The sequence below is a fragment of the Salvelinus sp. IW2-2015 genome, linkage group LG4q.1:29 (genome assembly GCF_002910315.2).
Source record: "Salvelinus sp. IW2-2015 linkage group LG4q.1:29, ASM291031v2, whole genome shotgun sequence".
NCBI classification, from domain to species: domain Eukaryota; kingdom Metazoa; phylum Chordata; class Actinopteri; order Salmoniformes; family Salmonidae; genus Salvelinus; species Salvelinus sp. IW2-2015.
The window spans coordinates 1,187,685-1,252,342 of NC_036842.1; the positions used below are offsets into that span (position 1 = coordinate 1,187,685).

A 64,658-nucleotide genomic window follows, 5' to 3' on the forward strand; every position below is an offset into this window, starting at 1 on the left:
AGGGGTGTATCTTGGCTATAAATGAAACTAAGAATTGTTTTGTAAAGCACTCTCAGAGAATTAATTTATAGACACTGAATTGATCTGAGAGTCAAAAAAGGGCTTTGGTGAAGCTTGTATATATATTAAAGATGGAATATATAATTTAACTCTGACTTGTGTGTGGTTGGCTCTCTCTCTTTATTGAGTAATACAGGAAATTACCACAACACATCCGCTCCTCATTCACTCAGCCTACTGAGCCCACAGATCCCACTCACACAGAACTACCGTACGCCTTGACCTCTTTCTCCCCTCTCTCTCCAGATGAAAACCTGCAACAAGTGATGTCCGGCTCCCCAACAACCTGCCCTCTTGACCCCGTCCCCTCCTCCCTTCTCTAGACCATCTCTGGAGACCTTTTCCCATTCCTCCCTTCCCTCATCAACTCATCCCTGACCACTGGCTGTGTCTCCTCTGACTTCAAGATGGCTAGTTGTTCCCCTGCTCAAGAAACCAACATTCAACCCCTCTGACGTCAAAAACTACAGACCGGTATCCCTTCTTTCTTTCATTTCCTAAATTCTGACCAACTCTCCCGTTATCTATTCAGAATGGTCTTCTTGACCCTAACCAGTCAGACTTCAAGGCAGCTCACTCAATTCAGACCGCTCTCCTCTGTGTCACATAGGCTCTCCAGTCTGCCAAAGCTGACTCTCTCTCCTCTGTTGTCATCCTCTTAGATCTATCCGATTCCTTTGACACCGTGAACCATCAGATCCTTCTCTCCACCCTCTCAGGGTTGGGCGTCTCAGGTTCTGCACACACCTGGATTGCATCCTACCTGGCAGGTCGCTCCTACCAGGTGGCGTGGAGAGGATATGTGTATGCACCACGTGTTAATGGTGTCTCCCAGGGCTCAGTTCTAGGCCCTCTCCTCTTTTCTCTTTACACCAAGTCACTCGGCTCAACTTCAACAAAACAGAACTGCTCTTCCTCCTGGGAAAGGCTTGCCCGCTCCAAGACCTCTCCATCACGGTTGACAACTCTACGTTGTCCCCCACCCAAAGTTCAAAGAACCTTGGCATGACCCTGGACAACACCCTGTAGTTCTCTGCAAACATCAAACCAGTGTGTCGCTCCTACAGGTTCATACTCTACAACATATATCTTAAATGACTCTCACGGCGCCCACCAACATACAGTCTTATATGCATGTCCAATATGAAAAAACATACTGCATTTAAGCTGATTGGCCACTGACGTCCCAACTTGGGATCCACGAGAGCAGAGGGATGGTCACATGATCTTCTACCTCCTGGGGCAGGTGTTAGTATCCCATCTTTATCAGTTTCTGCTAAACCCTTTTAGCATCGATCACACTAGCTGTCTGTCCCTCATGTACTGTTTCTACAGCGCTAGTGGATTCCGGTGTCGCAGGAAACTTTATTGACCAGACCCTTGCCTCCTCTCTGAACATCCCCTCATACCCGCCCGCCTCTCCGTTTCTGGTTCAAGCCCTTGATAATCGGCCACTAGGATCCGGAACCATCACACATATCACCACACCACTCACCCTCACCGTGGAGTCCATTCATCTGGAAAACATCCCCTTCTCCCATCACTAGTGCACCAGCTCACAAGATCACCCTCGGCCTCCCATGGCTCCAACGGCATAACCCCACCATTTCATGTTCGAGGATGAGAATCATGGACTGGTCACCCGAATGCCAGAGGACCTGTTTTCCTGTTCCCTCTCGTGTCGTAGCCCCTGTGGTCTGGGACGTAGAGGGGGACATTCGCCAGGCTCTGGAAAGGGAACCTGCTCCCACTAACTGTTCCTATGTGAAGACAAATGGCATTGAAGCCAAATTAAGTCAGTTAAGCTGGCGTCTCATGGAGACATAACATGTGCAGTTTGAGCTACTCCAGGAAGTGATGTTGCAGGCTACTTAGAGCTGCTCCCTTTCATTGAGTAACTCAAGTTAAAGGCCGACAGGGGTACTGCAGGCTGCCATTAGCAGCTAAATTATCCTTATATCCTTATCTTCTGTGTGATTTTAAAATAATTGGTTCAACGACATACCACTTGTGTATTAGAAGCAATTATTGGTACCAAGATTGTATTCCCCCAAAAAATTATAAACACGAAAATTGACCACGAAGACATTTTTCCATTCACTATATATATTCCTGTTTTATGCTAACAATGCCTGCAGTACCGAGTCAGCCATGAACCTCCGTGGCTTCAATGTTCCCTGATCAATAGTAGTACACTAGAGAATAGGGTGCCATTTGGGACTGAGCCATCTCACATGTGGCAAACAGCATGGCATTATGTGTCCACATGTTGTGTGTGTCAATCAGATATAATCATACCTGTAGGCTACACCGCGTTCGTTTTAAGAATTGATCATGTATTCAATCTCTTGTTGTATATGCTGAATAACTATATAATGACACAATTTTGGATAACTTAGAATACGCTTAGAATAATGCCTTTTATAAAATAAAAAATAGGTGAGTTTTTAGTACGGAATATAGAGAATGAGAGCAGAGAGTTCCGTGTTCCAAATATGTATGATTCTAAAGTCATTTGTTTAAAGCTGTACATACAACTGTCACCATATGTCATTAGTAATTGAGGTGAATCCTTGCAGTTGGTTGCAGAAGAGCGATTCCACAGCTAAGACTAACTAATGATGCATCAGGCCATGCAGGCAACTCTCTGGAGTTGAAGACCACCCTAGCCCAGCCCAAAGTTAGGCCACCGCCCAAGCAAATTACTTTGTAGGCAGAAGGAGGAATAACAGTGGATAATGCAACCCTTGGGTTAAGCAGCTGTTGATTGAATAAAGATGCTGCTGCCGTGTTTTGAATGGAGGGAAAGGATTGGATGCATAGTGTCATGACGTGGCCCTCTTTGGAGATAGCGAGTACCATCCCCCTCTCCCTGCACCATCCACCTCTCTCTCACACCACCTCTCTCTCTTCCCCCTACACCCAGGCTCTGTTATGCAGGTCATACATTCCTAGAGGAGTCTCTCTCATCATGGCCAGAGAGTGTAGAGAGAGAAGGTTTCACAGGAGAACAAAGGAACCTCTTCTCCATCATAGAACTTGAGAACTGAACAATGTCTATGTTTTGGAGAATGTGTACACGGTCGGGAGAGAATCCAGCTACACCGGTCCATTTCGTTTAATGTTTGTGAAACTCATGAGAGACAATACAGCCACATTACCATAACTCTGTTTATACAAGAGTCTCAGTTGTGAGTGAGGCTTGCATCTATTGTTGTATAAAATGAATGAGTAAAGATGAAACTATTTGTGAAATTATGTAATGTGATTATAAACTGTTTAATGAAGGAAACTCCAATTCCCTTTGGAGTTCAACTAAGTCATAGGCCCGCCCCATGAGCACAGACATTGATATGGCGTCATGAAACAGCCCTTTCCTACTGTTCTGGATATAACCCCCACCTTGGGAATTTCCCACCCAGACCAGCTTACCTCGATTACCTAGAGGGCTAAGGTTTGAGTAGAGACCATAAACCTGAGTATAAGCTAAGGTTGTAATTGTTGTTGAAACTCTGAGACTATCGATACCGACAGAATAAGAGCAAATCTTTGATACTAATTACTAGTCTCCAGCTACGAATTCTATACCATTGAATAAGAAGCCCGACAACCACCGAAACATCTATCTATAACAACATTTCTGAATGTGACTCTGAAGTATCCATTCTAACCACGAAAGACGGGCGTATGAACTTCCAACAGAAAGAAGGACGATTCCAACAGAGATCACGACGACACACTGAGCGTAAATATATATATTGATTGCAATTATTGCCGAATGAGTGAGCGTTCATGTGCAAAGGATTAGCATTTAAATGGTTATAATTATCAACTTTGTAGTGTCTTTTATCTTTCGCGCCCTCCTCAGTCCCTTTGTCTACCAAGCCGCGATACCGGTTTAGCCCACTAGGGCACATCCCCTATTATTTCCCTGTAACCATATCTACTTTGTTTGTTTGTTTATGCATTTCTGTGATTATTTTTTTATTTTTTATTTTTTTATATTTTTTATTTCACCTTTATTTAACCAGGTAGGCAAATTGAGAACACGTTCTCATTTACAATTGCGACCTGGCCAAGATAAAGCAAAGCAGTTCGACACATACAACAACACATAGTTACACATGGAGTAAAACAACATACAGTCAATAATACAGTGAAAAATAAGTCTATATACAATGTGAGCAAGTGAGGTGAGATAAGGGAGTGAAGGCAAACAAAATATATATATTAATAAATAAAAATATAAAAAGGCCATGGTGGCGAAGTAAATACAATATAGCAAGTAAAAAAAAAAATAATATAATAAAAATAAAAATTACAAAAATTGAAAATTTGAAATAAAAATTTATAAAAAACTTGTACTTGTATTTTACTTGTATTTAAGAGCACTGGAGGCCACGGAAGGAGAGTTGTATGGCATTGAAGCTCGCCTGGAGGGTTGTTAACACAGTGTCAAAAGAAGGGCCAGAAGTATACAGAATAGTGTCGTCTGCGTAGAGGTGGATCAGAGAATCACCAGCAGCAAGAGCGACATCATTGATGTATACAGAGAAGAGAGTCGGTCCAAGAATTGAACCCTGTGGCACCCCCATAGAGACTGCCAGAGGCCCGGACAACAGACCCTCCGATTTGACACACTGAACTCGATCAGAGAAGTAGTTGGTGAACCAGGCGAGGCAATCATTAGAGAAACCAAGGCTGTCGAGTCTGCCGATGAGGATGTGGTGATTGACAGAGTCAAAAGCCTTGGCCAGGTCAATGAATACGGCTGCACAGTATTTTTCCTATCGATGGCGGTTAAGATATCGTTTATGACCTTGAGCGTGGCTGAGGTGCACCCATGACCAGCTCTGAAACCAGATTGCATAGCGGAGAAGGTATGGTGGGATTCGAAATGGTCGTAATCTGTTTGTTGACTTGGCTTTCGAAGACCTTAGAAAGGCAGGGTAGGATAGATAAGGCTGTAGCTGTTAGGGTCAAGAGTGTCCCCCTTTGAAGAGGGGGATAACCGCAGCTGCTTTCCAATCTTTGGGAATCTCAGACGACACGAAAGAAGAGGTTGAAAAGGCTAGTAATAGGGGTGGCAACAATTTCAGCAGATAGTTTTAGAAAGAAAGGGTCCAGATTATCTAGCCCGGCTCATTTGTAAGGGTCCAGATTTTGCAGCTCTTTCAGAACATCAGCTGACTGTATTTGGGAGAAAGAGAAATGGGGAAGGCTTGGGCGAGTAGCAGAGGGAGGGCAGTGCTGTTGACCGGGGTAGGGGTAGCCAGGTGGAAAGCATGGCCAGCCGTAGAAAATGCTATTGAAATTCTCAATTATAGTGGATTTGTCGGTGGTGACAGTGTTTCCTATCTTCAGTGCAGTTGGAAGCTGGTAGGAGGTGTTCTATTCTCCATGGACTTTACAGTGTCCCAGAACTTTTTTGAATTTGTTGTTGCAGGAAGCAAATTTCTGCTTGAAAAAGCTAGCCTTGGCTTTTCTAACTGCCTGTGTATATTGGTTCTAGCTTCCCTGAAAAGTTGCATATCACGGGGGCTGTTCGATGCTAATGCAGAACGCCATAGGATGTTTTCTGTTGGTTAAGGGCAGTCAGGTCAGGAGAGAACCAAGGGCTATATCTGTTCCTGGTTCTAAATTTCTTGAATGGGCATGCTTATTCAAGATGGTGAGGAAGGCATTTAAAAAAAATATCCAGGCATCCTCTACTGACGGGATGAGATCAATATCCTTCCAGGATACCTCGGCCAGGTCGATTAGAAAGGCCTGCTCGCTGAAGTGTTTCAGGGAGCGTTTGACAGTGATGAGTGGAGGTCGTTTGACGCCTGACCCATTACGGATGCAGGCAATGAGGCAGTGATCGCTGAGATCTTGGTTGAAAACAGCAGAGGTGTATTTGGAGGGCAAGTTGGTAGGATGATATCTATGAGGGTACCCGTGTTTACGGAATTGGGGTGGTACCTGGTAGGTTCATTGATAATTGTGTGTGAGATTGAGGGCATCAAGCTTAGATTGTAGGATGGCTGGGGTGTTAAGCATGTTCAAATTTAGGTCGCCTAGCAGCACGAGCTCTGAAGATAGATGGGGGCAATCAGTTCACATATGGTGTCCAGAGCACAGCTGGGGCAGAGGGTGGTCTATAGCAGGCGGCAACGGTGAGAGACTTGTTTTTAGAGAGGTGGATTTTTAAAAGTAGAAGTTCAAATTGTTTGGGAACAGACCTGGATAGTAAAACAGAACTCTGCAGGCAATCTTTGCAGTAGATTGCAACACCGCCCCCTTTGGCCGTTCTATCTTGTCTGAAAATCTTGTAGTTGGGGATGAAAATGTCAGAATTTTGGTGGTCTTTCTAAGCCAGGATTCAGACACGGCTAAAACATCCGGGTTGGCAGAGTGTGCTAAAGCAGTGAACAAAACAAACTTAGGGAGGAGGTTTCTAATGTTAACATGCATGAAACAAGGCTATTACGGTTACAGAAGTCATCAAAAGAGAGCGCCTGGGGAATAGGAGTGGAGCTAGGTACTGCAGGGCCTGGATTCACCTCTACATCACCAGAGGAACAGAGGAGGAGTAGGATAAGGGTATGGCTAAAAGCTATGAGAATTGGTCGTCTAGAACGTCTAGAACAGAGAGTAAAAGGACGTTTCTGGGGCGATAAAATAGCTTCAAAGAATAATGTACAGACAAAGGTATGGTAGGATGTGAATACAGTGGAGGTAAACCTAGGTATTGAGTGATGATGAGAGAGATATTGTCTCTAGAAACATCATTGAAACCAGGTGATGTCATCGCATATTGGGTGGTGGAACTGAAAGGTTGGATATGGTATAGTGAGCAGGGCTAGAGGCTCTACAGTGAAATAAGCCAATAAACACTAACCAGAACAGCAATGGACAAGGCATATTTACATTAAGGAGAGGCATGCTTAATCGAGTGATCAATAAGGGTCCAGTGAGTAGAGGTTGGTTGGGGTCACGGCGATCCAGACAGCTGGCCGGGTAGATGGCTATCGGTAGCAAGATAGCATAGGATGGAGGTCTATTTTTAGACACCTCGTGCGTTTCCGTCTGTAGATTAGTGGGGTTCCGTGTGGTAGAGGGGATCAATCCAATTGGCAAAATAGATATAGTGACCCAAGAAAAAAAATTGTCCGATATACTTATTCAGATAGCAGCCGATAAGACAGCTAACGATTAGCGGGCCCCAGATGAGCGTTCAGGTAACGTCGCGACGGAGGTGCCAGTTGGATAACTCCCTCGGGCAGATAACGTCGGCAGTCAGTCGTGAAGGCCCGGTGGGGCTCCGTTTCTGCAGCAATTTTTTTTTTTTTTATAAATAAATAAAATAATTTAAAAAAAATAGATTTTTTTTTATTTTTTTTAAATTAAAAACAAAACGGGTCCGGATAGGTGACTGTAGCCCAGGAATGGCTGATGGAACTCCTCAGCTGGCTAGCTCCGGAATGATTTAAGTTTGCTCCGGGATCGACGTAAGCCAATAGTCACACGGTTTGCAGCTAGCTAGCTGCGAAATCAAGGTGCAAATGTCCAGAGCCTGCGTCTGAAATCCGGGGAAACTGAGAGAAAAAAAAGGCCCGGTATGCTCCGGTCCGAGTCGCGTTGCACAAAAGTGCCGGTAGATTATCGAGCTAAAGGAATAGCTGATGACCACAAAATGTGGGCAGCTGAAACACCAACGCTAGCCAGCAAACCGGCTAACTTCTGGGCAGCTTCAGATTAGCTTCTGGCTAGCTTTCGGCTAGCTTCTGGTTAGCTTTCTGGCTAGCTTCTGATTAGCCCCTGGCKAGCTTCCACTGTGGATTTTCAGATTTGAGGTAAATAATACWTTTTTTTGTAATTGGTGAGGCGGGTTGCAGGAAAGCTTTTKCAGGAAAGCTTTTGTAGTTGAGTTCTTGGATAATAAAATATATAAAAGATATGCGAAGAAAGGTGTAAATATATATATATATACAGGACACGACAATACGAGGACAGAAATGACGTCTGAACTGCTAAGCCATCTTGGAATGAAAAAATGAATAAATGAATGAATAAATAAATAAATAAATAAATGATTGAGACAATTGATGTATGAATGATTCATAGTGAAGACTGGGTTGGTGCAGATAACCAACAATTTACGTCAATTGGACTGAGACTAACGTGAGGTAAAGAATAATTCATTAATTAGAAGACTAATAGATCAGATATTAAAATATCTGAAAGTTATATTAGGAAAATTACAACTTTAATCTGAATATTTTCCTTGGTGCCCCAACTTCCTAGTTATTTACATGATTAGAATAATCACGTAATAATAATTACAGAGAATTGATTTGATTAAATAACAGTCTTCGTTTAAATGATGCCAAAGACACGACAATAGTGTGACTGATAGAATAGAAGAACAGAATAAAACGTTATTGTCCATCCAGGATGGACATTTTTCTGATGCTGGGTTCATGGAAGAAGAGTAGGAGACTGGAGATGCGTCCTAAATGGCACCCTATTCCCTATATAGTGCACTACATTTGACCAGGGCTCATAGGGCTCTGGTCAAAAGTGCCATTTTGGGATTTAGCCCAGGATTTAATCTTAAAGCGGGTTATAGGTATCGCAGCTTTTAAATGCAATGTTTGCGTGTTCACAGAGGTCCCATTCACGGTAGATGTTGCATATGTAGCTCAAATTTCAGCAATGTCTATAACCCGCATTGAGATTGAATCCAAGCATTAGACAATTGGCCCATTCTGCTGCCCATTTGGTACTCATAGCCTATATATATTTTTTGCTGTAAAAAATTACTCACGCAACTACGCTGCTCAAAGAACAAAGTAATGTTTGATGGGAAAGAGGGGCCGAGCACCAATTGTTATGATAATTATCCCAAATTGGGAGGCGTTTGCAGACAATTACCATGTGCTCAGGTATTTGTATTATTTGTATTTATTTTGGATCCCCATTAGCTGCTGCCAAGGCATTCTTACCATGGAGCTGCCCAAAATCACGGCTGGTGAGAAGGACGAGGAAATCCGCCCACTCCCACGCTTCACAGGAATGGGCGAGAGGCAGGATAACTTGCTCCCGGCGCCTGGTGCAGGCCTCCGACAGATGGAGAATCCCCGCTCGATCCAGAGCAAGGGCGGAAGGTTGCCGACGTCGACTTCGGAATTGTAGTAGTAGGCACTGCTGTTGTAGCAGGATTACAAGATTATGTTATATTTATGCACCAAATTGTTGTTTTATTTAACAGAGTAAGGTTCTTAGGACTCTCTCCCTCCTTTCTGAGTTAACTGAGAGGAGTCTTTATGGAGCTTGGGCTGGCAGCTGATTAAGTGATGGCTTGGTGATAAAAAAAACTACAGCTGGTATTCCATAGATCAGATGTGGTGGGTGTCACCGAGATAGAGATAGCCTGGGGGAACAGAACAAAGGCCCCAGTATTCCTAATTATCCTGGCATCTGGGAAACAGCACCAGAGGCAGATGACCAGAAGATGAACACAAAGTTCATGGTGGCTTATGGTGCCCCCCAATCTATATGGGAGGGGTGGAACCAAGCATTCTGGGTATTAGCTATTTAAATTGTGCATTGTCTGTAAAGGGTAGGCTCTCGGCTTTGTCGACGGCTTCATTATTGCAATAATTAATCAATATTGAATAAAGATGATTGTTTGAAGAAATGACAAAGTCTCTCTCACTAGAATAGAATATTCCACCACACTGTGGCCGCAGACACAGGCACCCCCAGCGACGAAGGTGCAGGAAGATCAGGCTCCAGGATGGTGAAACTATTTGTTGTTTGTATCCGCTCCGGGCCTCTCGTTGGGAGTGTAGACTGCTTTGCGGGAGGCTGCTGTCTTCGGCTTCCAAGGCTCGTGACATGTGACCATCGATGATTGCCTTGCTCTTCTTGCTGTGCTCGTTCGACTCCGCTATCCGATTGGTGAGCTCCGGGCAACACCGGCGCTTCTTACGTAGGCTGGCGACCTGCGTGATCAAGGAAGTCACCTCAAGCCTATAATCCTCGGAAAGTACAATTGCCGCATTGGAACGCCGAGTGATACGTTTTCCCCCGAAACAAAGCGTAGTAGATACAGCTCCTACAGCGCTGGAACCGTTCATTTTAATTCTCCAGACAAAGAGGGCTCCATTGCAAAACTCATCTGGTACCAACTTCGTTAGCTTGATGGCTAGCAGCTTAGAGTCTCTGTCAAGCAGGCTTCAACCTGTCTGTTAACCTGTCTGGGACAAGAAATAGCGGTCCTAGCTGTTAAAAGCTAACCGTGTTGCGGAATCCACGCAAAAACAAGTTCGGTATTCATATTTAATGAATATCGGTTTTGTTTTAATGAAAAAATGTAGAAGCCATTAGCCATAGCCATTAGCCCAAACAAAGAAAAAACATGTTTTAAAGTTGATACATGTGCATCCAGGTATACTTATGTGGGTGTGTCAACTTAGCTAATGACATTATTTCATATGACTTAATACATGTACATACATGTAAGCGGTGCTGTACTGCACCGCTGTAACTCTGCGTTGTGTGTGGTTGATTGAGACTATAAACGTGGACTTTGGAGATCAGGTTGTTTTAATTAAGCAGAATTCACTCTCTGCGTCCTGCATCTGCATCCAAAATAAAATAAAACATTTGTAGAGCACATATGTTCTGCAAATCGTCACCTCTTTCTATCATAGTGCATCAAAATGATATTAGAATACAAAAATTAGTACAGCCTCTTCTTATTATGCATCAACACATAACATATATTTTACATAGATAAACCACATACCTGCATCCAAAAGAAAATAAAACATTTGTAGAGCACATAGGGTTCTGCGAATCGTCGCCTCTTTCTACAACAGATGCACAACACAAGGGACTGGGATCATTCGTGGAGCTAGCCATCGTTCACACATACAATAGCCTGCTAATACCTTAGCTAGCTATTAACCACATGTTGAATTCAGAATGTTAATATCATCCTAAAAAGTACAGTTACACTGTGGGGGGATTAAAGTTATGTACAGCAACCCCAGATGTAAAATAGTAAATAATGGTTACTTCTCAGAAAGTATTGAGCTTCTAAAAGGAGTAAAACAAGGCTGTCAGTTGTCTCCATATATATTTATTATGGTCATTGAAATGCTAGCTATTAACAATACCATCCACTTATGAGTAACCTCTAAATATACAACATTATAGATGAACAAAACACTGTGTGTATGACTTTGTGCTTAAAAGAATCAAACTTTTCTGAAGACGACAGAAAAAGCGTGCCTACCTCTCATAGTGCATCAAAATGATTTGAACAAGAGCACGCAGGGCAAAACGTAAGTACAGTCATAGCCAAAAGTTTTGAGAATGGCACAAATATTAATTTCCACAAAGTTTGCTGCTTCAGTGTCTTTAGATATTTTTGTCAGATGTTACTATGGAATACTGAAGTATAATTACAAGCATTTCATAAGTGTCAAAGGCTTTTATTGACAATTACATGAGGTTGATGCAGAGTCAATATTTGCAGTGTTGACCCTTCTTTTTCAAGACCTCTGCAATCCGCCCTGGCATGCTGTCAATTAACTTCTGGGCCACATCCTGACTGATGGCAGCCCATTCTTGCAAAATCAATGCTTGGAGTTCATCAGAATTTGTGGGTTTTTGTTTGTCCACCCGCCTCTTGAGGATTGACCACAAGTTCTCAATGGGATTAAGGTCTGGGGAGTTTCCTGGCCATGGACCCAAAATATTGATGTTTTGTTCCCCGAGCCACTTAGTTATCACTTTTGCCTTATGGCAAGGTGCTCCACCATGCTGGAAAAGGAATTGTTCATTACCAAACTGTTCCTGGATGGTTGGGAGAAGTTGCTCTTGGAGGATGTGTTGGTACCGTTCTTTATTCATGGCTGTGTTCTTAGGCAAAATTGTGAGTTAGCCCACTCCCTTGGCTGAAAAGCAACACCACACATGAATGGTCTCATACTGATGGTAGCGCTCACCTTGTCTTCTCCGGACAAGCTTTTTCCAGATGCCCCAAACAATCGGAAAGGGGATTCATCAGTATTCCAATCCCTGTACCTTTTGCAGAATATCAGTCTGTCCCTGATGTTTTTCCTGGAGAGAAGTGGCTTATTTGCTGACCTTCTTGACACCAGGCCATCCTCCAAAAGTCTTTGCCTCACTGTGCGTGCAGATGCATTCACACCTGCCTGCTGCCATTCCTGAGCAAGCTCTGTACTGGTGGTGCCCCGATCCCGCAGCTGAATCAACTTTAGGAGATGGTCCTTGTGCTTTCTGGACATTCTTGGGCGCCCTGAAGCCTTCTTCACAATAATTGAACCGCTCTCCTTGAAGTTCTTGATGATCCAATAAATGGTTGATTTAGGTGCAATCTTACTGGCAGCAATATCCTTCCTATGAAGCCCTTTTTGTGCAAAGCAATGATGACGGCACATGTTTCCTTGCAGGTAACCATGATTTACAGAGGAAGAACAATGATTCCAAGCACCACCCTCCTTTTGAAGCTTCCAGTCTGTTATTTGAACTTATAAGGCATTACAGAGTGATCTCCAGCCAACACTCACACCTGTGTTAACGAGAGAATCACTGACATGATGTCAGCTGGTCCTTTGGTGGCATGGCTGAAATGCAGTGGAAATATTTGGGGGGGATTCAGTTCATTTGAATGGCAAAGAGGGACTTTGCAATTAATTGTAATTCATCTGATCACTCTTCATAACATTCTGGAGTATATGCAAATTGCCATCACACAAACTGAGGCAGCAGACTTTGTGAAAATGTATATTTGTGTCATTCTCAAAACTTTTGGCCACGACTGTACACACTCCCCTACTCCCAGGATGCAGGCATGCATAATAACAAATCAACATGCCATATTAATATATGAACCTGGTGAAATTCACACAGTACTTTAACAAGTGTTACACATGTTATTCACTAAGTCTGCTCCATTTGAAGTAGAAATGGAAAATAAAAGTTATTACATGAAACAAAACATTGAATCACTTTGAAACTACAGGAAATTGGTTGACTTCTATGTTAAATAACTGTAGTCATGGCTGCTTTGGTTGTCAATAGACATGTGGGATTCTAGTCTTTTGACTGTAGAAAAAAATTAGCTCTAAAGTTGTCCCAGGTGAGGCTGGCAAGGGAGGAAGGAGCAACTGTGACCGGACAATTCACATGCATGAGCAAAGGAACATGGCTTATGTTGATAAGAGTGACCCACCATGAGCACTGGATGTGAGGGATTTGTTGACCAGACAGTCCTCCTTGTTGGGAGGAAGTTCATCACCTCCCCACAGTGCTGGCACAACATGAAAGGCGCCAATCTTCCTCTGATAACAAGGAAAATAATATAATATATAATGCCATTCAAGGACAGAGATTCCACAGAGCAGCCAAACTAACTGAGTGCCACGTCCACTCCCGCGCCCGTGCTCGACGTCACCGGTCCTGGCAACCCATCTGACGCACACCTGGCAACCATCATTACTCACACCTGGGTCTAGAGGAAAAGCTGGGTTGCTATTTGGGTTTCATGGCTCTGTTCAGGGGGGTCTTCGACCATCCACCAGAGGGCAGAGAGGGAAGGTGAGCGCCTACTTCACCTTTTGTACAGTTGCAGAATCCAGCGGATGGAATGAGCTGGCGTTCCGCACCCTATTCAGAAGAGGATTGCGCAAAGAGGTAACCTTAATCAGGAGCATCGGTACCCACATCGCCTCTCTCCCTCCTCCGTTGATCATTCTGAGTCAGAGCCTGAACCCATGGAGGTGGGGAACACACGTCTCTCCACGGCTGAGTGACGCCGTCATAGACAGCTGGGGCTCTGTCCATATTGCAGACAGGATGGACACCAGCTTCAACGGTGTCAGGTACGTTCTAACCAGTTTTCAACTTGAGCAGAGGGACAGCCATGTGATGATCCGTCTCCTGGGTAAGGCGTGAGCATTCCATCATCATCACTTGCCGCCAAACCGTTCCTAGTAACGATTTCACTGGCTGGCTGTCTTTCATGTGTTGTTTCTACAGCTCTAGTGGACTCTGGCACTGCAGGGAATTTTATTGATCATCACCTCATACCCGCTCTCCTTTCCTTGTCTTGTTCAAGCACTAGATAGTCAACCACTGGAATAGGGGACAATCACACACATCACAGCACCACTCACCCTCACCGTGAAATCTATACATCAAGAAAGCCTTCCTTTCCTCATCATCAGTGCACCCGTACACAAGATTTCATGTTGACATATCGGCCAGGTAAAAAAAACATCAAAGCCAATGCCCTGTCCCATCTCTACGATTCGGGAGAGGTTCCTGTCTTGAGTGCACCCATAATCCCGCCCTCTCGAGTCATAGCCCCGTAGTCTGGGACGTAGATGTGGACATTCACCAGGGAACTCGCACCTGCCACCTGTCCTCCTGAGCGCACCTACATTCCCACGGGGATAAGGAATTGGCTATTGACCTGGGTGCACACAGCTGTCATCGCTGGACATCCAGGTATCACCCGCACCATTCAGTCCATCTCTGGAAAGTACTGGTGTCACTCGTTATGTCAACTCCTGTTCCATATGTCCCCATCCATGGTCTCATCTGTTCATTGACTTTGTCACTGATCTCCCCTCTTCTGATGGTTTTACCACCATTTTGGTGATAGTGGACAGAATCTCTAAATCATGATGTTTCATCCTTCTCTCTGGTCTCCCTACCTCTCTCCAGGTCACTGAGGCACTGTTCCAGCAGGTCTTCCGGCACCATGGCCTTCCGGAGGATATTGTCTCCGATCGTGGCCTCCAATTAATATCACGTGTATGGAAGGCATTCATGGAGAAGCTGGGGGTCACGGTCAGCCTCACTTCTGGGTACCGGCCTCAGTCCAATGGGCAGGTTGTGAAGATGATCCAGGAGCTGGGGAGGGGGTGTACTGTCACGTCCTCTCTCGCTCCGGAGCTCCGGAGCTTGACGTCACTAGTCTACTAACCACCGGTCCTGGCAACCCAGCTTTACACACACCTGGCAACCAACATTATGCACAGCTGCATCTCATCATCAGTCACACCTGGACTTCATTACTCCCTTCATTACTTACCCTTTATATAGCACTCTTTTGTTATCAGTCATCAGGTAGTATTGTTTATGTTTCTATGTCAGACGCTTCTCTTGTTTTGTATTGCGCCATGTTTGTTATTATTTAACTCACTAAATGTACCTGCTTCCTGACTCCCTGCGTCTACGTTACACTGAGACATGATGAATTGCCTGGGCTCAGTTTTTAAAAAGTTATCTGATCGGATTTCGGCAATCGGATAGGATTAAATATTAGACTTGGGTTTTTTAAAACTGAAATTTGATTCTGATCCTCCGGATAGGGATGAGGATTTGGTAATCTGACCGTTAACCTCTCTGGGAACGCGGGACGCTTGCGTCCCAACAGCCTGTTAAAATGTAGAGCGCCAGATTTAAAAAAAAATCTATAAAATCTATAAAATGGCGACATCCAGTGGAACCAGTAGAAACTGTGTGGATAGTGATTAGAATTCTGGTGTGCCCATGATAAACCATTGAACATACAGGAACTTAACAATAAAAAAGTTAGTCCTCAGGGTTTTGACTGCTATATAAGTTCTGTTATACTTACAGATATGATTCAAACAGTTTTAGAAACKTCAGAGTGTTTTCTATCCAAATCKACTAATAATATGCATATCTTATATTCTGGGGATGAGTAGCACGAAGTTGAAATTGCGCACGCTATTTTTCCCTAAGTGAAAACTCTGCACCCTATCCTCAAGAAGTTCAGGATTAAATGTCATTTTTACATTTTTCAAAACTCAAAGGTAGTGATTAGGATAGTTTAAATGCCGAAAAAAATCTGGATTATCTTGAACCCACTGGAAGGGTGGATTAAGGGTTGATTTAGAAAGGTGAAAGGCACTACAACCAAGAAATGTTAATGTGAGGAGGATTTTAAAAATGTTATTACATCTGTAAACCAAGGGTTCATTATGTTAAATTGACCCTGTATAGGTATCTGGTCAGTGTAATGTTACTTTCATTCAAGTACTTTACTCATCTTTGTTTCCCATGACAGTGTGGAAATAGTACCACAACCTGTCCAGTAGGTGGCAAGGTGTAGGCCTGTTCAAAGCACTGAAAATACGGATTCTGTGATCTTGATTTTGTGGTATGTGTATCAGAATGATCCTATCCGATGATAAAAAGAAATATTTAAAAAACTCAAAAACAGACAGATCGATCTGATCCTGGCCCTGATGATTGCATTGGTATGCATGTAAAGCCTCTCTGTTGATCTTGTTGCAGCAAAACTAGGTCCTTCGATGTAAACATTCACTCAAATTACCTGGAATTAACTTTAACTCTCTCTGACACTTCAAATAGTCTACGTGTTGAGTAAATACCATACATGTACAGTAAGGGAGCAGTTGAAAATTACACAACTGTTACCCGGAGGACAATGGGGGAGGTTCGTGCATTACACACTGCAATGGATAGGCTATCTCAATCATGAGCACTGGCCTGCCCTGCTCTTGTGCTGCCTAACCAATTGCTGTGCTGTGTGCTGTGTGCACTTCAGGAGGCGAGTTAAAGGCTTCTGTCACGACTTCCGCCGAAGTCGGTTCTTGTCCTTGTTCAGGCGGCGCTCGGCGGTCTATGTCGCCGGTCTTCTAGCCATCGCCGATCCACTTTTCATTTTCCATTGGTTTTGTCTTTGTTTCCCACACACCTGGTTTTCATTTCCCAATTACTGGTCATGTATTTAACCCTTGTCTTTGTGTGTGATTGTTTATTGTTCAGGTCGGTACGTTTCCGGCTGTTTTTGTCCGGGTGCTGTTTTCACCCGTGTTTTGTGGCAACCGTTATTGTTCGCACATTAGTACTGTTACTTGTGCTATTTTCTTGAGTAAAGTGCATTGTTCACTCATCTCTACGCTCCTGTTCCTGACTTCATGCACCAGCTACACCCAATGCCTGACAGCTTCTTCCAAAAATAATTGTTTATTTATCCAAAAAATGCAATATCTGTGCGCGCGGACTAGGCCTACTGATGTACTGTTCAGTTCAAAAGGGAGAATGCAAAGATGAGAAGGAGAACCGGAGGTAAGCTTACGAATGATATAATTTATTTTAATCAAAACAATATGTTTCATTGCTTATAATGAAGCTATTTATCAGAGTTATTGACCTCACAATAAGCCATATTTGAGTAATTTACATTACTTACATTACTATGGAAGCGGCAGCTGCGGAGATGGACAGTATATTGGTGCTGAAAGTATGCTAATTCGAGGCCAAATTCATTTAAACAGTCTTCATTTTAATTTGACTTTAGGCTACTATCAACGAGGGCTTTGTGTTGGAGCACATTTCTTCGTATTCAATAAATAAGAGGTATGCCATTTTGACAGAAAAAAATAGTCTACTATCCATAGATTTTGTCAGCCAATTCCTTCAGTCATCATGCACTTCTTAATTAACTATCTGTGTCAGTGAAGGGCTTGATGTGTGAAGTTAAAACCAGGGCTCAAATGAGGGGGTATGTGAGGTTATACATATTCAGAATGTATTTAGACCCCTTGACTTTTTCCATATTTTGTTAAGTGACAGCTTTATTCTAAAATGCATTAAATTAATTTACTCATCATAAATAACGATTTATTGTGGAACTAGGATTCCTTGGAGTGCATTCTGATGAAGATGATCAAAGGTAAGGGAATATTTATGATGTAATTTCGTATTTCTGTTGACTCCAACATGGCGGAGAAATGTTGTTAAATCTGAGCGCCGTCTCAGATTATTGCATGGTGTGCTTTTTACGTAAATTCTTTTGAAATCTGACACAGCGGTTGCATTAAGAACAAGTGTATCTTTAATTATATGTAAAACATGTATCTTTCATCAAAGCAATTTCTCGTTAAAGGTTAGTGATTAACTTTATCTCTATTTCTGCTTTTTGTGACTACTATCTTTTGCTGTGTTTTTCTGTGGCTATGTACTGAGCTAACATAATCGTTTGGTGTGCTTTCCCCGTAAATCCTTTTTGAAATCAGACACGTTGGCTGGATTCACAACATGTGTAGCTTTAAATTGGTGTCTTTCAGTTTGATTTCATGAAAGATTGATTTTATAGTAATATATTTGAATTTGGCGCTTTACATTTTTTCTGGCTTTTGGCCAAGTGGGACGCTACCGTCCCACAATCCGAGAGAGGTTAACTTCTCTGCGCTACGGATCCCTTTTACGGGATCATTTTCCTAAACAACCGCTGAATTGCAGGGCGCAAAATATTACAAAAAATATTTACAAATCAGCAATCACAAGTGAAATATACCAAAACACAGCTTAGCTTGTTGTTAATCCACCTATCGTGTCAGATTTTGAAAATATGCTTTACAAGAAAAGAAATCCATGCTTTTGTGAGTGTATCAATCAATGCTAGAACAGCTAGCCCCAAATTAGCATGGTCATGAAAGTCAGAAAAGCAATAAATTTAATTGCTTACCTTTGATAATCTTCGGATGTTTGCACTCACGAGACTCCCAGTTATACAATAAATGTTCTTTTAGTTCGATAAATATTACTTTTATAACAAAAAAACCCATTTGGGTTTTGGAAGCCAGAAGAAAATTCCCAAACGAATCAGATTCAAAAATATTACTAAAAATATAATAATCATGCAATCACAAGTGAAATATACCAAAACACAGCTGCTTGTTGTTAATCCACCTATCGTGTCAGTTTTGAAAATATGCTTTACAGAGAAAGAAATCCCAGCTTTGTGAGTGTATCAATCAATGCTAGAACAGTTAGCCTTATATTAGCTTGGTTAGCTTGGTCACGAAAGTCAGAAAAGCAATAAAATGAATCGCTTACCTTTGATAATCTTGGGATGTTGCACTCACGAGACTCCCAGTTACACAACAAATGTTATTTTTGTTCGATAAAATTACTTTTATAACAAAAAAACGCCATTTGGTTGCGCGTTATGTTCAGAAAACCAAAGCCTCGTTCCGTTCGACGAAAATTCCAAAAAGTATCCGTAATGGTCGTAGTAACACAAAAAAAACAAAAAGTGTTCTGCATGTCTGGCAGACATATCAGTGTGGATGACGGATCACCACCTCAAGCTGAACCTCGGCAAGACGGAGCTGCTCTTCCTCCCGGGGAAGGACTGCCCGTTCCATGACTCGCCATCACGGTTGACAACTCCATTGTGTCCTCCTCCCAGAGTGCTAAGAACCTTGGCGTGATCCTGGACAACACCCTGTCGTTCTCAACTAACATCAAGGCGGTGACCCGTTCCTGTAGGTTCATGCTCTACAACATTCGCAGAGTACGACCCTGCCTCACGCAGGAAGCGGCGCAGGTCCTAATCCCAGGCACTTGTCATCTCCCGTCTGGATTACTGCAACTCGCTGTTGGCTGGGCTCCCTGCCTGTGCCATTAAACCCCTACAACTCATCCAGAACGCCGCAGCCCGTCTGGTGTTCAACTTTCCAAAGTTCTCTCACGTCACCCCGCTCCTCCGCTCTCTCCACTGGCTTCCAGTTGAAGCTCGCATCCGTTACAAGACCATGGTGCTTGCCTACGGAGCTGTGAGGGGAACGGCACCTCCGTACCTTCAGGCTCTGATCAGGCCCTAACCCAAACAAGGGCACTGCTTCATCCACCTCTGGCCTGCTCGCCTCCCTACCTCTGAGGAAGTACAGTTCCCGCTCAGCCCAGTCAAAACTGTCGCTGCTCTGGCACCCCAATGGTGGAACAAACTCCCTCACGACGCCAGGTCAGCGGAGTCAATCACCACCTTCCGGAGACACCTGAAACCTCACCTCTTTAAGGAATACCTAGGATAGGATAAAGTAATCCTTCTAACCCCCCCCCCCCTTAAAAGAGTTAGATGCACTATTGTAAAGTGGTTGTTCCACTGGATATCATAAGGTGAATGCACCAATTTGTAAGTCGCGCTGGATAAGAGCGTCTGCTAAATGACTTAAATGTAATGTAAATGTAACATGTCAAATGTTTTTTATAATCAATCCTCAGGTTGTTTTTAACAAACATAATCAATAATATTTCAACCGGACAGTAACCTATTCAATAAGAGAGAAAAGGAAAATGGAGAGCTACCCTCTCGGGCGCAGGAACTAATTTTACATTTACATTTAAGTCATTTAGCAGACGCTATTATCCAGAGCGACATACAAATTGGAAAGTTCATACATATTCATCCTGGTCCCCCCGTGGGGAATGAACCTACAACCCTGGCGTTGCAAGCGCCATGCTCTACCAACTGAGCCACACGGAACTAATCCGAGGACACCTGACTACTTTTGAAAAATGTCGCTCATTTTTCAAAATAAAGGCCTGAAACTATGTCTAAAGCTTGGTCACAGCCCGAGGAAGCCATTGGAAAAGGAATCTGGTTGATACCCCTTGAAATGGAAGAAAGACGTGCCAGGAAACACAGATAAAAAAAATATAAAATCTCTTCCGGGTTAGATTTTCTCAGGTTTTTGCCTGCAGAATCAGTTTTGTTATACTCACAGACAATATTTTGACAGTTTTGGAAACTTTGGAGTGTTTTCTATCCTAATCTGTAAATTATATGCATATTCTACGATCTGGACCTGAGAAATAGTCAGTTTACCTTGGGAACGTTATTAATCTACCCATCGTGTCCGATTTAAAAAACATTTTTTTACAGCGAAAACACAACATATATTTATGTTAGATCACCGCCAAGTCCAAAATAACACAGCCATTTTCCCCAGCCAAAGATAGGAGTCACAAGAAGCAGAAATAGAGATAAAATGTATCACTAACCTTTGAGGATCTTCATCAGATGACACTCATAGGACATCATGTTACACAATACATGTATGTTTTGTTGATAATGTGCATATTTATATCCCAAAATCTCAGTTTACATTGGCGCCATGTTCAGAAATGCCTCCAAAATATCCGGAGTAATTACAGAGAGCCACGTCAAATAACAGGAAATACTCATCATAAACTGTGATGAAGATACATGTTTGACTTAGAATTAAAGATACACTTGTTCTTAATATAACCGCTGTGTCAGATTTCAAAAAAACTTTACGGAAAAAGCACACCATGCAATAATCTGAGACGGCGCTCAAATATAAATAACATTTCTCCGCCATGTTGGAGTCAACAGAAATATGAAATTACATCATAAATATTCCCTTACCTTTAATGATCTTCATCAGAATGCACTCCCAGGAATCCTAGTTCCACAATAAATTGTTGTTTTGTTCGATAATGTCAAATATTCATGTCCAAACGCTGGCGTCGGTCCAGGCGAACTCGGACGAAAACTTCAAAAAGTTATATTACAGGTCGAATAAACTTGTCAAACTAAGTAGAGAATCAATCTTCAGGATGTTGTTATCATAGATATCCAATAAAGTTCCAACCGGAGCATTCCTTCGTGTCTACAGAAGTAATGTAACGCAAGGCGATATCTGCCAGACCACTGACTCAAACAGCTGCCATCCGGCCCCACATCACAGCAGAGGCTTCATTCAACGTTCTACAGACTGTTGACATCTAGTGGAAGGCGTAGGAAGTGCGAACAGATCCATATCTTACTGGGATGTGAATAGGCGATGAGTTGAAAATCAACCAGCCTCAGAATTTCCACTTCCTGTTTGGAAGTTTGCCTGCCATATGAGTTCTGTTATACTCACAGACATCATTCAAACAGTTTTAGAAACTTCAGAGTGTTTTCTATGCAATAGTAATAATAATATGCATATATTAGCATCTGGGACAGAGTAGGAGGCAGTTCACTATGGGCACGCTATTCATCCAAAGTAAAAATGCTGCCCCCTATCCCTAAAAAGTTAATTTTATCTCTATTTATGCTTTTTGTGACTCCTCTCTTTGGCTGGAAAAATGGCTGTGTTTTTCTGTGGCTATGTACTGACCTAACATAATCGTTTGGTGTGCTTTCGTTGTAAAGCCTTTTTGAAATCTGACACGTTGGCTGGATTCACAACAAGTGTAGCTTTAATTTGGTGTATTGCATGTGTGATTTCATGAAAGTTACATTTTTATAGTAATTTATTTTAATTTGGCGCTCTGCATTTTTGCTAGCGTCCCACATATCCCAGAGAGGTTAATTAAGGTCCCGGAACGCCCGGTCAGAGGCCGTGGACCATGTGAACGGAACCTTGGTAGAGGTGAGGGCAGTCAGGGGGGAGGCCAGGGTGCTGTAAACCCGGATAAAGCGGTGATAAAAGTTGGCGAACCCCAGGAAGCAGGCTGAGGCCAATCCACCACCGTTTTCACCTTCTCTGGATCCATCTTGACGCTCCCAGCAGAGATGATGTAGCCCAGAAAGGGAATGGTGGAGCGATGGAACTAATTTCTCCACCTTAACGAAAAACTGGTTCTCCAGAAGGCGCTGGAGAACCTGCCGGAAATGGAGCACGGGTTCTTGGGGGGAGCGGGAGAAGACAAGGATGTCATCAATGTAGATGAAGACGAACAGGTTCAGCATGTCAAGGAGAACGTCATTCACCAGAGGCTGGAACACGGCAGGGCTGTTGGTGAGGCCAAAGGGCATCGCCAGATATGCGTAGTGTTCACTGGCCGTGTTGAAGGCAGTCTTCCACTCGTCTCCCTCTCGTATCCGCACCAGGTGGTAGGCATTTCATAGATCCAGCTTGGAGAACACAGTGGCCCCATGGAGCGGCTCGAAGGCCGAGGAAATTAGAGGTAGCGGATAACGATTCTTTACAGTGATGTCATTAGGTCCCCGGAAGTCAATGCACAGGCGCATGGTCTTGTTCTTCTTCTCCACGTAGAAGAACCCTGTGTCAGTGAGAGAGGAAGAGGGACGGAAAAATCCAGTAGCTAGGGAGTCCCCAATGGAGTCCTCCATAGCCTTGGTTTCAGGTCCCGACAGCGAGTAAAGACGCAACAGTGTAACAGTTATACACCCAAAATGGTTCTTCAGTAGATTATTAAGAAAGGCTCAGCATTTGCAAAAAAAATGGCCTTTTTGCCTTTATACAGATTTCAGACAAATTGAAAATGAAATTTTGTTTAAAGTATCGCCCTTTCTTAAACAAATCATACAAAGCTGGTTACAATTTCAATTTTATCCTCCAGAAAAGAGAACAATTATTACCACAAATGTTATGGTTGAACTCAAATATACTGATTAATAAAGCTTTTTTTTTTACGGAAGAATATGTAAATTTTTTACATTATATTTATCAATTATTTTATGAATATAAACAGTGCAGCTATCGAAAATATATGGGAATGTCTGCTCAATCCAAACCAACTGATTGCAGCATTACCACAAAATGGAGGAGGCAAGTGGAAAAGGGAGAAGGTGACCTTCTTTCCCTGCAATATATTTAAGATACAAATTGGCTTAAAGGAATTGGTAAAAATATAAAAATATACCAGTTTCATTTGAGGACAAAAATGTTGACAGCTGCGCCATACAGGTTGCAAAATAAATGGTAGGAGATTTTTGATGTACTGATTCCATGGCAAATGGTTTATGAACTGGTACAAAAAACACTTGATTCATCACTTCGAGTTTTTCAATTTCAATTATACAAAATTCTTTCCACCAACAGAAAGCTGTATATATGGGGCGTACAACAATCACAGCTCTGTAGATTTTTCTGCGAAGAGACAGAATCACTAGACCATTTATTCTGGTATTGTATGGTATTGTTTCTGGTCACAGGTTCAGGAATGGTAAAAAAAATCACAACGTTCACTTAAAATGTACCTTGCAAATAGCAGTGTTGGGCGATTTGGAAAGCCATAGACAGTCAATAAATAACATAATAATACTTGTAGGAAAGGTTTTCATCTTTAGCTCACAATCTGTGGATACTATACGATTAGAAAGGTTCAAAATGTATGTAAAACATCACAGCACAATTGAAAAATATATGTCACATGGAAACCAAATATGAGGGTGGTCTATGGTGATAGGTGGTATGGGCTGAGAGTGGGTGAGGGGTGGGATTAAAGAGCTTACAGTGGGGCAAAAAAGTATTTAGTCAGCCACCAATTGTGCAAGTTCTCCCACTTAAAAAGATGAGAGGCCTGTAATTTTCATCATAGCTACACTTCAACTATGACAGACAAAATGAGAAGAAAAAAATCCAGAAAATCACATTGTAGAATTTTTTATGAATTTATTTGCAAATTATGGTGGAAAATAAGTATTTGGTCAATAACAAAAGTTTCTCAATACTTTGTTATATACCCTTTGTTGGCAATGACAGAGGTCAAACGTTTTCTGTAAGTCTTCACAAGGTTTTCACACACTGTTGCTGGTATTTTGGCCCATTCCTCCATGCAGATCTCCTCTAGAGCAGTGATGTTTTGGGGCTGTTGCTGGGCAACACGGACTTTCAACTCCCACCAAAGATTTTCTATGGGGTAGAGATCTGGAGACTGGCTAGGCCACTCCAGGACCTTGAAATGCTTCTTACGAAGCCACTCCTTCGTTGCCCGAGCGGTGTGTTTGGGATGAAAAGACTGAAAGCTGAAAGACCCAGCCACGTTTCATCTTCAATGCCCTTGCTGATGGAAGGAGGTTTTCACTCAAAATCTCACGATACATCGCCCCATTCATTCTTTCCTTTAACACGATCAGTCGTCCTGGTCCCTTTGCAGAAAAACAGCCCCAAAGCATGATGTTTCCACCCCCATGCTTCACAGTAGGTTTGGTGTTCTTTGGATGCAACTCAGCATTCTTTGTCCTCCAAACACGACGAGTTGAGTTTTTACCAAAAGTTATATTTTGGTTTCATCTGACCATATGACATTCTCCCAATCTTCTTCTGGATCATCCAAATGCTCTCTAGCAAACTTCAGACGGGCCTGGACATGTACTGGCTTAAGCAGGGGGACACATCTGGCACTGCAGGATTTGAGTCCCTGGCGGCGTAGTCTGTTACTGATGGTAGGCTTTGTTACTTTGGTCCCAGCTCTCTGCAGGTCATTCACTAGGTCCCCCGTGTGGTTTTGGGTGGAGATCTTGCGTGGACCCCAGATCGAGGAGAATTATCAGTGGTCTTGTATGTCTTCCATTTCCTAATAATTGCTCCCACAGTTGATTTCTTCAAACCAAGCTGCTTACATATTGCAGATTCAGTCTTCCCAGCCTGGTGCAGGTCTACAATTTTTGTTCTGGGTCCTTTGACAGCTCTTTGGTCTTGGCCATAGTGGAGTTTGGAGTGTGACTGTTTGAGGTTGTGGACAGGTGTCTTTTATACTGATAACAAGTTCAAACAGGTGCCATTAATACAGGTAACGAGTGGAGGACAGAGGAGGCCTCTTAAAGAAGAAGTTACAGGTCTGTGAGAGCCAGAAATCTTGCTTGTTTGTAGGTGACCAAATACTTATTTTCCACCATAATTTGCAAATAAATTCATTAAAAATCCTACAATGTGATTTTCTGGATTTTTTTTCCTAATTTTGTCTGTCATAGTTGAAGTGTACCTATGATGACAATTACAGGCCTCTCTCATTTTAAGTGGGAGAACTTGCACAATTGGTGGCTGACTAAATACTTTTTTGCCCCACTGTATTGTTTTGTTAATGTATTATTGTTATGAGATTGCTTTATATAAAAGTACCATGCATGCAAAATGTGTATGCAAAATGTATGTACAGTATCAGTCATTCAAGGGTTTTACTATTTTCTACAATGTAGAATAGTGAAGACATCAAAACTATGAAATAACACATATGGAATCATGTAGTAACCAAAAAGTTAAACAAATCAAAATGTTTTTATATACCCGACCTCAACTCTATTTAAGATGGTTTGGGATGAGTTGGACTGCAGAGTCCAGCATATCGTGGGAACTCCTTCAAGACTGTTGGAAAATCATTCCAGGTGAAGCTGGTTGAGAGAATGCCAAGAGTGTGCAAAGCTGTCATCAAGGAAAAGGGTTTGAAGAATTTCAAATATATTTTGATTTGTTTAACACTTGAATGACTGGTACTGTACATACATTTTACATACATAGTACGTTTATATAAAGCAATCTCATTCCATACTTGTTATTTCATAGTTTTAATGTCTTCACTATTATTCTACCATGTAGAAATAGTAAAAATAAAGAAAACCCCTGGAATGAGTAGGTGTCCAAACTTTTGACTGGTACTGTATCTGATAGTAGAGTAGTGGCTTGAGGGAACACAATTAATGTGTTGAGAAAAGAGTTATGAAATGTAATGTCCTGTAATATTTGAAATTGTATATACAGTAACTGCCTTAATGTTGCTGGACCCCAGGAAGAGTAGCTGCTGCAAATACAAATACAACGACTGAGCTGCGAAGTGGTAGGCCACACAAGCTCACAGAACGAGACCGGTGAAGTGCGCAGCGCGTAAAAATCATCTGTCCTAGGTTGCAACACTCACTACCGAGTTCCAAACTGCCTCTGGAAGCAACGTCAGCACAAGAACTGTTAGTCGGGAGCTTAATGAAATGGGTTTCCATGGCCAAGCAGCCACACACAAGCCTAAGATCACCATGCGCAATGCCAAGCGTCGACTGAAGTGGTGTAAAGCTCGCCACCATTGGACTGTGAAGCAATGGAAATGCGTTCTCTGTAGTGATGAATCACGCTTCACCATCTGGTAGTCCGACGGACTAATCTTGGTTTGGCAGATGCCAGTAGAACGCTACCTGCCCCAATGCATAGTGCCAACTGTAAAGTTTGGTGGACGAGGAATAATGGTCTGGGGCTGTTTTTCATGGTTCAGGCTAGGCCCCTTAGTTCCAGTGAAGGGAGATCTTAACGCTACAGCATAGAATGATATTCTAGACTATTCTGTGCTTCCAACTTGGTGGCAAAAGTTTGGGTAAGGCCCTTTCCTGTTGAAGGATGACAATGCCTCAGTACACAAAGCGAGGTCCATACAGAAGTGGTTTGTCAAGATCAGTGTGAAAGAACTTAACTGGACTGCACAGAGACCTGACCTCAACTCCATTGAACACCTTTGGGATGAATTGTAACGCCGACTGCGAGTCAGGCCTAATCGCCCAACATCACTTTCCGACCTCACTAATGTTCTTGTGGCTCCTGCTTTATTTAACTAGGCAAGTCAGTTAAGAACAAATTCTTATTTACAATGACTGCCTACACCGGGCAAACCCGGACAACGCTGGGCCAATTGTGAGTGTGAGTGAGTGTCAACTGTTATTAAGTTGTGAGGAAGACTATTATCCCAGTCACTGGGAAAAAACATTTTGCAACAGACCAACGTTTTGCAACATAATATGACTAATTAAGGTTTTGTCTAGATGGCATACAGCTTTTGTCAAAAATTTACTTTTCGTAACAAATTAGGAGAACGTACGCAGCAGGTTAGGATAATTAACGTAGCTGGTTAGGATAATTAAGTTAAGGTTCGAGGTAGGGTTATTTAAAATGCAAAACAAAAGCTGTATCCTTTCTAGACATGACCACTAATGAATACACCCTAGGTGAGGTGTAGAAGATGTGGCTTTTCAATTGACCAATACATAGTGTAGCCTATGTTTTATGATGATGCAAACTAGATGCTCAATTTCAAATATAGAAACTATAGCATTGAATTGCTGTCTGAAAAAAAACGTTTTTATAATAGAAGCACTATTTCAACTTATATGTTAAAACTATCTAAACTGAACATTTAATTTGCGGGGGAGATTGTGACAGCCGGTTAAATGGCGTCCCTTGAGAAGGCAAGAACAAGATGTCTGTCAGGAGAAGTGCAGTATTATTATAAGGAGGAATGGAGGGAAAAAGAGAGGTAGAGGAGGTCTAAGATAAAGAGGGAGGAAGAGGGTGAGCTTGAGTGGCGGGGAAAAGGGAGATGGTTTGTTAATAAAGAAGACTGGTAGAAAGTGTAAGCAGAGTGAGCTCAAGACAGGAGGAGAAATGGAAGTGAATGAGTGTGAACTATCTGAGGTGGTAGGTGTGGTGAAGTTCTCGGAGCCCGAGGCTTGCACCGAGGGTTAGGATAAAGATGAGTCTGTGAGAGTAGGAGTTTAGTTTTTGGAAAAAGTGGACCGTTGCCTTTTGGCTGATCCATTTGTGGTTTCAGGGTGAGTGAAAACAGAGTTGGGCGCTGTGGAATCGGTGAGAGTAACCAGAAGTGGTTTTGTGATAATTGTTTGTGTTTCTGCTGGTTCGAGAGAGTTAGAGAGAGTCCGCGTTAAACGAATGGGGGCAAGAGATGTGAATTGTTTTGCTCGCAAGAAAAGGGCGCCACATTTACCATCGAGAACCACTTTAGAAACAAGCATTTTAATTCATACTTTTAAGTGATATCCTTTGGGTCCACATTGTACATTTTGTTGTATATGTCTGTTACCCAAAATAAATTCAATTCAAAGGAGTGATTACTGGGGTAGTGGTAAATGTGAAAGCTGACCAACTGTAGGGGAAGATTCCCGGTGTTTGTGATGCTCGTCGTATAGTGCGATGCAGTCAGGGTGGCGTGAGTGGTGAAACAGAAGAGTTGTTGTCTGTTCTTTTGCGTTTCGATGTTGAAGCTTTGCCCGACAATGTGATGTTAGGATATATAAGTTATCCTGCACAAGCTTTTGTGCCGAATATATTACGTTTATACAGGTGTCAAGCTTTTGGGCATGTGGCAGCAGTGTGTAGGAGGGAGGTTCCTAGGTGTGAGATGTGTGCAGAAGGGCATGAGACAAAGGAATGTGTAGCATTGGGGAAAGTAGTGGTGGATGTTAATTGTAGGGTTGCCCATGGGGCTGGGGATCAGAAATGTCTCATGCGAGAGAGGCAGGTTGAGGTTTCCAGGGTTATAGTAGTGCAGAGGTTGTCATATGCCAGTGGCGTGCCGTGGGCCTGGGGCCTGGGCCTTCAGTGAGGTCCTACACAGTCCCACCCGAATTAATCCACCTCTTATTACCATCATTATGATGCCATGGCTCTAGACACTATACATTTAGACAGAAACGCAGTATAACCAGACGTTGCGTCACCTTGAAATTGACAAAAATTGACATTTTTGGGTAAACAGTGTTTACTCAAAAACATGACACAATCAATGAGTCTTTTCAATATTTCCCTATTTTTCTTCACCTTTTCATTGTGCAGCTCCGTTGTCCTGCGCGCTTGTTCGTTGAGCTGTAGATCCACTCGGGTGTCCCCAAAAGTTTTCAAAAGCACCATTGCTTGTAAGTGCCCAGCCGTACTTTGGTGTCTCGTTGCTGCCTTGGTTAGACAACTCAAGTTTGCAAAGCCAGTGTGGCTCCAAACACCAAATCGATCACTTGCAAATAATAGGCATTCCCAGCAGTACAGTTTGCAGTGCTTCTCGGAGCCTGTGAGCCATTGATAGCGCTCGTAGTTGGAACTTTGAAAGTGGCGAGCGAACGAACCCCTTTCCCGCCTGTGACAGGCTTTGTAGCGTCGGCGTCGGGCGACCTCTCCTTACAATGTCTAACTTTTCTTGAAAAGTTCATCTTGAGAATGGCGTTATAATTATATCCTCGACCAAATCGATATCTTCTCCTCCTTCCGCCATTGTGAGTTGAAAAAAACAGCTTAGTAGTACGCGAATTAATTCGTTTATCAAATTCAGTTTCCTAGATCTGCATAGACCTGCCCATAGGACCTGCCTCTCAATATTGGTAATCCAATCAAAAGACGTGCACGCACTACGCCTGCTAGCTGGCTCCTGTGTAACACTGGAGCCAGCCAGCAGGCGTACAATAGCCAACTCTAAAGCTGATTGGTTGACACTAAATTTTCATTTCCATTCACTTTATAGCTACAAGCGCCCGCACTGTTGATTCTGAAGGCCTGAGGGCAGATTTTAGACCCCTGGCAACACATGATGGCTGAATATGATTGGATAAAAGATCTAACATAAAGACCAGCCCTCCAAATCTCAACCTGGGGCTGGAAGCAGTGCAACCAAGAGGAAAGCTATGAAATGAAGAGTATAACTCTTACTCTGGGGAATAATTTAATACATATTTGTGGGAAAATATATTTAATTTTTTTTTTTATTCTGATGATGTTTAGGCCAGCAGAGAAGGCCTTGCTGGCCCTGACGGCCCACCACTGTCATATGCTGAGGCAGTGAAGAAAGTAGTAGTAGGTGTGAGTAGTAGATCTGTACCAATACAGAGGGATAAACCAACAAGTGATATATGTTTCAGTTAGCATTTATAGCAATGGTTATGAACTGTACTGCAGGGATGGAATGTAAGTCACAGAAAATTAAGGTTGTGGTGGCAGATGCAGAGAGGTATTTGGGTGTGCAAGACTGAACATCAGAAGTGTTACAGGGTGTGTTAAGTGGTGGTGTCCCATCCTTTCAGGCTGTTGGCCTGAAGTAGGACTAAATATATTTAAACATTGGAGTATGCTGTTTTTTTATGTGAGTGTAGTGTTAGATAGTGGGGTATTTGTTTATTTGTTACATTTTTTTCAAGCAAAATTATAAAGGAGTTATACTCCAGTCTAGTAGGTGGCGGTAATGCAACATTTATTGGATGCCAACCACCATTAAACCTAATAAAGGAAGAAGAAGAAATTATTTCGCGGAACTATACAATCAAACGACACTTCCTGCACGGACTCAATTTGCTGTGAACAGGAGTAATCATGGCGTTCAACTTTGGCGGCGCTGCCACCAACCCCGCAAGTAAGGAGATATTTCCATCTATTGATATCGAATTTATTAGAAAGCACTTTACATTACTACCAACAGCAGATATTGTGATGGACGGATGGCTATGATTTCATTTACGTACGCCACAGCTAACGAAACCACAAAAGTAAGAAAAGCGGCCTTGACTGCAGGTCAAGCCAGTTAAGGTTAGCTAACGAAGTATTTAGCTAGTGTATGAACATTCTAGTAAACTAGCTATCTAGTCAGCTTGTATGAACTATTCTCACAGGAGGATCATCGATTTAAGTCCGCTTGCTATTTAAACTGCCAGTTGTAAGCTTTCTAATATAGTTAACTAGCGAAGCTAACTAACTACACTAGCTACCTAGTCGTCAGCAACATTCTGTTGAATCCCTTATGTTGCGGACGAGCAAGTGTAAGGACATCAAACATTCATCCTTCCGCATAGACGTTCTAGTTTAGATCGCCTGGTTAAATTGTGTTTGGATACTTTTTTTTTTAATCTCTAATTGGTTAAACTAGAGAGGAATATAGCAATGTGATAACATCTGAGTTTGCTTAATTTACTATTATCCTAAATTAGGATATTGAATTATTTTACCATATGCTTCTTTCCATGATGTTATGATTGTGTTCCTACATTACACAAATTGGCGTATTGACCACATCAAATTGGCGGGAATTACACAATTTTTCCTTCAGATTGGTGATGTTAGTTTAAAAGTGTATAGTCAACACAATGACACAAGATCAATTGCATAAAACGTATCAATATCTTTGGTTTTGTACTAATTTTGCAGGATTTTCTCAAATGGCACGGATAATTTATATTCGTCTCCCAACTAGCCATTTAAATTAACATGTTGACTGACTTTTAATGTTAGATGGCTAGTTGCCGAAAGATTCCCTACCTGTAAAATATTTCGATTCACGCTTTTTTATATTTTGTATATATATTTTTAACATCAGAGGCATTTCCATCATCTCTCGGGTTGATTGTGTCCCTCGCTATTAAATATGCGTTAAAAACACGTTTTATATCCAGGGTGTTCCATTCCTATGATGAGTATTCACTAGAGGTCTACTGATTATGATATTTCAACACCGATACCAATTATTAGAGGACCAAAAAAAAGCCGATACTGATTAATTAAATGTAATCGGCTGATTTTTATATATATATTTGTAATAATGACAATTACAACAATACTGAATGAACACTTTTATTTTAACTTAATATAATACTTCAATAAAATCTATTTAGTCTCAAATAAATAATGAAACATGTTCAATTTGGTTTAAATAAAGCAAAAACAAAGTGTTGGAGATGAAAGTAAAAGTGCAGTATGTGCCATGTAAAAAAGCTAACGTTTAAGTTCCTTGCTCAGAACATATGAAAGCTGGTGGTTCCTTTCTTCAATATTCCCAGGTAAGAAGTATTAGGTTGTAGTTATTATAGGACTTTTTCCTCTCTATACCATTTGTATTTCATATACCTTTGACTATTGGATGTTCTAATAGGTAATTTAGTATTGGGGTGGCAGGGTAGCCCATTGGTTAGAGCGTTGGACTAGTAACCGAAAGGTTGCAAGTTCGAATCCCCGAGCTGACAAGGTACAAATTAGAGGTCGACCGAAAAACAGCATTCCTGTTACATTGCACAACCTTCAATGTTATGTCATAATTACGTAAAATTCTGGCAAATTAGTTCGCAATGAGCCAGGCGGCCCAAACTGTTGCATATACCCTGACTCTGCGTGCAATGAACACAAGAGAAGTGACACAATTTCACCTGGTTAATATTGCCTGCTATCCTGGATTTCTTTTAGCTAAATATGCAGGTTTAAAAATATATACTTCTGTGTATTGATTTTAAGAAAGGCATTGATGTTTATGGTTAGGTACACGTTGGAGCAACGGCAGTCCTTTTTCGCGAATGCACACCGCATAGATTAAATGCAACGCAGGACACGCTAGATAAACTAGTAATATCATCAACCATATGTAGTTATAACTAATGATTATGATTGATTGATTGTTTTTTATAAGATAAGTTTAATGCTAGCTAGCAACTTACCTTGGCTTCTTACTGCATTCATGTAACAGGCAAGCTCCTCGTGAGGCAAGTGGTTAGAGCGTTGGACTAGTTAACCGTAAGGTTGCAAGATTGAATCCCTGAGCTGACATGGTAAAAATATGTCGTTCTGCCCCTGAACAAGGCAGTTAACCCACCGTTCCTAGGCCGTCATTGAAAATAAGAATGTGTTCTTAACTGACTAAATAAAGGTGTAAAAAAATACCGATTTACGATTGTTATGAAAACGTGAAATCGGCCCTAATTAATCGGCCATTCTGATTAATCGGTCGACCTCTATCAGGGATGCAGTTGCCCATGGCGGCATCAACTTTATCCACTTCTTCATCCATCCTCATAACATTCCACTGTCTGACTACATATTTTGTTGTTGGTCAAGACACTAACGTATTTTAATTTGGTTCATTTGCTGCCAAAACAACAGCACACCACCAGTGCCTCATCGGGATTTGGTAGTAAATATGCTCATTTTCAAGGCACAGCAGCTTCCCCATTCCCCAAAATGCATTCTCATCACTCAGAAGAATACGAGTAATCTGCTAACTAGCTAGGCTACTTGCTTGAGAATGTAGACCGGTGTAGAGGTTTCTCAAATAATCCCAGGCTGAGTAAACAGTAGCTCAACCAAGTTCAGCACAGTCCGTAGGAGCAATAGCATGCTTATGCTGCAATTTCCAATGCTGAATAAATGAGGTTGCTTTATCCAACAAAGATCTACTTTTTGTAGTCTAGCAATTAAGGACCTTTATGATTGCAAATAAAGCAGATCACTCTGCCAGCACCCCACAAAAGACTTGATGATTAAACATGAACAGGACCTTGAGAGATGTGGTGGAGCATGATAAATAATTTCCCTCGTCTAGTTGGCAAGAATGATGAGACAAGGTTCACTGGCAGTATTCTAATACCACTGTTTAGGCCCTGGGGACTGTCTTGCATCTTTGATTGGGCCTCTGTGAATACATGAGTGGTGAAAGGGAACAGAATTCTGGCAAAGCAAAGGATGACTGAAATATTCGGACTCAGCAGCAGTAAGTACAATGCAATGGCCCTGGCCCCACAGACTTTCACTGATTCATGGAGGTGAAGGGGCATTTTAAACTGCACTGTCTCATCCTGCTCTTTCTCTCCTCTCCCTGATGAGTTTGTTGTGGTTCTTCCCCATTGTAAAGACTTAAATCATTTTCTTCCTGGCTATAGCAGGTCTTGCAGCCCCTGGTTTCGGGACCACCACCACTGCTGCGGCCCCCGCTGGCTTCGGCGGCTTTGGCACCACCACCACAGGTAAGACTGGGACACTCCACTGTCCACTACATCAGTGTTTGACACAGCTACGCCGACTTTGATAACTAACCAGCCAACTAGCCTTGTACCAGATCTGTTTGTTCTCTTGCTTACTTCATTGGCAAACCAAACATAGCATGACAATTACATAAATAGTTTAGTCTTTTTAGACAGACTGGTTGCCTTCCAGCTTAACATGTCTGTACATATACAAAGTCAGTTTGGAATAGAGGAAAGGGGAGAGTTGGGACATTCGGCTTATATAACTGCTTTATCTGCTTGTTGCCCTAGCGTAAACGTCTCCTGGACACACAATAGTAGCTAGCAAGATGAAGATCATAGAGGTTTTTTAAATGAGTGCTTTTTACTAGTTTGCCTCAACTACCTACACTGAAACCACTGCAAAGGTTTTGCCTGCAAACTTAGGTATAGAATCGCGACGTTCTGGCATGTCTGCCTATGGTAAGTTTTTCATGAGCACAATTCCTGCCTACATTTTAAGCCTTGCCTACCCAAACTCGTGATTTGTTGGGAGAGTTGTCTGTTTGAAGAGAACTCCCCAGGATCTTTTCTTTTTCGAAGTTGCCAAGAGAATCTGTCATGTTTCCCAGACCTAGTGCTGTTGCTGCCCTAGGTCTGGGATTTCCGAAACTATAGGAGTTGGCAAGAGAGTAGAAACAGACTGGCACCCAGGCTACCAGCCTACCACATAAGTGTGAAATGTGGTTACTACTAAATAACCATCCAACTACACCAGTGTATTCAGCATAATACTAGTAGTATCTTATTAATTAACTGACTAACAGAGCAGGGAGTTGAGGTTTGTGGCTGTTAATTTGTGGCTGTTAGTAATTCCTTCAACTGAAAACATCACTGTTATGACGCTACCAGGCGTGCTCTTGTACATACAATGTGTTTGAAGCTTTTATCCCACTGTGGGACTGTCGCGGTGCTCTTCTCTACACTAACCCTCCTCTGCACCCTTCTCTCTCTCTCTCTCTCTCGCTGCCTGCCTGCCTGCTGGCTAAAGGATTTGGGGGGCTGGGAGCCGGGAGCACCACGTCTGGTGGGTTTAGTTCTGGGGGGTTTGGATTAAATGCAGCAGCTCCCAATGCGGCTGCAATCAGCTTTAATGTTGGGGGCTTTGGTGCAGCTACCACAGCAGCCACTGTGTTCAATTTTGGTAATAGCCTGGCTAGCGCAGGTAGATGCCTTTTTTATATTAATCTATCAATCAGTCAATCCGTCTAGTATGTCTACAGCACACATTTGTACTTTCCATTTATCCCTACACGACTGTGTATTATTTTGGTATGGTGTTTTTGTATATCTCCATCTCACCCTATGCATATGTTAAATGCTCATCTAAAGATGTTTTGCATGTTGCCTGTTTTGGATACATCCGCTATCCGCTACAACAGCCTTTGTTAGCACAGTCCCTGTGTCAAACTGGTGGGCTCTGATTACGGAGTTGGGAAAGGCGTGCTAGATTATTTTTGTGGAATATGTTATGTGTTTCTTATCGCATTTTCCTGAATCTGTTAGGCCACTGATTGCCCGGCAGGCACATGACATGTTCTGTGTTATTTCTCTAGAGTATTTATCTTCTCCACTCTAAAAAAGCATTAGGGACCCCCTCCCTTAGAGAAATCAATTGATCTCTTCTAGGGTTGCACATTTTGGGGAATATTTAGAGGTGGAAACTTTACATGGGATATATGGGAATTAATGGGAATATATTCAAATTAATATTAATACCATTTAAATGTAGATGTTTTTTGCATTGGATATATTTACCATATCATATAAACTTTTTACCTTATCATAAGTAGACATAGTTGCAAATGATTAAATCCTTCCAATAGAAATTAAAAAAAATATTTAGTTATGAATTGAACTTTAATTAAATGAGTTGACTCTAAACATGGGACGAGTTCACTGAACAACAAAAGGGAATTTTGAATGATCACCAATGATCCATCGCATCTCCCAAAAACGTTTTCAACATACATCTGTAAAATGATAGTCTAGAAACTAAAGCTTTGGTTGTCTTCCTCGCAGGCTTCCATGTCTTCTCCCTGGACCTCCTCAATGTCCACCTCTTGAACATCAGATTCTGAGGCCTCATCTTCATTTTCAACTTTCCAACCTTGTTGGGGATGGCTCATTGTCAAGCTCAAAAAGCCTCAATTTGCCACCAATTTTTCAACCGTTGTATTGGTCAGTCTGTTGCGTGCTTTGATGTGTGTGTTCCCAAACAAGGACCAGTTGCGCTCTGAGGTGGCTGATGTTGGTGGGATTTGGAGGATGATGGAGGAAACAGGGGAAAGAGCCTCAGATCCACAAAGTCCCTTCCACCAGGTGGCTGAGGAGATATGTTGGCACAACTGCCATATTACGTCTCCATCCCAAATCCCTTGCTTGGATGTGTACTTCGCCAGACTACCAAGAACCTTGCCCTCATCCAGGCCATGTTGGCGAGACAAGGTAGTGATGACACCATAGGCCTTGTTGATCTCTGCTCCAGACAGTATGTTCTTGCCAGCATATTTGAGGTCCAACATGTACGCTGCGGCATGTATGGGCTTCAGGCAGAAGTCTTCACACTTTTTGATGTATTTCAAAACGGCAGTTTCCTCTGCTTGGAGCAACACTGAAGTGGGCAGGGCAGTACAGATTTCTTCTCTTACATCTGCAAGCAGAGTCTGAACATCAGACAGGATGGCATTGTCTCCCTCAATTCGTGCAATGGCTACTGCTATAGGTTTCAGGCTACTTGCCACTCTCTCCCAAAATACATAATCTAGGAGGATCCTCTTGATGGGGCTGTCCATATCGGCAGATTGTGATATGGCCATTTCTTGGAGACTCCTTCCCCTCCAGGAGACTGTCAAACATGATGACAACACCACCCCAACGGGTGTTGCTGGGCAGCTTGAATGTGGTGCTCTTCTCACTTTGCTTGGTGAGGTAGATTGCTGCTATAACTTGATGATCCTTCACATACCTAACAATTTCCTTGGCTCTCTTGTAGAGTTTATCCATTGTTTTCAGTGCCATGACGTCCTTGAGGAGCTGATTCAATGCATGAGCAGCACAGCCATTAGGTGTGATGTGAGGGTAGGACTCGTCCACTTTAGACCAAGCAGCCGTCATGTTCGCAGCATATACCTTCTGTGGACCAAGGTCATTGATGACTGCCTTCAGCTCATCTGCAATGTAGAGACCGGTGTGTCTGTTGTCCCTTGTGTCTGTGCTCTTGTAGAATACTGGTTGAGGGGTGGAGATGACGTAGTTAATTATTCCTTGCCCACGAACATTCGACCACCCATCAGAGATGATTGCAATACAGTCTGCTTTTTCTATAATTTGCTTGACCTTCATTTGAACTCTGTTTAGCTCTGCATCCAGCAAATTAGTAGATAAAGCATGTCTGGTTGGAGGGTTGTATGCTGGGCGAAGAACGTTCAGAAATCTCTTCCAATACACATTGCCTGTGAGCATCAGAGGTGAACCAGTTGCATACACAACTCGAGCAAAACATTCATCAGCATTTCTCTGACTACATTCCTCCATTGAGTCAAAAAAAACTTCTGATTCCAGGAGGACCATGAGCTGTTGCTATCGATAAGGTGTCTGATGCATAATTTTCACCTCGAATAGAAGTAGAGGGACTTTTGTCAGAGGTTGCTTTTTGTGAGCCCTGAGGGAACTTTTTGCACTTGGCCAGATGATTCTGCATCTTTGTAGCATTCTTCACATATGATTTGGCACAGTATTTGCAAATGTAAACAGCTTTTCCTTCTGCATTAGTTGCAGTGAAATATCTCCACACATCAGATAGTGCCCGTGTCATTTTCCTGTAAAGATTAGATAAAAAAAAAAATATATATATATATATATACAATTCCATGTACAGATAAATAGTTAAGCAGTTAGATTAAACAACTCCTTTGTAAGATAAATGTTATAAAATGAAACATGTATGGAAACAGGTGAATTAACACTCAGTTAGCAGGCTCAAGCAAGCTAAAAACCCACATGGTAGCAAATCCTAACTAGCAGAAATTGTTAACAAGTTAGAAATGATTTAAACACACGTTGCTGTAGGTTACTAGTTAACAAAAAATAATGTATGTCATATAAAATAATGTATGTTATATAAAATACATTCACCCCACCCAGTATTGTAATCAAAACTTACCAGAAAGTATGTAGTCCTTGGCTCAGACAGTATAGTAGTGTTGGCTCAATAGTATCTCATTAGTGTGCAAGATCTTGAGAATCAGCTGTACATGTGATGGAAGAACGCACTGTGCATGCAGAGGGGTGCAATTCCATTGAATTGGGGATAGTTTAACCAAAATATGCCACAAGACCTCGAATTGCCTTGTGTGTATTCCACAAAAAAGGTTCACTGTTATAAGCAAACTTTTTTGATGAATGTAAGCAACATTTCCGGGCTTAACTTCCCATGGAAATTTCCGGAAAGTTCCTGACTCTTTGCAACCCTAATCTCTACGCCCTCCCTCATCTTTCTTTCCATTATCCATCCATTCATCCATGCTCTCTTACCTCTCTCTGATGGTCTGGTTTGTCTTGCTCAGGTGCTTTTGGGGGTTTTGGGACGACCACTACATCCGCTGCTGCGCCTGGGTCAACTTTCAGCTTCGCCACTCCTGCAAGCACAACAGGTCAGGAATATGGAACTCGCTGGGGCAGGGCTGGGTACAGACAGAGAGCCAGGGCAGGAACGGCCTTGTCCCACTCTGCTTGCTCCTGCTATTCTGCATGGCAACTACTAGATGGTGCACTACCATAACATGTTATCTCCTTGCCATAGCCTCTCCCGATACTAGCATTCCATTCTTAGATTACCAACACACTATAACCCTAACCTAAGATTCTATGCCAAAATACTCAACAAATCCTTATATTTTCCATTTAATGGTTTTATTGATATAATTATTTCTCCTTCTAGGAGGACTGTTTGGTAATACCCAGAATAAGGGATTTGGGTTCTCCTCTGGGCTGGGCACTGGCACTACTGCTGCAGCTGGGTTTGGAACAGGTCTGGGGACAACTCTAGGAGGTGGATTTGGTGGCTTCAATATCCAGCCACAGCAGCAACAGCAAGGTAAGTGTTCCTCTGGCTAAGAGCAGGGGTGAATCTCAAAAGTCCTTCCTCAATTTCTAGGGTCCTCTCCTCGCTTCCTTAACCTTAGAGGGAACAGAAGATCCAACGATTTGAGACGGAGACGAGGAGAGAACGCAAGGAGGAATTAAGGAAAGACTATTGCGATTGTCCCCTGGTGTATGTAAACCAAACAAGTTATGATTTGCTAGGATACCTAAGTTTTCTTTTGTGTTGCGCTATATAGGAAGCTTTTTTGGGCAGCAGGCCCAGGCCCCAGCCCAGTCTAATCAGCTCGTCCACACAGCTAACGCCCTGTCTGCCCCCACCCTGCTTGGGGACGAGAGAGATGCCATCTTGGCCAAGTGGAATCAGCTCCAGGCCTTCTGGGGAACAGGCAAGGGCTACTTCAACAACCAACTCCCCCCTGTAGATTTCACACAGGAGAACCCTTTCTGCAGGTTCAAGGTAATGCCTCCTATCAGCATATTTTGACATTAAGTGTTTTTCTATTTTAATAAAGCAAATTGCTGTTTTAATCTTAAACTAGTTTTCACATGTTGACGAGGTTTGTTGTACTATTCCTTTTTACCGTCTTCAGGTAACTGCAGTGGTGTAGACCAGTGCTTTGGAGTTCAATTAACTGTCACAAATATGTCGGCATAAGAGAGACCACCAAAGTTCTATCTAGAGAATACAAAGGTCACAAACTGCTAGTTTATCATATCTGTTTGTGTCTGCAAGGCGGTGGGCTACAGCTGTATCCCAGGCAGTAAGGATGAGGATGGTCTGGTTGTCCTGGCCTTCAATAAGAAGGAGGCTGATGTCCGTAGCCAACAGCAGCAGCTGGTTGAGTCTCTACACAAGGTGCTGGGAGGGAACCAGACTCTCACCGTCAACGTAGAGGGAGTCAAAGCCCTGCCTGATGACCAGTGAGTAGTAGTAGACACTACCAGACACAGTCTATGGGTACACAACAGAGAATATACTTTATGTAGTATGGTTGTCTATCACGTTGACCTCATGATCTGTTAGTCATTGTTCAATCTGTGAACCTATTAACAGGAATACATTTCTCCAGCCCAAATACTCACTTTGATAGCAAACCAAGTGGCAGGGCTGCCATTTTCTTGTTTTTCAAATTAGTGAACATTTAGAAGCCCTGTAAGTAGACCATGTAACACTGAATGCCTGTCTTTCTCTCTTTTTAGGACGGAGGTGGTGATCTATGTGGTGGAGCGTTCTCCTAACGGCACATCTAAGAGGATCCCAGCTACAACACTGTACAGCTATGTAGAGCAGGCTAACACCAAGGCCCAGCTCACACAGCTAGCAGTTTTCATGTCTGTTACACGCACTGAGCTCTCACCAGCACAGCTCAAACAGCTGCTGGCGAATGCACCAGCAGGTAAGTTTGGTTGTGTGTGTGTCTTCCCCATACTCTCTCTTCTCTCACCTCCATCTCAACTAAGTTAACTTCTTATGGCTGCAATCCTGGTAACGGGATGATATGACAACAGCCAGTGAAAGTGCAGGGCGCCAAATTCAAAACAACAGAAATCTCATAAATAAAATTCCTCAGACATGTGTCTTATACCAATTTAAAGGTAATCTTGTTGTTAATCCCACCAAAGTGTCTGATTAAAAATATGCTTTTCAGCGAAAGCACCACAAACGATTATGTTAGGTCACCACCAAGCCACAGAATAAGCACAGCCATTTTTCCAGCCAAAGATAGCAGTCACAAAAAGCACAAATACAGATAAAATGAATCACTAACCTTTGATGATCTTCATCAGATGACACTCATAGGCCTTCATGTTACACAATACATGTATGTTTTGTTTGATAAAGTTTATATAAAAGTTTACATTGGCGTGTTACGTTCACTAGTTCCAAAAACATCCAGTGATAGTGCATAGCCACATCTATTCAACAGAAATACTCATCATAAATGTAGATGATAATACAAGTTATACACATGGAATTATAGATATACCTCTCCTTAATGCAACCGCTGTGTCAGATTTCAAAAAAACTTTACGGAAAAAGCAAACCATGCAATAATCTGAGACGGCGCTCAGAACAAGTCAAATTAGCCGCCATGTTGGAGTCAACAGAAATCAGAAATGACATGATAAATGTTTCCTTACCTTTGATGATCTTCATCAGAATGCACTCCCAGGAATCCCAGGTCCACAATAAATGCTTGATTTGTTCGATAATGTCCGTTATTTATTTCCAATTAGCTACTTTGGTTAGCGCGTTTGGTAAACAATTCCAAAGTCACAGCGCGTTCACTAAAACGTGACGAAATGTCCAAAAGTTCCGTAACAGTCAGTAGAAACATGTCAAATGATGTATTGAATCAATCTTTAGAATGTTAACATAAATCTTGAATAACGTTCCAACCGGAGAATTACATTGACTTCAGATGAGCGATGGAACAGAGCTCCCTCTTATGTGAACGTGCATGGTCAGATCATGGCAGACTTGACTAATTCCTCTCTCATTCGGCCCCCCTTCACAGTAGAGGCATCAGACAAAGTTCTACAGACTGTTGACATCTAGTGGAAGCCGTAGGAAGTGAAAACTCATCCATATCTCGCTGGGATTTCAATGGGAGCTTGGTTGAAAATCCACCAGGCTCAGAAATGTCCACTTCCTGTTTGGATTGTTTCACGGGTTTTTGCCTGCCCTATGAGTTCTGTTATACTCACAGACATAATTCAAACAGTTTTAGAAAATTCTGAGTGTTTTCTATCCAATACTAATAATAATATGCATATATTAGCAACTATGACTGAGGAGCAGGCCGTTTACTCTGGGCACCTCTGTGCACCTTTCATCCAAGCTACTCAATACTGCCACTGCAGCCATAAGAAGTTAACTGAGTCATTTTGTTGAGAGCATGGTCTTGTTCCCCGGCTCAGACGTTGCTGATGCATGCCAGATTTTAGGCCTGAATAGGTATTTTCCATATCAGCTTAAGCACATCATGTTATAGCAATCTGGTGCCCGACGACACAGTCAATGATCTGACACGCAACCATTGGTTGATGCATGCAACGTCTGAGCATGGGAACAAGGCCATGTCTTTTAGATAACCAGATGTCTATTGTACAACAGCTGTGGCTTCATGGATTTCAGTTTGGTTTCATTTAATGGTTTATTGAAATAACAGCGTATGGACTATTTGGTCCACATGTAGCACTAAGAATGTGACTGTTGTATATGACTCAGAGTTTTGTTGCTTGTTTTCAGGTGTGGATCCCATCATTTGGGAACAGGCAAAGGTGGATAACCCTGATGCGGACAAGTAAGTTGTTTAATGTGAATCAAGGTTATTAAAAGGTTGTTATCATTAATTCTTCTGAGCTAGATGATCATTTTGAAACTGTATATGAAACTGATGATATTCGTAATCGTACAGGTTGATCCCCGTCCCCATGGTTGGTTTCAAAGAACTACTCCGCAGACTGAAGATTCAGGACCAGATGACCAAACAGCACCAGTCCAGAGTAGACGTGAGTCCTGCTGCTTTCCTCTACAATTGCACTGCTTCTAGAAGTGTTATAAAAGAGTGTAGAGGAATAGGGAATTTGCAGGACCATAAAATGAATAAAGAACCTTAGGTTGATGGTTCTTATCCAGCTTGAAGGACTGCAAAGGAGACTGAGAGACACATCTGGCTACTAAGACCAATACAGGAGGGGAGCTGCGTCACATGCTTCTCAGTACCCTCCTTTATATGCTGTAGGTGGGTTCCTCCTATGTAGTTATGTACACGTTTCCTGTGGTCTTTCACCAGATCATCTCTAATGACATCAGTGAACTGCAGAAGAACCAGGCAACAACAGTGGCTAAGATCGCTCAATACAAGAGGAAGCTGATGGATCTCTCTCACAGAGTACTACAGGTATATGCCATACATAATAATAAAGTCAAGTCATCTGGCTGTTGTCAGTTGGTACAGCGGTGTGTGAAAATATTTTGAATGCCGACAGAATATCATGAAGTTAGCTATCTTGATTAAATTAATTATTTAACTATGTGTGTATAATAGGGCTAACCCCAATTAGTTGATTGTTTGGTCGTTAGGCTGTTGGTCGACCAATATTATTTTAGTCGAGCAGTAATATACAGTACCAGTCACAAGTTTGGACACACCTACTCATTCAAGGGTTGTTCTTTATTTTAAAATGTTCTACACAGTAGAATAATAGTGAAGACATCAAAACTATGAAATAACACATATGGAATCATGTAGTAACCAAAGTGTTAAACAAATCAAAATATCCACCCTTTGCCTTGACAGCTTTGCACTCTCTTGGCATTCTCTCAACCAGCTTCACCTGGAATGCTTTTCCTACAATCTTGGCGTTCCCACATATGCTGAGCACTTGTTGGCTGCTTTTCCTTCCCTCTGCCAAACCAAACCATCTCAATTGAGTTGAGGTCGGGTGATTGTGGAGTCCAGGTCATCTGATGCAGCACTCCATCACTCTACTTCTTGGTCAAATAGCCTTTACACAGCCTGAAGGTGTGTTGGGTCATTGTCCTGTTGAAAAACAAATGATAGTCCCAGTAAGCGCAAGCCAGATACGATGGTGTATCGCTGCAGAATGCTGTGGTAGCCATGGTGGTTAAGTGTGCCTTTAATTCTAAATAAATTTCTGACAGTGTCACCAGCAAAGCACCATCACACCACCTCTATGCTTCATGGTGGGAACCACACATGCGGAGGTCATCTGTTCACCTACTCTGCGACTCACAAAGACACGGCGGTTGGAATCAAACATCTCAAATTTGGAATCATCAGAACAAAGGACAGATTTCCACCGGTATAATGTCATTGCTTGTTTTTCTTGGCCCAAGCAAGTCTCTTCTTATTTAGTAGTGTTTTTTTGCAGCAATTCAACCATGACGGGCTGATTCACGCAGTCTCTGAACAGTTGATGTTGAGATGTGTCTGTTACTTGAACTCGAAAGCATTTATTTAAGCTGCAATTTCTGAGGCTGGTAACTCGAATGAACGTATCCTCTGCAGCAGAGGTAACTCTGGGTCTTCCTTTCCTGTGGCGGTCCTCATGAGAGCCAGTTTCATCATATTGCCTGATGGTTTTTGTGCCGCACTGTCAAAGTTCTTGAAATTTTCCGGATTGACTGACCTTCATGTCTTTGTCATTTCTCTTTGCTTATTTGAGCTGTTCTTGCCATAATATGGACTTGGTCTTTTACCAAATAGGGTTATCTTCTGTATACCACCCCTACCTTATCACAACACACCTGATTGGCTGAAATGCATTAAGAAGGAAAGAAATGACACAAATGAACTTTTAACAAGCCACAACAGTTAATTGAAATACATTCCATGAAGTTGGCTGAGAGAATGCCAAGAGTGCAAAGCCAAGAGTGTGCAAAGCTACTTTGAAGAATCTAAAATATATTTTGATTTGTTTTTAAACTTTTCTTTGGTTACTATATGATTCATTATGTGTTTTCTTAGTTTTGATGTTTTCACTATTCTACAATGTAGAAAATAGTAAAAAAAATAAAATTTAAAAAAACTTGAATGAGTAGGTATATCCAAACTTTTGTGTGTGCGTTCGTGCGTGTATGTAATATATATACATACATACATACTACCATTCAAAAGTTTGGGGTCACTTAGAAATGTCCTTGTTTTTGAAAGAAAAGCAAATAAAAAATTACATAATTGATCAGAAATACAGCGTAGATATTGTTAAGGACTATTGTAGCTGGAATGGGCAGATTTTTTTATGGAATATCTACATAGGTGTACAGAGGCCCATTATCAGCAACCATCACTCCTGTGTTCCAATGGCACGTTGTTAGCTAATCCAAGTTTATAATTTTAAAAGGCTAATTGATCATTAGAAAACCTGTTTGCAATTATGTTAGCACAGCTGAAAACTGTTGTCCTGATTTAAAGAAGCAATACATCTGGCCTTCTTTAGACTAGTTGAGTATCTGGAGCATCAGCATTTGTGGGTTTGATTATAGGCTCAAAATCACAGAATTGCGCAAACTGTCTCTAACCAGAATCGAATGGAGTGGGAGGCCCCGGTGCACAACTGAGCAGGAGGACAACCACATTAGAGTGTCTAGTTTGAGAAACAGACGCCACACAAGTTCTCAACTGGCAGCTTCATTAAATTAAATAGTACCAGCAAAACACCAAGATTTATTTTTTTAGTCGGGGACAGCATTGGTATATAAACTGTGTGTGTGTATGTAGGTGCTGATCAAGCAGGAGATTCAGAGGAAGAGTGGCTATGCCATCCAGGTGGATGAGGAGCACCTAAGAGTGCAGCTGGACACCATCCAGTGTGAACTTAACGCCCCCACGCAGTTCAAGGTAAGTTCACTGCAACATCTGGTTATTCCATACAAACGCTGGCACTACGCTATGCCCTACGTGACTACTAAAAGCTGACTTTTAACTGCAACTCTGGACACCCTACCTATTTACATTTTGGTAGTTTAGGTGACGCTCTTATCCAAAGCGACTTAAAGGTGCAATTAGGGTTAAATGCCTTGCTCAAGGGCACATCAGCAGATTTTTCACCTAGTCTGCTCGGGAACTCAGCGACATTTCTGTTACTGGCCCAATGCTCTTAACTGCTATGCTACCTGTCGCCTCTCACTGATTCAGATTTGATGACCCTGCTCTTTTCTTATTGGATGTACAGTATTTCTCATGTAATTTGAGGACCATGTCTAAAATTGACTTGAAATGGTTATTGCTCTATTAGGGGCGTCTGAACGAGCTGATGTCTCAGATCCGCATGCAGAACCACTTTGGGGCGGTGCGCTCAGAGGAACGATATAGTGTGGACGGGGACCTTCTCAGAGAGATCAGACAGGTGAGACTGTTAAAATTATATTTTTATGGGCAAGACATACTGCATGTATATGATTATGCAAATTATGGAAGTGTTTTGTCTGTCTGCTTACAGATGTGTGTGGTCTGCCGTTAGTCCGTCAGTAGTTCTAAGTGTGTGGTTGGTCAGTATTGCTGACCGAGTGTCTCTCCGTTCTCCTCTCCACAGCACCTAAAGCAGCAGCAGGAGGGTCTGAGTCAGCTGATCAGTGTGATCAAAGATGACGTGGAAGACATCAAACTGATAGAACATGGCCTCCTGGACAGACTCGGCTGACCTCAAAGGTCTTCCCAGGCCTCACGTGGCCCTGAATCTCTCTCTCACTGCTGACAAACGTTAAAGGGACATGCCTCTTCTTAGCAAGGCATATATCTGTCTTTTCTATGGTCTGTCTCCTACTCAAAGGTGCTTTCTCACACAGATTAATCCTTGTCCTGGACTAATGGCTCAATGGTGAATCTCAATCAAAAATGCTTTTTAGTCCAGGACTAGGCATCATTTTTGTTTTGGAAACTGCCCCTAAAACCCCCAAACATCTAAACTGGAACAAGGCCGCCTTAGAAAAACTGCCAGACCGTCTGGTGGACACTGTCTGGTTGACAGCCAGTAAAATGTGACTGTTCGATGATTTGGTGCGATATTCAACACATTGTAAATAAATACGCCTTTTATTATTGCTTTAGTAATATTTTATATGATGGAATAAGAATTATACACAAGCCCAACATGGTTTAATAAAATGTCATTGAGAAGCCTTTTTCAACATGACTCCTGTGTTTGGATCTCTTTCTTACCCAAGTGTAACCGGCGTCAGTGCTAGCTTAGCAGCTTTGTTTCCTCCCTCAATCTGCCTCTGACTGGGCTTGAACCAGGGTCCTCTGTCTCCCATGAATGCCGCTTGACAACATACAAACCAGTTGTTACACTAAAAAGGATCTGATTCATTGGCAACATTTTAGTCTGTGGGTGAGTTTATCCGGTACATTCTTAATCTGTTACACAAGTATAGGCACCATTTCTAAAACGAATGCTTTGCAAATCCATATACTGTGTTCTGTCTGGGTCTCTCACTTACACAATGACTAGCCAATGGCTGTATAGTTTTCATCTATAGAATCAATATTTCCTTAGGTCATAATATTATTATGGTCACCTATTGAGAGAGGCCTGTATGAATAATCAAGTATGCCCCAAAATCTTTTCCATCTTGTCCTTTTTTCTGATGATGTTGTATCTTTTCTCATTGGCTCTCAATATCTGTCCTTTTTGAGATGCTGGAAATAGGTCCATTGATTGGAATAAGTAGATTCCCAGTTTGTAGTACAGTGGGGCAAAAAAGTATTTAGTCAGCCACCAATTTTGCAAGTTCTCCCACTTAAAAAGATGAGAGAGGCCTGTAATTTTCATCATAGGTACACTTCAAATATGACAGACAAAATGAGAAAAAAAAATCCAGAAAATCACATTGTAGGATTTTTTATGAATTTTTTGCAAATTATGGTGGAAAATAAGTATTTGGTCACCTACAAACAAGCAAGATTTCTGGCTCTCACAGACCTGTAACTTCTTCTTTAAGAGGCTCCTTTGTCCTCTACTCGTTACCTGTATTAATGGCACCTGTTTGAACTTGTTATCAGTATAAAAGACACCTGTCCACAACCTCAAACAGTCACACTCCAAACTCCACTATGGCCAAGACCAAAGAGCTGTCAAAGGACACCAGCAACAAAATTGTAGACCTGCACCAGGCTGGGAAGACTGAATCTGCAATAGGTAAGCAGCTTGGTTTGAAGAAATCAACTGTGGGAGCAATTATTAGGAAATGGAAGACATACAAGACCACTGATAATCTCCCTCGATCTGGGGCTCCACGCAAGATTTCACCCCGTGGGGTCAAAATGATCACAAGAACGGTGAGCAAAAATCCCAGAACCACACGGGGGGACCTAGTGAATGACCTGCAGAGAGCTGGGACCAAAGTAACAAAACCTACCATCAGTAACACACTACGCCGCCAGGGACTCAAATCCTGCAGTGCCAGACGTGTCCCCCTGCTTAAGCCAGTACATGTCCAGGCCCGTCTGAAGTTTGCTAGAGAGCATTTGGATGATCCAGAAGAAGATTGGGAGAATGTCATATGGTCAGATGAAACCAAAATATAACTTTTTGGTAAAAACTCAACTCGTCGTGTTTGGAGGACAAAGAATGCTGAGTTGCATCCAAAGAACACCATACCTACTGTGAAGCATGGGGGTGGAAACATCATGCTTTGGGGCTGTTTTTCTGCAAAGGGACCAGGACGACTGATCCGTGTAAAGGAAAGAATGAATGGGGCCATGTATCGTGAGATTTTGAGTGAAAACCTCCTTCCATCAGCAAGGGCATTGAAGATRAAACGTGGCTGGGTCTTTCAGCATGACAATGATCCCAAACACACCGCCCGGGCAACGAAGGAGTGGGTTCGTAAGAAGCATTTCAAGGTCCTGGAGTGGCCTAGCCAGTCTCCAGATCTCAACCCCATAGAAAATCTTTGGAGGGAGTTGAAAGTCTGTGTTGCCCAGCAACAGCCCCAAAACTGTCTCTTATACACATCTAGATGTGTATAAGAGACAGGGGTATATAACAAAGTATTGAGAAACTTTTGTTATTGACCAAATACTTATTTTCCACCATAATTTGCAAATAAATTCATTAAAAATCCTACAATGTGATTTTCTGGATTTTTTCTCTCTCACTTTGTCTGTCATAGTTGAAGTGTACCTATGATGAAAATTACAGGCCTCTCTCATCTTTTTAAGTGGGAGAACTTGCACAATTGGTGGCTGACTAAATACTTTTTTGCCCCACTGTATATTTTCTCTAGAAGTGGGTATCAGAGAAAAATAAACTCAAGAGGTTCATCCCCCTCCCTTTTCACTAGCATTCATGTAGTCCCCACCCCCACAGCATGATGGAGCACCATGAGGCTGGCAAGCAAGACTACTGTTCATGTGGCAGCAGGTTGCTGAAAGCCCTCGTCCGATCATACTGTTGACCCCCTCCAGGGCTAGGCTATTGATTTGAATGGGTAGATTCCAGTTGTTAGTAATGTACTGTATTTCCTCTTGAAGTGCTTTATCAGTGGGTCATCATCTCCCTTGTTGCAGTAGGTCGTCTGGAAGCCCTCCTATGATACTGTTGACCATTGATTGCAATGAATAGATTCCAGTTTGTAGTAATATATTTCCTGTTGAAGATGTGTGTCAGTGGGGGTCACCTTCATTCTGCAGTAGGTCTCCTCCCACTAGCCGGAAGGCCTCCATGAACTCGTTGATGTCTATGCTGCCGTCTTTGTTGAAGTCGATGGAGACGGCCAGGTCACTGATGGCCTCGTCACTGATCTCTGTCTGCAGATGGGAGCTAAGCAGCTTCCACGTCTGACGGAACTCTTCAAACGATATCAGACCTGGGAGACAATGAAATAGAATAGTGCTTTGTATTTTAGATCATGGGCTCTATTCAATCTGCATCATGGAAGTTCAGCATTAAAGCGTGATTGACATTTTAAATGCAGTGTTAACCGTGAATGCAATATGTCGACTCAATCGGGAATGACCTTTACATTTCTATTGTGGGATCTGGTTGCTTCAGCTTTACATATTTGAATAGAAATGTGTTTCCCCCCCCCATGTCCACACATTATTTAATCTGTAGTGCACCAGAAAATTTTTAGGGGTCTTTGAGTGAAAGACGGTGACAATCTGCAATTTTAAAACCTGGTTTCATATGGTACTGATTTATACTCAATCGAATGGGTTTATTTCACATGTAAGATATAGCCCACAGATCAGACAAGGAAAAATAAAGTACATCAGGTCTATGTTCTGATGTGTGCCTGTGTAACAGAGTTGGATTTGTAACCTCACTCACCAGCTTGAAATGTCTCTAGTTGCCCTATCGATTCACTAGCTTTTCTATAGTGTAATTGGTCAAGGGATGCAATCACGTGTTTGCACAAGGCAGAGGATCTGAGATCGAATACCACCAGTGTGGGCTTTTAGGATAGCCTACAGTAGGCTATAGTTTGTCATTGTAATTAAGAATTTCTTAACTGACTGGACTAGTTAAATACTGTTAAACAAGCGCAACGTCTGTTACACGTGTGTCTGTTGTTCCTGTAGGTCCTATGCTGGTGACACATCCAATATTCCCTCTGGGGATCAATGCAGTGCAATTAATCTCTTTGTTTTCAATGGAACATCATATGCAGCTTGTTACTAATAAGCTCTCTGTGTTATGACAGAGGGGCCTGAGAGGCTTGAGAAAGTTAATGTTTGTAAAACACAACAGGGCAGGTATCTGGGCCAAGCTGATTATTTACTCACCTGAGTTGTCTGTGTCTATGATCCTGAAGATGGTCTCTAGGTTGGAGTGGTGCTTATACATGGTCTCAAGCAGACTGGCATTCGAGAGCTGGTAGATAAAAGGCAGCGACCAGGAATATTGTTAGGTCCTTGTTTGCTGTTGTGTGTGTGTGCATGCGTGCGTATGTATACGTTTGTGTGTTAGTAAACTTCACCTCTGTGTTGGGCTCGGTGATGGCCAGTTCTCTGAACCAGAGATGATAGTCCAGCATGCCATCCAGAGTGTCTCCCACTAGCTGAGACCGCAGCACCCTCCAGGGTAGACCCAGCCTCAACACAGCCTCCATGGCACAGGCCCAGTGGCCCAGAGAGATCAGCCCTGAGAGACCACACCACACAGCCATTACAGAGACCATGCAGCAGTCACACAGTCAGCCTCAAACTGCTACGCTAACACTTCAAGGTAAACCCAGTCTCAACACAGCCACAGAGAGAGACCAGACCATGCAGTGATCACACAGATAAACATAAAACACTGACAGACTTTTTACTGCATAGAGAACTTTTATCTATATCCTATACTGGGCCATAAAGACACTTAATCATCACAGAGAGAGACGCTATAAATCATGATTTGATGTTGACACCATTCAGTGTACATTTGGAACCTTTATGATAGGATTTTAAGACTGCTAAATATACTGTTGCCACTAGGTGGTGATGAATAGTAGTCAACATTATATAATGTATTCACTAAAGTACTAAGGGGAACAGAGGTTCCTGGTAGTTGTGATATGAGTGAAACGGTGAGTGCGTGGTTCAGTACCTGTATTTTCCGGGTCGTATTCTTGAAAGGAACTGATAAGGTCTGACTTATGTGCAAACAGCTTTTCCCTCAAAGCCCTGAGAGCTGAACGCTCAGTCCGCCCAACACTGAAAACAGAAGGCATCAACCACATCACACACAGTGGAAAATGTGTCTGAGGTATACAAGGAATTCACTGCAGGGTTTTTAGTGAAGCACAGTATGTGTGAGATGTCAGACATATCATACACATCTGAGGTAATCTTTTAGTCTGATATTCAATTGTTCAGAGTGCCATTTCATGACCCTCTCCACACAGATGACACAATGGTTGCGTTTACACAGGCAGTCCAACTCTGATCTTTTTCCCCAATTATTGGCAAAAGAGCTGATCTGATTGGTCAAAATACTAATTAGTGGGGAAAAATATCAGAATTGGGCTGCTTGTGTCCCAGAGTCATTTAAGCATCTATCTATGGCTCGTGTGACCTATGTTACCTTTGTCTCAGTGTGAGCGCCCTAGTAGCCCTGTTGGCCTGGTACTGGATGAAGTGAGGCACCAGGTCAGGACCCATCCTGATGTACGCTCCTCTGTTGCTTCCCACCTCATAGTAGTTAGATGCAGAAAATATGGTTAGGACCTAGAGAAAGAGAAAGAACAAGCATAATTGGAAGGTTCTATTTTGCTTTAGATCTCAAAGCTATTTTGCCTACTCTTAGAGGATTTTATCAAACACTCACAGCGTTTGTATTCCTTTTTTATTTCAAATAGATGACTGCAATAAAAACATTTTGCTACAGTTTATTGCATATTTCATTCTCTTTTGATTGTGCTATGTCTGTGGTCTTCCTCACCCTGCGGTTGTGGCAGAACTCGTAGCCCTCTTGCTTGCACTCATGTGAGCGTATGAGCAGCGTGAGGTTGTGACGTCGCAGGACCTCTTCTGTCACATCAGGACCCCAGTAACATCCTCCACCTCGCACCTCATTGGGAACACAGCCATCCTGGGGCATGGGGTCACTCCATAGCATGTCTACAATCTGCAGCCCAGACAGACAACACCAGGGTGTAGTTACTAGTTAACACCACCACTAGGGGGGTGGCCTTTCACTGGTTCTGTAGACTAACAATGTCCACCCAAATCAGTCTATCTCTTGCTTTCAATCATCTTTGCTATTCTTCAAATACAGGTAGAACTCAAATCAATTCCACCCCATAATATAAACAAATATCAGCCTTTAACTCCATCAGCGCCTGCTATCCTAATCCTTTCACCCCAATATGAATAATCCTCCTAAAACATCACCAACTGTTATTTTGTCTTTAATCATACTCTAACAAATATATGTGATGTAAATGGTGTATGATCTCAGTTACCTGTTTCCACTCGCCCCCGTACGACTCCAGCAGCTCTCCAGAGTCTGGGTCTGGGTCAGAGTCAGAGTTAGTCAGGGAGTTACGGAGGTCTCCGTAGGACTGGCTAAGTCCGGCCTGCCTGCGTCTCTCCTTCAGCTCCTCTTCTACAGAGCAGGTCACCCTGTTGTTCAGGCCCTGCAGGGAGCGACGCTGGACCTCATGCCTGGTCCCTGTGCTGCTGCTGTGGGTCAGGGAGTGGACCCGGCGCCTGCTGCTGTCCACAGACTTGGCGGTTGGGTCATCGTCTTCTAGATCGGAGTCGGTCATACCTGACCTGTTTTGCCTCTTCCTCTTGGGAGGCCGGAGAGCTGAAACATACTACAGATGCAAGTATTGTCATGATCCATTCTACAGTGAGCAATGCTGTACTTAGCACAGACATTATTTAACAATGAGAAAAGTGATCTGGGCATGCAATCAACTTAAGCTTCTCAGCCCCACTATATATTTAGGTTTAGGGATATTTAGGGACATTACACCTGTCTATACTAAGGCTAGAATAGACTAAGATGAATCATCAATTAGTGTCTAATTGATGCTCAGCTACATTTAAGTAATGTGGGTGAACTAAAGAGAAGGGTTCTGTGAGGTTATACTTTATTACAGGTGAACTATTCCTTTAAGTGAGGTGTTAGTGAGGTTTTACTTTGTGTCTGTCCACCCTGGATATGAGGTGAAGGTCCGTGGTGTCTGAGATACCGCCGTGCAGAACCAACACCTTGTGGTCAATTACTGTCGCCAGGGGCAACCAGCTAAAGATCTTCTGGAGAAGCTTTAGAATCTTCTTGCCATGAAGCTAAGCACAAGTCAAGCGACAACAATGTCGATCAGAATATTTCTTATTATGCATAAGTTAGTATAAGATTCAACATGTCAGCGTCATTGATTATATTGAAAACTATAAAGCCTGTGCAGTAACCTGTGTAGTGCTATTTTTGCCTTTTGGGATACACACTATTAACACATCAAATACAGTAGGTCTTTAATCAAGCACTAAGTGGATGTGGATGGTGTTATCTACCAACAGTTTATCCATTGGCTACTGTAACCATGTAACCTAAAACAAACAGGTATTCCTGACTAACTGGGTCAGTGTGCTGGCTATTTAAGACTGACTGACTGACACACGTACACAAACACACAAAGATAGAGAGGAAGAGGAAGAGAAAGAGAGTCACGAAGAGTCACACAGTTGACGGAGAGAAAGATCCTGTAATCTCCTTAGTCAAGAGGGAGAGTGACCCACATTACACACTGAAATAGATAGGCTTGATATAAGTGGACTCTGATCACTGGTTAACATAATACTCAGGAAGATTAGATGATTCTGATTAGCAGAATAAATTATCTATGATGTGGTTCATCCATATCAAATAAATAGGACTGCTCTGGGAAAATCATAGTTATTTTTTGAAACACTTGGTTTGGGGCAGAGGCAAAGCAATTTGAACAATTATCCAATGTTATAGAATGACACAAGGTGAGACCTACCCTGTATTTTCCAAGCACCTCTTTGGTGAAGCCATATCTGGGGGAAAAGAAAAGTGTGTTGAATTATGTTTCTACTGGGGAATACCAGAGAAGAAATATTTGTATTTGTATTTATCATGGATCCCATTAGCTGCTGGGGTCCAGCAACATAACAGTTTAATATACTACATGACATTACTTTTCATAACACCTTACCCAGCACATTCAGGCCACCACTCCATCACCACATATTTACAATACAACATCCAGGTGCACGAGTGTAGAGTGCGTGTCTTATCATGTGTATGTGTGTCTGTGCCTATGTGTATCTCTTTACAGTCCCCGCTGTTCCATAAGGTGTACTTTATCTGTTTTTGAAATCCAATTCTACTGCTTGCATCAGTTTTCTGATGTGGAATAGAGTTCCATGTAGCCATGGCTCTATGTGCACCTCTCATATTCTGTTCTTGACTCTGGGATTGTGAAGAGACCTTTGGTGGCGTGTCTTGTGGGGTATGCATGGGTGTCCGAGCTGTGTGCTAGTAGTTTTAACAGACACCTCGGTGCATTCAGCATGTTAACACTTCTAACAAAAATAAGTAGAGCTGTTCTGCCCTGTTTGCCAATCGGTTATGTAGCCAGACTTATTTGCCGTTCCTTTTTCCTCAGTTACTAATAAGCATGCAATTTTTCAATTCCTCAACAATCCACAGGGATTTAACAGCTTTAATAACAGTCATTTTCTTAATGGGTGCATGCTTATTAGTAACTGAGATAAGCAACTTCATAAATGTGTCAATTGCAGCATCTGGTTGCTCCTCATTACACACAACAGACCAACAAATATTATTTACATCAACAACATAGGAATCACTACAAAACATATTGTATGACCTCTTGTACACTATATTAGGCCCAGCCTTTGGAATGTTGGTTTTCCTAGATATGGCTACTGTAGTGTGATCACTTGTTCTGAATGTAAACGGCAACACCTCCACCTTTGGCATTTCTGTATTTTCTGTAGATGTTATAACCATGTATCATCAAAGGTATTATCTAAGTAAGTATCATAATTGTCAGAATAGGAATGTCATCTACATATGTTAATGTGGGCTATTTTTAGCACTGCTTGACTGTTTTCATTGCTTTCCTGGGAAGCTTGGCAGAAGTAGACATGTTCATGTTATGTATGTTAGTGCAGGGATTATACTGTACATACAGTATGTCTGATAGTACCTTAGGTTAACGATATGGTCCTCGTGGTTGCCTCTGTTCAGATGGACATCATTAGGATAGACCAGGAGAAAGGAAAACAGGATGAGGAGGATCTCCAGGGAATCTTTTCCTCGATCCACAAAGTCTCCATTGAAGACATACGGCTTCTCAGACGATGGTAAACCATTCTGATCAAGATAGGTAAGCACATGTCAAATACTTCTTAAAGAAAGCTTAAATTAGTTTGCATTCATTATGAATGAGAACCATGTCATGTGAATTGTGATGTGGTGCGTTGACAAAAAAGTGGCATCCACCTTGTAGAAGACCAACAAAAGATCCTCAAGATGCCCATGTAAGTCTCCTGTTGGGGGGGAGAGGGTTTACCAGTGAGTGACAAGTTGGTAAAACATAAGAAGCAATAAAGCTATACAACCAGTGAATTGTTTAAAAGCCTGATGTGTGGTTATGTTTCTACCACAGATGGTGATCTCCTTGTTGTGGCAGGTGGAGATCTGACTGATGTTGGGGAGGATCCTCAGCAGCCTCCAGGTCTCCCCAAGGAGCTGAAGGACATAGCGAGAATGGAGCTGCTACTGGGAAAAACAGACAGAGAAGAACAGAATGCTTGAGGGAAAACGAGAAATGAGAGGAAAGTCGTTAGTAGAAAGTCAACAACAGAGGGCAGTCAGCAGAGAAAACTAGCATAATGGCAAGCCTCTGCCCAACAGTTGGTGGTAGAATGGATGTTTGGCACATGGAGGCCACTGATGGCCCTGCCTACCCTTGCTTGCTGGATCACTTGTGAGTAGGAATACCTACTTGTTTGTTCTTGAAGGCCTCCACCAGCTCAGCTGCATTGGAACATGTTATGGGGAAAGAGAGGTGGGGACCAGAGTACAGCTCTGGTACCTCAATGCTCTTGTAGCAGAAGTACCTCTCCCAATCTACATTATGGCAGATGTTGTTCTCACGGAAGATGTGTGAGATCAGGTTCCCTAAGACGGAGATAGGACACAGGTTTTTCAGAGGACGTACTGTAGGTAATTAGTCAAATGAGCTAATGGGAGGAAAGCTGGGTTGCATCCCCAATGGCAATCTAGTATTCACTATGTTGTGCACTACTTTTGACCAGGGCCCATAGGTAGTGCACAATATGGAGAATAGGGTGCCATGTTGGACATCCCTAATCTCGTACACCTGACTTCTTCGCCTATAGCCTGGGGATGAGGTGAGAGGATAGCTTACGCTCACTGCTGGCTGGAGTGAAGTGATCCATGAGGTAGCCAAAGAAGTTGTAGAGCTGAGATAAAGAAGTCAAAGAACAAGTAGAAGAACAAGAAGAACAAGAAGAAGAAAATACATAATTGATTCAATTCTATTTGAAAAAAATAAATAAAAGAATCACATGGTGTCATATGAATGTGTAGTTGTCCCACCTTGATCTGATCCTGCTCTCCTGCGTACTCGATGGACTGGAAGATGTTCCAGGTGCACCTGCGTCTCATCTCCAGCCGTGCCACGTACTGACGGTACCAACGTTGGATCAGGAGAGCTGCCCTCATTGCTGGGGGAATGAGTAGTGTCGAGAGAGAGCATATTACAACACATAGGCACTTACAGTATGTGATTCCTGTGGGAATTGAAGTCATAACCCTCTCATTGCTATCGCAATCCCATTACCAAAAGAACACACAGGTTTACCGTGCAAATGTAGCTAGTTATCATTATGGGACCCACTGTATCTTTATTTGTTTCACTTCAGTTTTTTTTAAAGCAGTATTACAGCTATTTGTAGCTTGTCTGAGTGTCTGATACCTGTCTGAAAAGTTCTACAGCTATTCTTAGCTTGTCTGATGATAATGTTAACGGTAACTACTGGAACACTCAGTCATAGATTACAAATTCAGATCCTCCAATACCCCATAATGATCTGTGGTGATTTAGTCCTCGAGCTGAAGACTGACTGACTCACCTGTGGCAGCTTCACATCACGTTGTAGGAAACAAAGACACATAAACCAAAGAAGTACAAGTGTTAATCTTAGTTAATCAAGTGTTATCTTGCACAGTATGTGATGATGATAATAACATTGATGTTCATTTTGAAAACAAAGTTGAATTAACCAAATATTGAATTGTAAGACTTTACCTGGGACTAAGAGGCTAGCTATAAGTAACAGAAAAACACGACAGAGAAGATGAGTTAATTTCTCTCTAGGCTAATCCAAACTGGTTTATAAAGGTTTAATTGTTTAAAGAGGTGATAATACATGAGAAAAAGCATTTACTTTCTCTGTCGCGTTTCTTCAGCTGGTCTGATTTTGCAAAGCCACATCCCATGACCTTGTGTGAGGTACAATTGTATTTATATATAAAAAAAAAAAATAAAAAAAATGCATTTTTTCATTGAAGAAATTTACAAGCACTATTTCCATGATTCAAATGTGCATTTAATTAACTGTTCTGTGATTGATTAATATTTGAAAATATATAATGGGCCTGGCAAGATTAGATTGACATTATAGTCAACCAACAAAGCCTATAATGATCATATTTTACAACAATCTTCTCTATTTCAAGCAGTCAAATCCCCTCATCACACTAGAAAACTGCACCACAATTGCAAGACCCATCTTACCTGGCCAGGTTGCCTCTCCACGATGAGGTCTCTCCCTCAGTATTTTAGCACATCAGCAGCAAAGACCTTATTTTTCTAACTCTTTACTGTCCTGTCAGCCTCCAGAACACGTTGAGGGAAGATAAAGGGATGTTTGGAGGATTTTTCAGACATATTTATTCAAACAGAAGACAACTTGTTCCAGTTGTTTTTGGGATGATGGGTGGTACCTCTAGGTTGGTACACACATGGCCTCAGTCATGCTCCAGGTGTAGTATAGCTCTCTCTAGTCCAGTCCATGGCTATAGGCTGGTAGTTAATATCGCCAAGTGTCTTCTCAGCCAAGCCCCGTGACCACTTAATCAAAACAACAAGCCACAAATGGATTAGGATTAAGCCTCACAGTCACTATGGCTGGCCTCTATACTGAATATATGGATGAAGGATCTGATAAAGGGCAAGACATGGCAGAAAGAAATATACATTGCAGTCAGAAAGTATTGATACCCCTTGACTTATTCCACATTTTGTTGTGTTACGCCATCCACACACAATACCCCATAACGACAAAGTAAAAACACATTTATTGAAAATGAAATACATAAATATCTAATTTACATACATGAAGGGCACTTTTTGGCATTTGCTCTATGATCGATGAGAAACTCAATATTGCAAATGTACGGTCCCTTACTAGACGTCCGCGAATGTTTGTAAAATTCGCCGATGGCAGTGGGCCGTGCACCGGGGCCAGATCTTCCGGGAAGTCATCGAACGAAGTCTCTCGGACATTCGGTTTCCGTTTTATAAAATGTTCAAATTTTGGTCATTTTTCCGCTGTCCCGGTAAATTCCACCAGATGGCAAATGGAATCTTATTGCAAATGTACAAAACATCACCAATCACGACATGGCCATTTCTCCTAAACCGAAAAGACTTCGAAGACGAAACTTGGCGAGCATAGGTTTGGACTAATGGGCTGTTAGCCCCGAAACAAGATGGTGTCGAGGCCTCAACGCTTTTTGAGTTAAGGCCATTTTTCTGGGATTAACCTCTTTGGGCTGCAGGGGCAGTATTGAGTAGCCTGGATAAAAGGTGCCCATTTCAAACGGCCTCGTACTCAATTCTTGCTCGTACAATATGCATATTATTATTACTATTGGATAGAAAACACTCTCTAGTTTCTAAAACCGTTTGAATTATATCTGTGAGTAAAACAGAACTCATTTTGCAGCAAACTTCCTGACAGGAAGTGGAAAATCTGAAATCGATGCTCTGTTCTAGGGCCTGCCTATAAATGTGCTTGATATTTATTAGTATACATGCACTTCATACGCCTTCCACTAGATGTCAACAGGCAGTTAGAGAAGAAATGGAGTGTATAACATCATCTGAGGTCGAATAAAAGCTCTTGGCATGACGTGACCCCAATTTCCTGTTTTCTGGAACGCGCGAGAAGTGACCTGGTATTGCCTTCTGTAAAGCTGTCGTTATAGACGACTAATATCTCCGGCTTTGATTTTATTTGATACATGTGACAATATCATCGTAAAGTATGTTTTTTCAATATAGTTTTAATAGATTATTGAATTTTTTTCGGGACGTTAGGCGTGTTGCTTTGTCTGCGTATGTTCAGGAAGGAGAGCTTCGCGCCACTTTGCTAGCTTTCCGTGCTAATTGACTGGAGAAGAGGACATTCTAAAACCAAACAACGATTGTTCCCGACAAAGGACCCCTTGTACAACATTCTGATGGAAGATCATCAAAAGTAGGACCCATTTTATGATGCTATTTCATATATCTGTCGAACATGTGAACTAGGTAGTTTGCGCCCAGATTTTGGGCAGCTCTCGCCATAACGTAAACTGCATGTCGTAATGAAGTTATTTTTAGAATTCTAACACGGCGATTGCATTAAGAACTAGTGTATCTATCATTTCCTATACAACATGTATTTTTTAGTAAYGTTTATGAATAGTTATTTGGTCAGAATATGTGAGTGTCAGAAAAATATCCGGACGTTGTGGGAAAAAGTTGCTACGTTAGCACAATGTATAACCACTGATTTCAGCTCTAAATATGCACATTTTCGAACAAAACATAAGTGTATGTATAACCTGATGTTATAGGACTGTCATCTGATGAAGCTTATCAAGGTTAGTAAAAAATTATATATCTTTTGCTGGTTTGTTACGATTGCTAACTTTTGCTGCTGGTAAATGGCTTGTGTTTCTGGCTATTGTGGTAAGCTAATATAATGCTATATTGTGTTTTCGCTGTAAAACACTTAAGAAATCGGAAATATTGGCTGGAATCACAAGATGTCTGTCTTTCATTTGCTGTACACCATGTATTTTTCAGAAATGTTTTATGATGAGTATTTAGGTATTTGACGTTGGTGTCTGTAATTACTCTGGCTGCTTCGGTGCTATTTCTGACGGTAGCTGTGATGGTAGCTGCAATGTAAAACTGATTTATAGCTCAAATATGCAAATTTTTCGAACAAAACATAGATTTATTGAATAACATGTTATAAGACTGTCATCTGATGAAGTTGTTTCTTGGTTAGTTTGGTTGGTTCTTGGTTAGTTAGGTTGGTTTTGTGCATGCTACCTGTGCTGTGAAAAATGTCTGTCCTTTTTTGTATTTGGTGGTGAGCTAACATAAATATACGTGGTGTTTTCGCTGTAAAACATTTTAATGTTGGATTCACAAGATGTTTATCTTTCATATGCTGTATTGGACTTGTTAATGTGTGAAAGTTAAATATTTCTAAAAAATATATTTTGAATTTCGCGCCCTGCACTTGAAGTGGCTGTTGACATATTGCGCCCGGCTTCGGGCTTGCAGCCCAAAGAAGTTAAAGGTCAAAAATGAAAATAGAGCGCTAATTTGACCGCTTCACATCAAAGTACATTAACTTACGGTGTAAGGAAAAAATTACCAGCCATATATCTATCATAATTTAAGAGAATTCGTACAATGTACAATTGGTGATGTTCAAAGAAATGTTTAAATTTTTAAAAATAAAATACAGATCCAGTTCAGACAAACTGGTGGGTTTCGGAACTCTATGTGATTTCTATGATTTTCTGTGTTTTCTGAAATAACACTCAATCATTCAACCCTCTGTGAATAAGTCCGTTCTTAATTGTAAAGACTTAAAACTCATAATTCTGTAAGAGCCTACCCCAAGGAGGATATGTGTTCACTTTCAGCTTCCTGTGTCAACCGGAAGTGCCTTAAATTGGGGTCATAAAGGCTGTTTCGAAGGGTTAAAGAGGTCACAAAACTTCATATGTGTGGCAAACCTCATGAACTGTAAATCAGTCATTTCTCCCAACAGATGTCAAAGAAAAAGTTCTCACACACACACACACACACACACACACACACACACACACACACAGTATGGGGCTTAAAGACAAACAGAGCCTGCAATGGCATTACCATAATCTCTAGGCAGTGACGAGTTCAACGTAGCTCGCTCGGCAACCGTGAAAAAAAGCTTTAAAAATGTCAGGTGCTTTTGGGGGACAGCGGCGAAACCGTTAGGTTTAGAAGGACAATTCAACCACAGGAATGTTCCTAAGGTCCTCCCGATCTGTGCAAGCCTAACCTTGACCGTGTGGCATTAACTCTTAACAGTGAAAACAGGGTTTTTTCATCTCACAGATTACAATGACATCTCAACCCATAGGAATACATTGCCTGCTCCCCTAAATTCAACCTGAAGCCTATGTGGGTTAATAATGCCTTATGAACCTGTCTTTGATAACAATCCATCAGGCCACTATGAGGTCTACTTGTGTCGATTCTAAGCTTCCTGGAGCAACCGGAAGTGGTTAAAATCACCCTAAAAGTGTTTTGCCATACCCAACCTGCAGTTTGTGAGAAATATTGCATTCAACCCTGTGTAAATCAGTCAGGTCTTAACGTAAAGACTTTGAACTCAGGATTCTGTAAAAGCCTACCCCAATGAGGATATGTGTTTACTTTAAGCTTCCTGTGCTAACCGGAAGTGCCTTTAATTGGGGTCAAAGTGTCTGTTTCGAAGAGTTAAAAAAGTCACATCTTTCCAAACTTCATATGTGTGACTAGGTAACCCTCATGAACTGTAAAGCAGTCATTTCTCCCAACAGATGTTAAGAAAAGCTCTCTCTCTCACACACACCACAACACACACACACACACACACACACACACCACACACACACACACACACACCACACCACACACACAACACACACACACACACACACACAACACACACACATACACACACACACACACACACCACACACACCACACAGCTCAGTACATAGCCACAGAAAAAACACAGCCATTTCCCAGCAAAATATAGTAGTAACAAAAAGCAGAAATAGAGATAAAATGAATCACTAAACCATTGAACATCTTCATCAGATGACACTCATATGACATCATGTTACACAATACATTTATGTTTTGTTCGATAATGTGCATATTTATATCCACAAATTCTCGAGTTTACATTTGGCGCCATGTTCAGAAATCCTCCAAAATATCGGAGTAATTACAGAGAGCCACGTCAAAAAACAGATAACTCATCATAAACTTTGATGAAGATACATGGTTTACATATAATTAAAGACTACACTTGTTCTTAATGCAACCGGCTGTGTCAGAATTTAAAAAAAACTTTGGAAAAAGCACCACATGCAATAATCTGAGACGGCGCACAGATTAAACAAACATTTCTCCGCCATGTTGAGGTCAACAGAAATACGAAATTACATCATAAATAATTCCCTTACCTTTGAATGATCTTCGATCAGAATGGCGAGGTCCAGGAATCCTAGTTCCACAAATAATCGTTGTTTTGTTCGAAAATGTCCCATTACTATGTCCAATTAGCCTAATTTTGCTAGATGTTAGTTACACATGGTCCAAACCCTCCGTTCAGATGCAGGCAGGCGTCGACGGAAAACTTCAAAAAGTTATATTACAAGTCGAATAAACTGGTCAAACTTAGTAGGAGAATCAATCGTCAGGATGTTGTATCATATATATCCAATAACGGTCCAACCGGAGCATTCTTTCAGTCTCTATAAGTAATGGAACGCATGACGAATCATGAGAAAGTGAGTGACCAAGAACTGCAACTCTTGCCAGACAAACTGATCAAAACACCTCCCATCCCCGGTCCCACAAAACACAGCATAAGCTGTCATTCCACGTTACTACTGACCTGTGACAATCTAGTGGAAGGCGTAGGAAGTGCAAACGATCCATATATACAGGGAATTAATAGCGATGACTTTAACTTTCTTGACGCACAGATCCGGTACCGGGAGCATATCAACAACAACCGCTAAACTGCAGACCGCCAAAGTTCAAAAATATACAAAAAATATTTATAATCATGAAATCACAAGTGACAAGATACCAAAACCACAGCTGAGCTTGTTGTAATCCACCTATCGTGTCAGATTCTTTGAAATATGCTTTACAGCGAAAGCAATCAAGCGTTTGTGAGTTTATCAATCACTGAGACAAACAGTAAGAACAGCTAGCCCAATAGCATGGTCACGAAAGTCAGAAAAGTCAGGGATGAAAGATAGTAGATCGCTTACCTTTGCATAGATGGTTTCGTGATGTTTGCACTCACGAGACTCCCAGTTACACAATAAATGTTATTTTTGTTCGATAAATATTACTTTTATAAAAAAAAAACGCCATTTGGGTTGCACGTTATGTTCAGAAAACTACAGCCTTGTTCCGGTCCTGAAAGGCAGACGAAAATTCCAAAAAGTATCCGTAATGTTCGTAGAAACATGTCAAACGTTTTTGACTGGGAATCTGGGATTCCACAAAAATGAAAGCCCTAAAAAGCCTCCTCATGCTTTCACCCAGTCTTCCCCTTTCTGGCCCCAGGTTCAGAGAGGTCTTCCCAAGCCATGCCATTTTCACTTTGTTCCCCATCTCCTCCATTGCCACCTGATAGACATGTCACCTGATAGGCAAGTGCGTATCTCTAATTAACGCTACATCCTCTTGAGGTAACTCAACACTCTATATGCTTTCACATCAATGCCTTCAAAATGTTGTTTAGAGTACAATTACCCCAACATCTATCCTCTTTCTTATGATGCACTAACCAATGAAACCAACATAACCCAACATGTTTAAAGTAGCTCCCAGACCCAACACCCCCCTGTACTCCCATCGGTCTCCCAGTTACCAAGCCATGTGGCATGAAGTCCTCATAAACTGATATCCCAACAATGCTACTAAAGTAATCCCTGCTACTATTAACATGGCCCATGACTATAGCCTCCTTCAATTACGGTCCCTACAGCGACTGCCGTGAGAACAACTACTGCATGTAATCTGTCAAGTGTTTTCCGGCTGTTAGAAATTGGGAAAGATATTTAACTTCTCTGCGCTACGGATCCCTTTTACGGGATCATTTTCCTAAACAACCGCTGAATTGCAGCGCGCAAAGTATTACAAAAAATATTTATAATCATGCAATCACAAGTGAAATATACCAAAACACAGTTTAGCTTGTTGTTAATCCACCTATCATGTCAGATTTAG

At 42.0% G+C, this 64,658-nt stretch overlaps 2 protein-coding genes across 7 annotated transcripts; one reads left to right on the top strand and one right to left on the bottom strand.

The window, feature by feature from the left end:
- The first annotated feature begins 30,711 nt into the window (after positions 1-30,711).
- nup54 (nucleoporin 54) lies at positions 30,712-46,975 on the top strand. 6 transcript variants are annotated; one of them, XM_023983305.1, is made up of 14 exons: positions 30,712-30,798; positions 34,082-34,165; positions 35,196-35,231; positions 38,773-38,859; positions 39,147-39,302; positions 39,547-39,767; positions 40,044-40,231; positions 40,511-40,707; positions 42,564-42,618; positions 42,733-42,826; positions 43,111-43,218; positions 45,562-45,681; positions 46,079-46,189; positions 46,376-46,975. In XM_023983305.1, exons 1-14 carry the CDS (start codon positions 30,759-30,761, stop codon positions 46,481-46,483), a joined length of 1,605 nt encoding a protein of 534 aa, XP_023839073.1. In that variant the 5' UTR covers positions 30,712-30,758; the 3' UTR covers positions 46,484-46,975. The 6 variants fall into 6 exon arrangements, with proteins under 6 accessions (XP_023839073.1, XP_023839076.1, XP_023839077.1 ...); XM_023983306.2 differs by having other exon boundaries at positions 30,724-30,798; positions 34,085-34,165; XM_023983307.3 differs by lacking the exon at positions 30,712-30,798 and adding an exon at positions 33,102-33,912.
- A 2,093-nt stretch (positions 46,976-49,068) lies between these two features.
- On the bottom strand, positions 49,069-57,799 carry LOC111962805 (serine/threonine-protein phosphatase with EF-hands 2-like). Its single transcript, XM_070439927.1, has 18 exons — positions 57,748-57,799; positions 57,609-57,626; positions 57,433-57,441; positions 56,897-57,024; positions 56,706-56,760; positions 56,280-56,455; positions 55,936-56,050; positions 55,775-55,821; positions 55,479-55,645; positions 54,264-54,300; positions 53,419-53,568; positions 52,734-53,090; positions 52,211-52,396; positions 51,854-51,996; positions 51,377-51,483; positions 50,766-50,929; positions 50,572-50,659; positions 49,069-49,652 (listed from the first exon to the last, which is right to left on the bottom strand). Exons 1-18 carry the CDS (start codon positions 57,797-57,799, stop codon positions 49,450-49,452), a joined length of 2,202 nt encoding a protein of 733 aa, XP_070296028.1. The 3' UTR covers positions 49,069-49,449.
- Between the last annotated feature and the right edge of the window lie 6,859 nt (positions 57,800-64,658).

What these genes read in the sequence shown, in the direction of transcription:
- nup54 (XM_023983305.1), top strand. Translation starts at nt 30,759, where the DNA reads ATGGCGTTCAACTTTGGCGGCGCTGCCACCAACCCCGCAA. An exon ending in GATAACCCTGATGCGGACAA is followed by an intron (nt 42,619 to 42,732) that starts GTAAGTTGTTTA and finishes GTAATCGTACAG; the next exon opens with GTTGATCCCCGTCCCCATGG. An exon ending in TTCTCAGAGAGATCAGACAG is followed by an intron (nt 46,190 to 46,375) that starts GTGAGACTGTTA and finishes TCCTCTCCACAG; the next exon opens with CACCTAAAGCAGCAGCAGGA.
- LOC111962805 (XM_070439927.1), bottom strand. Translation starts at nt 57,799, where the DNA reads ATGGGATGTGGCTTTGCAAAATCAGACCAGCTGAAGAAACGCGACAGA. An exon ending in GCGCTCACACTGAGACAAAG is followed by an intron (nt 51,484 to 51,853) that starts GTAACATAGGTC and finishes TTCTGTTTTCAG; the next exon opens with TGTTGGGCGGACTGAGCGTT. An exon ending in TCACCGAGCCCAACACAGAG is followed by an intron (nt 50,660 to 50,765) that starts GTGAAGTTTACT and finishes TTTATCTACCAG; the next exon opens with CTCTCGAATGCCAGTCTGCT.